The sequence below is a fragment of the Melanerpes formicivorus genome, unplaced genomic scaffold (assembly GCF_026170545.1).
Source record: "Melanerpes formicivorus ecotype bairdi unplaced genomic scaffold, bMelFor1.0.p_v2 SCAF_108, whole genome shotgun sequence".
Lineage (NCBI taxonomy): Eukaryota > Metazoa > Chordata > Aves > Piciformes > Picidae > Melanerpes > Melanerpes formicivorus.
Window position 1 is genome coordinate 1,452,967 of NW_027142460.1, and position 69,815 is coordinate 1,522,781.

Sequence of the window (69,815 nt, forward strand, 5' to 3'; positions counted from 1 at the left end):
TCCAGAGAAGGGCAACAAGGCTGGGGAGGGGTCTGGAGCACAGCCCTGTGAGGAGAGGCTGAGGGAGCTGGGGTTGCTTAGCCTGGAGAAGAGGAGGCTCAGGGGAGACCTCATTGCTCTCTACGACTACCCGAAGGGAGGTTGTAGCCAGATGGGGGTTGCTCCCAGGCAAGCAGCACCAGAACAAGAGGACACAATCTCAAGCTGTGCCAGGGGAGGTTTAGGCTGGATGTTAGGAAGAAACTCTTCATAGAGAGAGTGATTGCCCATTGGAATGGGCTGCCTGGGGAGGTGGTGGAGTCACCATCCCTGGAGGTGTTCAGGAGGAGACTTGATGGGGTGCTTGGTGCCATGGTTAGTTGATTAGATAGTGTTGAATGATGGGTTGGACACGATGATCTCAAAGGTCTCTTCCAGCCTGGTCTGGTCTATTCTATTCTATTCTATTCTATTCTATTCTATTCTATTCTATTCTGTTCTCTACACCCCCTGCTGTTTAAGGGCATTGGATTCCATCTTCTTCTCCCAGATAAGACACAGCATTGTCAAACACTGCTATCTCACTAATTCCCAGTGCTTAACTTAATGCTCAGCCTGTATCTTTAAGCCCTGTTTGTTGCTCCTCTTGTTGCCATAGCATTTAGTGTTTCCATGTTGGAGAGATCCTTTTTCTTTTTACTTTCCAGACATTACCCCATCAATACAGCTCCAGACCTGGGATTCCAGCCACTAAGGGCTAAAGAGAAGCTCATTTTTGTTGGCATAAAAATATCCAGCTCTGTAAATGCCTGTGGCTCAGATTTAAGTCCTTGTGTCTACGAAAATCAGCACAGCTGAGAGAGAATGAGAGAGGAGAGGAAGAAGCAAATGGAGTGCTGTGCAGCTCGCCTCATTCCTCTGAGTCAATCTGTCCTCTCAAGGACAAGCAGAGGCAGAGGTCTTTGCCATCCTCTGCCACAGCAGCTATCCCCATGGCTTTTGGTTTTGGTGTGAAGGATGCAAGAGAGATGGCCAAGGCTAGTGTGCCCCACCTGAAGTGCTGACCCATGTATAAGGGCTTGGTGTGAGGCATAGCTGAGAGGAAGTGTTGCCCACTCAAAATGTGATGACCCAAAGAAAGAAGAAATTGCTCAGTTTGGGCCTGGTCCCAAACCCAAGGCAGCAGCAACTCAGCCAGCCCTTGAAGAGGTGGCAGTCCATGATTAGATCCAGCTTGTCACTCCTCCCTTGCTACACCCCACCTATGCAGCCTGCAGCAAACTGGAGTCAAGTCTGCTCTCTGCAGTCAGGGATGAGTGAGGTTAAGAGTCCCTCAGGAGACCAGAAGTGGCCAGTGTGGGAGGAGAGATAAGCTGAGCTTTTTGAGGTGAAGTGTCTTCTTCTGCATACAGGAGAGTTCAGAGGGGAACTTTGGTTGGTTAGGAAGAGCCTGGATGAGGCACTTGGTGCCATGGTTTAGTTGATCAGATGGTGCTGGGTGAGAGGTTGGACTCGATGATCTCAAAGGTCTCTTCCAACCTGGTTAATTCTATTCTATTCTATTCTATTCTATTCTATTCTATTCTATTCTATTCTATTCTATTCTATTCTATTCTATTCTATTCTATTCTATTCCATTCCATTCCATTCCATTCCATTCCATTCCAACCCTCCCCTGGCACCATTTCAGGCCATTTCCTCTTATTCCATCACCTGATACTAGGGAGAAGAGACCAACTCCCTCCTCACTCCAACCTCCTCTCAGGGAGCTGTAGAGAGCAATGAGGTCTCCCCTCAGCCTCCTTTTCTCCAAGCTGAACCCCCCCAGCTGCCTCAGCTGCTCCTCACCAGCCCTGTTCTGCAGACCCTTCCCCAGCTTTGTTGCCCTGTGAACAGGCCCTGCTCTTAGTAAAGAGTCTGCTGCTAAAGGGACGGAAGAGAGGAGCCAAGCACAAAGTCCCTCTGCCAGGGAGCTGTTTCTGCTGGGCAGCACTGTTCCCGCTGCTTTCTGCAGCTTGCTGCTGCTGACCCACCTTGGCACTCCCATTATTTATGCTGCATGAAGCATCAATCAGCTCCACTGCGGCACAGGTTGAGAGAAGAAGGGAAGACATGCAAGGGAATATGCACCAAGTTCCAGCTAGCTCTAGTAGCTCCTGCTGCTAATGACTAACATTACACATTTCACTGAATTGCATTTAAACAATCAAGTGACTCAGCTGCTGGATTATGTCAGATTGATCTTAAAGCTCTTTTCCAACCAAAATGATCCTGGGATTCCTCGATGGGAATATAGAAAAATGGGATCCTGGGCTGCATTCAGAGGAGTGTGGCCAGCAGAGCCAGGGAGGTTCTCCTCCCCCTCTGCTCTGCTCTGGGGAGACCTCACCTGCAATATTGCATCCAGCTCTGGGCTGCCCAGCTCAGGAGGGACAGCTGGAGAGAGTCCAAGGGAAGGCTGCAAGGGGGATGAAGGGACTGCAGCACTGCCTGGGGAGGAGAGGCTGAGCCCTGGGGCTGTTCAGTCTGGAGAGGAGAAGACTGAGAAGGGATCTGATCAATGTCTATCAATAGCTGAGGGCTGGGGGTCGGGAGGGAGGGGACAGGGACAGGCTCTGCTCAGCTGCACCCTGGGATAGGACAAGGGGCAATGGATATAAACTGCAGCACAGGAGGTTCCAGCTCAGCATGAGGAGGAACTTCTTCCCTGTGAGGGTCCCAGAGCCCTGGAGCAGGCTGCCCAGAGAGGTTGTGGAGCCTCCTTCTCTGGAGCCTTCCCAGCCCTGTCTGGATGTGTTCCTGTGTGACCTGTGCTGGATTCCATGCTCCTGCTCTGGCAGAGGGCACCAACAGAACCTTCACCTTGGACTGCAGGAGGGCAAACTGCAGCCTATGTAAGAAACTTGTCTGCAAAGTGCCCTGGGTACCAGCCCTCATGAACCAAGGGGTCCAGGAGGGTTGGACCTACTTCAACCAGGAGCTCTTGAAGGCACAGGAACTGGCGGTTCCCACGTGCCGGAAGGCAAGCCGGCGGGGAAGGCGACCGGCCTGGGTGAGCAAGCAGCTCCTGGAGGATTTAAGGGGGAAGAAGAGGCTGTATCACCTTTGGAAGGAGGGGAAGGCTTCTCGAGGTATGTTCAAGGAAGCTGTTAGATTATGGAGGAATACAATTAGGGAGGCTAAGGCCCAGTTGGAACTGAAGCTGAACACCTCTGTCAAAGACAATAAAAAGCATTGTTACAAATATATTAACACTAAGAAGAAGGGCAGGAAGAACCTGCACTCCCTGGTGGACCTGGAGGGGAACACGGTGACTGAAGATGAGGAGAAAGCTGAGGTCCTGAACACCTTCTTTGCCTCAATGTTTAACAGCAAGGCAGGAGGAGTTCAGGAGGAGTGGTCTCCGGAGCTGGGCGATGGGGTCGGGGAGCAGTGTAATGCCCCAGAAATCCATGAGGAATTAGTTCAGGACCTGCTGAGCCACTTGGACACTCACAAGTCCATGGGACCGGATGGGATCCATCCTAGGGTGCTGAGAGAGCTGGCAGATGTGCTGGCTAGGCCACTCTCCATCATTTTCCTCCAGTCCTGGCTCACCGGTGAGGTCCCAGGTGACTGAAACTGGCCAAGGTGGTCCCCATCCACAAGCAGGGGTGGATGGAGGAACCTGGAAACTCCAGGCCTGGCAGCCTGACCTCAATGCCAGGGAAAGTGATGGAGCAGATTATCCTGGCGGCAATAACTGCACCTGAAGGATGGCCAAGGGCTCAGGCCCAGCCAGCATGGAGTTAGGAAGGGCAGCTCCTGCCTGACCAACCTGATCTCCTTCTATGATCAGGTGACCCACCTGGTGGATGTGGGGCAGGCTGTGGATGTGGTCTGCCTGGGCTTCAGCAAGGCCTTTGACACAGTCCCCCACAGCAAACTGCTGACTAAGCTGTCAGCCCCTGGCTTGGACCACTACACTCTGTGCTGGGTTAGGAACTGGCTGGAGGCTGAGCCCAGAGAGTGGTGGTGAATGGTGCCACATCCAGCTGGCGGCCAGGCACCAGTGGTGTGCCCCAGGGATCAGTGCTGCGCCCTGTCCTCTTCAACATATTCATCGATGATCTGGATGAAGGGGTAGAGTCAGTCATCAGCAAGTTTGCAGATGACACAAAGCTAGGGGCAGATGTTGGTCAGTTAGAGGGTAGAAAGGCTCTGCAGAGGGACCTCGACCCACTGGACAGATGGGCAGAGGCCAACAGGATGGCATTCAACAAGTCCAAGTGCCGAGTGCTGCACTTTGGCTACGGCAATCCCATGCAGAGCTACAGGCTGGGGGCAGAGTGGCTGAGAGCTCCCAAACAGAGAGGGACCTGGGGGTGCTGATGGACAGCCACCTGAATATGAGCCAGCAGTGTGCCCAGGTGGCCAGGAGGGCCAATGGCATCCTGGCCTGCATTAGGAATAGTGTGGCCAGCAGGAGCAGGGAGGTCATAGTGCCCCTGTACTCTGCTTTGGTTAGGCCACACCTTGAGTACTGTGTCCAGTTCTGGGCCCCTCAGTTTAAGAAGGACATCGAAACACTTGAGCGTGTCCAGAGAAGGGCAACAAGGCTGGGGAGAGGCCTTGAGCACAGCCCTGTGAGGAGAGGCTGAGGGAGCTGGGGGTGCTTAGCCTGGAGAAGAGGAGGCTCAGGGGAGACCTCATTGCCCTCTACAACTACCTGAAGGGTGGTTGTAGCCAGGAAGGGGTTGGCCTCTTCTCCCAGGCAACCAGCACCAGAACAAGAGGACACAGTCTCAAGCTGCGCCAGGGCAGGTTTAGACTCGAGGTGAGGAGGAAGTTCTTCACCGAGCGAGTCATTCGGCATTGGAACGGGTTGCCCAGGGAGGTGGTTGAGTCATCGACCCTGGAGGTGTTCAAGGGGAGATTGGACGTGGCACTTGGTGCCATGGTCTAGTCATGGGGTCTGTGTTGATAGGTTGGACTCGATGATCCTCGAGGTCCTTTCCAACCTAAGTGATACTGTGATACTGTGATACTGTGACCCCTCGGGCAGGTCCCTTCCAACCCTTGACATCCTGTGATCCTGTGATGCTTTTAGTGAGCCTGACCACTTCTGGCCAGGTCAGATCAGACTCTGTGGTGGATACCACAGAGAATATGAAACTGTTGAACTAAGAAGCCCTTTTGAGCAATGCTGGCTGATGCTGCACAGCAGAACTGCAGCTGTGCAAATCAAATCATGGCTTGAGAGGGACAAAAATTAAGTTGCCTCTGAAATGCTAAAGAGGCTTTTAAAGGAAACTGGAGAGGATTCTAAATAAAGATCCATGGAAGACAGAGTTGCACCAAGATCAGAGACATAGCTCCCTGCACTGAATCTGCACACAGGAAATCCTCAGCTCAAGTTTCTTATTAGTGCAAGATAAGCTAGGGTGAGGGCAGACCTGGAAGAACCTTCTCTTCTAGTGGTGTGCCCCAAGGATCAGTGCTGGGCCCTGTGCTCTTTAACATCTTTATTCATGATCTGGATGAGGGCATTGAGTCCATCATCAGTAAATGTGCAGCTGACAGCAAGCTGGGGGCAGGAGTTGATCTGCTGGAGGGTAGAGAGGCTCTGCAGAGGGACCTTGCCAGGCTGGACAGATGGGCAGAGGTCAAGGGCAGGAGATTGAACACATCCAAGTGCCAGGTGCTGCACATTGGCCACAGCAACCCCAGGCAGTGCTACAGGCTGGGGTCAGAGTGGCTGAGAGCAGCCAGGCAGAGAGGGACCTGGGGGTGCTGGTTGATGGTAGGCTGAACAGGAGCCTGCAGTGTGCCCAGGCAGCCAGGACGGCCAATGGCATCCTGGCCTGCATCAGGAAGAGTGTGGCCAGCAGGAGCAGGGAGGTCATTCTGCCCCTGGACACTGCACTGGTTAGGCCACACCTTGAGTCCTGTGTCCAGTTCTGGGCTCCTCAGGTTAGGAAGGAGGTTGAGCTGCTGGAAGGTGTCCAGAGAAGGGCAACAAAGCTGGGGAGGGGTCTGGAGCACAGCCCTGTGAGGAGAGGCTGAGGGAGCTGGGGTTGCTTAGCCTGGAGAAGAGGAGGCTCAGGGGAGACCTTCTTGCTCTCTCCAACTCCCTGCAGGGAGGTTGTAGCCAGGTGGGGGTTGGTCTCTTCTCCCAGGCAGCCAGCACCAGAACAAGAGGACACAGTCTCAGGCTGTGCCAGGGGAGGTTTAGGTTGGAGGTGAGGAGGAAGTTCTACACCGAGAGAGTGATTGCCCATTGGAATGGGCTGCCTGGGGAGGTGGTGGAGTCCCCATCCCTGGAGGTGTTCAGGAGGAGACTTGATGGGGTGCTTGGTGCCATGGGTTAGTTGATTAGGTGGTGTTGGATTGGTTGATGGGTTGGACAGGATGATCTTGAAGGTCTCTTCCAACCTGTTGTTGTTGTTGCTATTATTATTATTATCTCTTACATATATATGCCAGGCTACAGATGATTCCTGTTCCTGCCTCCTCACCAGCCAACCTAATAGCCCAGCTAATTGCCCCCTGAGCAGCCAAGTTAATAGCCAAGCTAGATCAAATGTTTGGATTTTTGCCAACAGAAACAGCTTGGAAATTCAATAGCAAGACTCTTCCCTTAGCAAGGCTGCCTGAAAGGAGCTCCTGCACTCAACCAGATTTCCTGGAGCAAAGACTGATTCCCATCTTCCATTGTTTGATTCCAAAGGTCCAAAGCCCAGATGATGTCATCTTTCTGCCAATTACCCTCCCTGTCAGCACAGTCAGCTCATCCAAGAGCGCAGGGCGTCACGGGCTCGGAGCTCCAAGAAGCGTCTGCACTGGCCTTCGGCTGCCCTTGCCTTGCGGCCGCGGCGCACATCTGCACAGGAGGCAGGCAGTATCTCATGTCAAAGCCAGCATCCCAAGCTGCAGAGCTCTCATCAGGAGGAGGGATTTTGATCGTGTGCTGTCCGTTGCCCCAGGCGCGGCGGCAGAGCCCCATGCGCCTCAAACACCAATCCAGTGTGAGCTGCACCTGGTGGAGCTACGATCCAAAAGCTCATAGGCAGGACACAGACCTGATGGAGAGGGGCCAGAGGAGGGCCACAAAAATGATCAGGGGGTTGGAGCAGCTCTGCTGTGAGGGGGGTTGTAGCCAGGAGGGGGTTGGTCTCTTCTCCCAGGCACCCAGCACCAGAACAAGAGGACACAGTCTCAAGCTGTGCCAGGGGAGGTTTAGGCTGGAGGTGAGCAGAAAGTTCTTCACTGAGAGAGTAATTGGCCATTGGAATGTGCTGCCCAGGGAGGTGGTGGAGTCCCCATCCCTGGAGGTGTTCAAGAGGGGACTGGATGTGGCACTTAGTGCCATGGTCTAGTCATGAGGTCTGTGGTGACAGGTTGGACTTGATGATCTTTGAGGTCTCTTCCAACCTTGGTGATACTGTCAGACTGTGTTCAGCCTGGTCTCCAAGCAGACCAAATAGCAGCCTGCCAGGACCTGAAGGGGACTACAAGAAGGATGGAGAGAAACTGCTTGAAGTGGTCTGCAGGGACAGGACCACAGGCAATGGCTTCAAACTAGAGCAGAGCAGATTCAGATTGGATATCAGGACAAAGTCCTTCACTATGAGGGTGGTGGAACACTGGAAAAGCTTGCCCAGGGAGGTGGTTGAGGCTCCATCCCTAGACATATTCAAAGTGAGGCTCGACAAGCTCCTGGGCAGCCTGATCTAGCTGGGGATGTCCCTGCTGACTGCAGAGGGGGTTGGACTGGGTGAGCTTTGTTGGCCCCTTCCAGCCTGGACCATTCTATGATTCTATGATTCTTGTTCTGCTTGTTCACAAAAGAACCCGACCTCTCCCAGGCAACCAGCACCAGAACAAGAGGACAGAGTCTCAAGCTGCACCAGGGGAAGTTCAGGCTGGAGGTGAGGAGAAAGTTCTTCACTGAGAGAGTTGTTAGCCATTGGGGTGTGCTGCCCAGGGAGGTGGTGGAGTCCCCATCCCTGGAGGTGTTCAAGTGGGGATTGGATGTGGCACTTGGTGCCATGGTTTAGTAGTCAGGAGGTGTTGGGTGACAGCTTGGACTTGGTGATGCTTGAGGTCTTTCCCAACCTTATTGATGCTATGATTCTATGATTCTCTTGTTTCTCCGGGACTTCTTTTAGCTTGACACCTGACTGATGGAACACTTGGGGTTTGTGTGTCTTTGGCATCCTTGACCTCATTTCATCCAGGGTGGGGAAGAAGCCTCTCACAGGCAACTCTTGAGAGGGATGAGCTGTTTACTTTTATGTTGGTATTCTGGCCATCAAGCCCTACTAAAACCAATAAATCACAGAATAACTTGGTTGAAGTAGGGCCTGTTAGTGGTACCCTGACAGCATTTTAACTGTGGTGGAGGTTTCAGAGCATTTGACCGTGAGCAGATTCAACCTTGACTTTTTGAGATAATAAAGCAATTGAGGTGAGTGTTGTGCATTAAATATCATTTTGTTTCCTGAGCAGAATCCATAACAGGAGCCCATCTGACCGTGTCACAGCTGTACTGCTGAGCACAGCCTAAGCATCCCCCTCACAGCACATACTTAACCCAGCGGCTTGCTTCCCTTTTGGCAGCTGGAGGCAGGAAGCTTTCGAAGTCCTTGTGTGGGCTCTGGAGGGCTGCAGTTCTGGGGGAGGAGAAAGGGTCAAGCTCTTCACATAGGCTTTGTCCTTTGTGTCCTTCGGGCTAGCAGGCAGGGGAGAGAGCAGCAGAAGTCCTACATACGTGGTTGCTGTTGCCTGTACACAGGGCGGCACAAGGCTGCAGGGCATGGCGCTGGGATGGCCTGTGGGGCACACTAGGGCTGAGAACCACAGAACCTCAGAACCTCAGAACAACAGAACCTCAGAACCACAGAAGGACAGAACCACAGAACAACAGAACCACAGAACATCAGAACAACAGAACCTCAGAACAACAGAACCTCAGAACAACAGAACCACAGAACCTCAGAACAACAGAAGGACAGAACCACAGAACAACAGAACCACAGAACAACAGAACCTCAGAACAACAGAACCACAGAACCACAGAAACTCAGAACAACAGAACCACAGAACAACAGAACCACAGAAGGACAGAACCACAGAACAACAGAACCACAGAACCTCAGAACAACAGAACCACAGAACAACAGAACCACAGAACATCAGAACAACAGAACCACAGAACAACAGAACCACAGAACCACAGAACCACAGAACAACAGAACAACAGAACCACAGAACCTCAGAACCACAGAACCACAGAACCACAGAACCACAGAACAACAGAACCACAGAACCACAGAACCTCAGAACAACAGAACCTCAGAACAACAGAACCACAGAACCTCAGAACCACAGAACAACAGAACCACAGAACCTCAGAACAACAGAACCACAGAACCACAGAACCTCAGAACAACAGAACCTCAGAACAACAGAACCACAGAACCTCAGAACAACAGAACCACAGAACCACAGAACCACAGAACCTCAGAACAACAGAACCACAGAACCACAGAACAACAGAACCACAGAACCACAGAACCTCAGAACAACAGAACCTCAGAACCACAGAACCTCAGAACCACAGAACAACAGAACCACAGAACAACAGAACCTCAGAACCACAGAACCACAGAACCTCAGAACAACAGAACAACAGAACCACAGAACCACAGAACCTCAGAACAACAGAACCACAGAACCTCAGAACCACAGAACCTCAGAACAACAGAACCACAGAACCTCAGAACCACAGAACCTCAGAACAACAGAACAACAGAACCACAGAACCTCAGAACAACAGAACCTCAGAACAACAGAACCACAGAACCACAGAACCTCAGAACCTCAGAACAACAGAACCTCAGAACAACAGAACCACAGAACCTCAGAACCACAGAACCTCAGAACAACAGAACCTCAGAACAACAGAACCACAGAACCTCAGAACCACTGAACCTCAGAACAACAGAACCACAGAACCTCAGAACAACAGAACCACAGAACCTCAGAACCACAGAACAACAGAACCACAGAACATCAGAACAACAGAACCTCAGAACAACAGAACCACAGAACCTCAGAACCACTGAACCTCAGAACAACAGAACCACAGAACCTCAGAACAACAGAACCACAGAACCTCAGAACCACAGAACAACAGAACCACAGAACCTCAGAAGGACAGAACCATAGAACCTCAGAAGGACAGAACCATAGAACCACAGAGCAACAGAACCACAGAGTCAAGAATTCTAGAATCACAGAATCACAGAACCACAGAATCATAGAACCACAGAATGGTCCAGGCTGGAAGGGACCTCCAAAGCTCATCCAGTCCAACCTCTCCACAGCCAGCAGGGAAATCCCCAACTAGAGCAGGCTGCCCAGGGCCATTCTGACTATCACCTGGAATATCTCCAGGGATGGAGCCTCAACCATCTCCCTGGGCAACCTGTTCCAGTGTTCCATCACCCTCATAGTAAAGAGCTTGGTCCTAACATCTAATCTAAGCCTGCCCTTCTCTAGTTTGAAACCGTTGCCCCTGGTCCTGTCCCTGCAGGCCTTTGCAAAACAGTCTCTCTCCATCCTTCCTGTTGCCAATTCAGGCTGCTCTTAGGTCTGCTTGGAGCCTTCTCTTTCTCCAGGCTGAACACCCCCAGCTCCCTCAGCCTGGCCTCCTGGCAGAGCTGCTCCAGACCCCTGGTCATTTTCATAGCTCTCCTCTGAATCCTCTTCATCAGGTCCAGGTCCTTCCTATACTGTAAGGAGCAGTCTGCTTTGTCCTCTGGGATGGCAGCCTGGAAATGGTCTCTTGCTTTGCAAACTCAGGGACTAACCATAGAATGATAGAATGGTTTGGGTTGGAAGGGACCTCCAAAGGCCATCCAGTCCAAACCCCCTGCACTCAGCAGGGACATCCTCCACTACAGCAGGTTGCTCACAGCCTTCTCCAGCCTCACCTTGGATATCTCCAGGGATGGGGCCTCAACCACCTCCCTGGACAACCTCTTGCAGCGTCCCAGCAGCCTCCTGGGGCAGAACTTGTTGCTCACATCCAATCTCAATCTGCTCTGCTCTCATTCCAAACCATTGCCCCTGCTCCTGTCCCTGCAGGCCTTTGCCAACAGTCCCTCTGCAGCCTTCTTGGAGCCCCCTTCAGGTCCTGGCAGGCTGCTCTTAGGGCTGCCTGGAGCCTTCTCTTCTCCAGCCTGAACACCCCCAGCTCCCTCAGCCTGGCCTCCTAGCAGAGCTGCTCCAGACCCCTGACCATCTTGGTGGCCTCCTCTGGAGCCTGGAGCCTCTCCATCAGGTCCATGTCCTTGCTGTGCTGAGGGCTCCAGAGCTGGACACAGCCCTGCAGGTGAGGTCTCACAGAGCAGAGCAGAGGGCAGAATCCTCTCTCTCCATCTCTGGCCACACTGCTTTGAATGCAGCCCAGGCTGCCCTTGGCCTTCTGTGCTGCAAGCTCACACTGCTGGCTCATGCAAAGCTGAACTGCTTCATGTTGGCACACAAGGGACTGTGTAAAAGGGCAGTCAGAAAAATCCCAATGTAGACCTTAAGGAGAGTCTTTAATGTATGGACAGGGTTCAGAGAGGGGTACAGGAGGGTGCTGGTGGTCTGCACAGGCGGGCTGCTGCAGCACACGTGCCCATGTGGCTGCTCTTCCAGGACCCAGCTCATCTCCTCCATACCACCACGCACCACATCTTGTGGGGCTGCATCTCTAACACCACTCCATACCTGGAGAAGCTCAGATATCTGCTCAGATCCACCTCCAAACTTAGGAAAACAAGGCTGTGTGTTGTCCATGATGCCTCTGTTTGTTTGTGCTGTCTCCTGCCATCTCCCTGGTCGGCTGCTCTGTGACTGGGTGGGAAATCAGCTCCTGTGATGGCCAACAAAGAGCAGGAGGAAGTGAGAGCTCGCTGCACTAACTCATGACTGTGTTTATTTTTCTCTGCTTTAGGGGATTTGTTTTATGACCCTCACTACACTGTTTACAGAAAGTTCAGCAGCTAGGCAGAAAGTCATTTGCAAGGAAACTGGGCTGAATTCAAACAGAAATGTTGGTCGGTTTCCCACAGCTGCTCTCTGTAAGGTCTGTCCCGCTCTGCCTCTCCTCCCACGGGCCAGGGAAGTTCAAACGCAGTAACAAGGAGCTGAGAGGGGATGAAGACTGCATGAACTGCACCTGGTCTGAAAGATGAAGAAGGTCATTTATCCCCATCAAAGGCTTACTCTTTTCCACTAATCTGTACTTTGAGATCAAAGAGAGGGACACAGCCTTACACAGAGGCAGGCAGTGGCACTGCATAGCATCCACAAGAGTGCCCTGGGGGCCAAGAGGCCCAAGGGGATCCTGGGCTGCACCAAGAGGAGTGTGGCCAGCAGAGCCAGGCAGGTTCTCCTCCCCTCTGCTCTGCCCTGGGAAGACCTCACCTGGAATATTGCATCCAGTTCTGGGCTCCCCAGCTCAGGGGGGACAGGGATCTGCTGGAGAGAGTCCAAGGGAGGGCTGCAAGGATGCTGAAGGGACTGCAGCACTGCCTGGGGAGGAGAGGCTGAGAGCCCTGGGGCTGTTCAGTCTGCAGAGGAGAAGGCTGAGAGGGATCTGATCAATGCCTATCAATAGCTGAGGGCTGGGGGTCAGGAGGGAGGGGACAGGGACAGGCTCTGCTCAGCTGCACCCTGGGATAGAACAAGGGGCAGTGGATATAAACTGCAGCACAGGAGGTTCCAACTCAGCATGAGGAGGAACTTCTTCCCTGTGAGGCTCCCAGAGGCCTGGAGCAGGCTGCCCAGAGAGGTTGTGGAGTCTCCTTCTCTGGAGCCTTCCCAGCCCTGTCTGGATGTGTTCTGTGTGACCTGTGCTGGATTCCGTGCTCCTGTTCTGGCAGGGGGGGTTGGACTTGATGATCTCCCGAGGTCCCTTCCAACCCCAAGCATCCTGTGAGCCTGTAAACAAAAGCAATGAAATCCTACTGCCTTGGCTTTCTTCAGTGTCCAACTGCTCTTCTCAGTTGTCAAGGCAAACTCTTCAGACATCATCAAACAACTTCTTCACAATACCCATTCTGCAGGTGGAGAACCTGAGGCACAGGCAAGAGAAGTGGCTTCACCCAGTGTCACAGAGGGGAATACAGAGCAGGGCCAGTGGAAGAAGCTAAAGCCTTCCTTGCCTGTCTTGGCAAGCTGCAAGAAAAGCTGAGGAAGAGACTCACTCTCATGCTTTGGAATAGAATGGAATGGAATGGAATGGAATGGAATGGAATGGAATGGAATGGAATGGAATAGAATAGAATAGAATAGAATAGAATAGAATAGAATAGAATAGAATAGAATAGAATAGAATAGAATAGACCAGGTTGGAAGAGACCTTCAAGATCATTGTGTCCAACCTATCACCCAACACCACCTAATCAACTAACCCATGGCACCAAGCACCCCATCAAGTCTCCTCCTGAACACCTCCAGGGATGATGACTCCACCACCTCCCCAGGCAGCCCATTCCAATGAGCAATCACTCTCTCTGTGTAGAACTTCTTCCTAACCTCCAGCCTAAACCTCCCCTGGCACAGCCTGAGACTGTGTCCTCTTGTTCTGGTGCTGGCTGCCTGGGAGAAGAGACCAACCCCCACCTGGCTACAACCTCCCTTCAGGGAGTCGGAGAGAGCAAGAAGGTCTCCCCTGAGCCTCCTCTTCTCCAGGCTAAGCAACCCCAGCTCCCTCAGCCTCTCCTCACAGGGCTGTGCTCCAGACCCCTCCCCAGCTTTCTTGCCCTTCTCTGGACACCTTCCAGCAGCTCAACCTCCTTCCTAACCTGAGGAGCCCAGAACTGGACACAGGACTCAAGGTGTGGCCTAACCAGTTGTCGTAGTTTGGGCTGGGTGCCCTCTGCTACAGGGGTGTTTCCTGTGTCCAGAAGTCCAGCCCAGTGGGTGGACACAGGAAATTAGGTTATTTCCTACCATGATCCCTTGCACCACTATAAGTCTCACGGCGGGGTCTGGCACTTCCTCTTTCCTTCCTCCTTGCCACCCGGTAACAGGGGGGGGAGATCTCCCGGCCATGGGCCTGGTTAGGCCCAAGGCCACGGGGGGATGGGCAGTCTCAGATCTGGCCAGCTGAGACTAGCCTAGCAGTGGGGGGGGGGAAGGAGGAGCCCTGGGGGTTTGGGTGCACCCCCAGGTGGGGATGGGATTTCTCTGGGGCTGTTTTTGGGTCTCTCTCTCTCTTGTCAGTGTATTTCTAGTTCTCTGCACGCACTCACCGTTCTATTTAAACTTTCCATCACCTTTGCAATCCGTTTGTCTGAGTCGTTATTTCTGCACGTGGTGGGGAGGGGGTCTGCCCCAACCCATTACACCAGTGCTGAGCACAGGGCAGAATGACCTCCCTGCTCCTGCTGGCCACACTGTTCCTGATGCAGGCCAGGATGCCCTTGGCCTTCTTGTCCATTTGGGCACACTGCAGGCTCATGTTCAGCCTACCATCAACCAGCACCCCCAGGTCCCTCTCTGCCTGGCTGCTCTCAGCCACTCTGACCCCAGCCTGTAGCACTGCCTGGGGTTGCTGTGGCCAATGTGCAGCACCTGGCACTTGGATGTGTTCAGTCTCCTGCCCTTGGCCTCTGCCCATCTGTCCAGCCTGGGGAACCTCCCCTATGGGAACAGGCTAAGGGAGTTGGGGCTGCTCAGCCTGCAGAAGAGAAGGCTCCAGGGAGATCTTAGGGGAGCCTTCCAGTACCTGAAGGGGGCTGCCAGAAAGCCAGAATGGGACATTTGTCAAGGGCTGGGAAGGACAGAATGAGGGACAATGGTTTGAAGCTTGAGGAAGAGCGATTGAGTCTGGAGATTGGGAAAAATTTCTTTGCTGTGAGGCTGGGGAGACTCTGGCACAGGCTGCCCAGGGAGGCTGTGGCTGCCTCCTGCCTGGAGGTGTTCAAGGCCAGGCTGGATGAAGCCTTTAGCAGCCTGGGCTGGTGGGAGGTGTCCCTGGCCATGGCAGGGGGCTTGGAACTGGGTGATCTTGAAGGTCCCTTCCAACCCAACCCACTCTGTGATTCTCTGATTCCTCAAAAGCATTATGGTGCTTTCAGTAAAGCCTGTTGAATATACAAATGGTGATGACACTTGGGTATGAGACAGGTGCAGCTCCTGACTGCAGTCCTCAGCTCTGAAGGGTACCTTCCCAGCTCCTCTGAAGTCACCTGCAGTCACTATGGCCTGCCCCTGGCTCTGCATTCATCCCTGAAGAGAATGCCAGTTAAATACCAGGGAAGTAAATACCTAATCAATGAGACATTTATTGAATGCTAATGCTGCCTTTAATAAGGCTTAGAATTTTAAATGGGTCATATGAAGATGTAGAGTTCACAGCAGGGGAACTTCTCAATGACACCAACCCCAATCACAGAGAAACCAAAACTGGGACTCCTTCCTGATGGGGGATGGGCTGCTTTCCATTCCTGCTTCTCACTCAATCAAAGGGAGGGCTCCTGAGGGGGAATATCACCACTGCAGAATGAACCATGGGGCAGGGACACTGTGGGAGCAGTGACCCAAACTGAGAAGTCTCCTTGAGCCTTAATTAGGGTGCAAGGGTGGCAGTATTCCTGTGCTGCTGACCTCAGCTCAGACCAGGAGCTTGGCTAGCTGCAGCAGGACAGGCTGGGAGGGGATCTGCTGGAGAGCAGCCCCTGGAGAAGGACCTGGGAGTGCTGGGGGGCAGCAAGTTCTGCATGGGACAGCAATGTGCCCTGGGGGCCAAGAAGGCCAAGGGGGTCCTGGGCTGCATTCAGAGGAGTGTGGCCAGCAGTGCCAGGGAGGTTCTCCTCCCCCTCTGCTCTGCCCTGGGGAGACCTCACCTGGAATATTGCATCCAGCTCTGGGCTCCCCACTTCAAGAGGGACAGGGATCTGCTGGAGAGAGTCCAAGGGAGGGCTATGAGGATGCTGAAGGGACTGCAGCACTGCCTGGGGAGGAGAGGCTGAGAGCCCTGGGGCTGTGCAGTCTGCAGAGGAGAAGACTGAGAGGGATCTGATCAATGTCTATCAATATCTCAGTGCTGGGGGTCAGGAGGGAGGGGACAGGGACAGGCTCTGCTCAGCTGCATCCTGGGATAGGACAAGGGGCAGTGGATATAAACTGCAGCACAGGAGGTTCCAGCTCAGCATGAGGAGGAACTTCTTCCCTGTGAGGGTCCCAGAGGCCTGGAGCAGGCTGCCCAGAGAGGTTGTGGAGTCTCCTTCTCTGGAGACCTTCCATCCCTGTCTGGATGTGTTCCTGTGTGACCTGTGCTGGATTCCATGGTCCTTCTCTAGCAGGGGGTTGGATTGGATGATCTCCCAAGGTCCCTTCCAACCCCTAACCTCCTGTGAGCCTGTAATCCAACTAGATCTCATTCAGGCTCAGATGGCTTCAGACAGTTTGTCCTTACACACATCAAGGTAGAGCCTATTTATTTCCTTCAGTGAAGACTGAGAGTGTCAGTCAATAACTTGATCCCAGCAGCTGGAAGGTGTAGAAAAGCCATGACAGTAGGAATGGCAGCCACAGCCAGGGCTCTCAGCAGAGATGGCTGCTGCATGAAGCTAGGAGTGCAGGAGATCTCATCATCTGAGTCAATTAAAATTGGAGAGGGGAGAGTCCCCACAGGTGAGGAAAGGGTCTCAGTGTGGTCTGAATCAAAAGACTGTACTTTCACCTCAGATGGGACCATACCTCTCCTCAGAAGTAGATTTGCTTCCCCTGGCTCGCTGAAGGTCACATCCTGGAACACATGGGGTGCTGCATATGCTGATGGCTGTGCTGCTGGTTTGGCATGCTATGGTACAGCCCAGGGTGACAGGGTGTTGGGCCAGAGGTGTCCCTATGGACAAAAGGGTTGGGCCAGAGATAGGACACAGTCTCAAGCTGTGCCAGGGGAGGTTTAGGCTGGATGATAGGAAGAAGTTCTTCATAGAAAGAGTGATTGGCTGTTGGGATGTGCTGCCCAGGGAGGTGGTGGAGTCCCCATCCCTGGAGGTGTTTAGGAAGAGCCTGGCTGAGGCACTTGGTGCCATGGTTTAGTTGATCAGATAGTGTTGGGTGATAGGTTGGACTGGATGATCTCAAAGGTCTCTTCCAACCTGGTCTATTCTATTCTATTCTATTCTATTCTATTCTATTCTATTCTATCCTATCCTATCCTATCCTATCCTATCCTATCCTATCCTATCCTATCCTATCCTATTTTCTATTCTATGGGCAAATATGACTGAGTGTTGGGCCAGAGATCACAGAATCACAAATGTGAGGGGCTGGAGAGGATCTCAAAAGCTCATCCAGTCTAACCCCCCAGCCAGAGCAGGAGCACCTGGAGCAGATCACACAGGAACACATCCAAAGAGATCCCTAAGGACGAAGTGCAGGCTCCCTGGAGTACCTGGTGCCTGGAGTACCTGGTGCACATGAGAGGGGCAGAGCTGAGAAACCCTGCACCATGGCAGTGCAGCATGGAGAGAACCATCTCTGGCAGGAGCCCTGAGGAGAAGAATAGAATAGAAGGGAGGTTGTAGCCAGGAGGTGGTTGGTCTCTTCTCCCAGGCAGCCAGCACCAGAACAAGAGGACACAGTCTCAGGCTGTGCCAGAGGAGGTTTAGGCTGGAGGTTAGGAAGAAGTTCTACACAGAGAGAGTGATTGCCCCTTGGAATGGGCTGCCTGGGGAGGTGGTGGAGTCCCCATCCCTGGAGGTGTTCAGGAGGAGACTTGATGGGGTGCTTGGTGCCATGGGTTAGTTGATTAGGTGGTGTTGGATGATAGGTTGGACACAATGATCTTGAAGGTCTCTTCCAACCTGGTCTAGTCTAGTCTAGTCTAGTCTATTCTTCTCGGGGCTCCTGCCAGAGGAGGTTCAGCTTTGTGCAGAGGCAGAGGACACCTTCAAGAAGGGGAGAGGCTGGGGGAAGGAAAGCAAAGGTCCAGGGAATTTATTCATTTCTTTCTTCTGTGTCTTCCCCCTCCAGCACTCTTGGCAGCCAGAGGGGCTCTGCTGTCCTTGGAAAGAATCCAGCAGCCTCTCCAGGCAAGGCAAGAGAGAGAAGATATTATGGGCTTGGAAGGTGGGTTTGCTGTGTAAGCTGGCCCTCTGCTCTGCTCTGCTCTGCTCTGCTCTGCTCTGCTCAGAGGGAAGCGAGCAGCTGGCTTTCCACTGGCGCAGTTGGGGCTTTCACCTTAAGGCTAATTAGAGCAGTTCCACTGGCAGAGCACAAGCTGCACTTTTGTAGGGCTTGCTGAAAAGTTTAAGATGTGTCCTGGGTGTATTTTTTTGCAGTAGAAACTACATTTTATGACCTTTATTTTTCTCTTCCCTCCCTTCCCTCACTCCCCCCCCCCCCCCCTTTCCTGTAACAATAATAACTCTACCTTTAGCCTGGCCTCATTTCTTGTAGACAAGTCTGATCCACCTCAGTTTTTAGCTGGGCCCATCACAGGGCTGTGAGTGCCTGGAGAACACATTAAAGTGAGGATATTTTTAATATGGAGGCTGTTTAAGCCCTTGTCCCAGCTAACCAGAAGGTGATGGAGAGCCTCTACCTGAAGGCAGTGTCTTTCCAAATCACATTTGCCTCTTCAAGTGCAGTTTGTGGGATGAGTCAGGAAGAAAGAAGGTCTGTGGGCTGTTACCCAGGTGGTTTGACCTTCTCTTCTCTGGAAAGACACCAAGTCTGGAATTCCTTTCTCTCTTCTGTTATGCTACACCAGGGCAGGTGCCTGGAATTACTGTATTGAGCACTGCTCTTTACTCACATGATCTGGCAGCCAGAAGGAGAGGAGGAAAGTTATTGCTCTACAAGAAGATTGCAGGCCATAGAATCTGAGCCTTCAGGAAACCCAGCTGGAAGGCAGAGGCTGGGATCCAATGCATGACTTCTCCTCTCGCGCTAATTGCCTTTTGTCTGCCTAAATCACTTCAGCAGTTTCACTTGGAGAGGTTTCTTGAACCTTAGCACTTCTGGCCTAAAAAAATGTGTTTTTTGTAATGGACACAAGAGGCTCCTGCTGTCCCCTCCAGAATACACAGTGTTTGAGGGTGAGCAGGGAGCAGTGACCTCCCAGAAGCGTCCCCATGTGGGTGCTGCAAGATGCGGTGAGCAGCTCCCTAGGCTGCAGCGTTGCCAGTGCAGGTCAGCCAAGGGTCTCACCCTAAGCCATGGAGAGCAAGGCCATTGTGCCTGGTGCTGCTCCTGTGGAAAGTCCTGCCAGCAGAATCCTCGGCTGGCTGCAGAGGCTGGGTTGTATTTATGGGATCACAGAATCACAGACTTGTCAGGGTTGGAAGGGACCTCTAGGATCACCCAGTGCCAACCCCCCTGCCATGGGCAGGGAAACCTCACACTGGATGTGGCTGTAAGCAACCTGCTGTAGTGTGAGCTGTCCCTGCCCTTGGCAGGGGGCTTGGCACTGGATGATCCTTGAGGTCCCTTCCAACCCTGACAATTCTGTGCTCCCCCAAGCATGGATGCTACTGACCTAGCATTTCAGTATCTTTCTTTCATGAGCCTTCTGCAGAGCCTGCTTGTCAGAGACCCTGAAGAGCCTCAGCCTGAGCACAACACAGATTTCATTCTGTCTTTGTGCTTCACCTTTAGCAGGGATGAGAACAAATCCCCTGACTGACTGAGCATCATCAGGCAGCTGGCAAGTCTGATGAACACTTCCAAGAGGCAGGCATGAGAGCTCAAGCACTTACTCATTTGCAGAGAGTCCCAGAGCAGAGGGGAGATAAGATCTGTTCTGCCTACAGAAATTGCCTGGCTCCCTCTTCCACATGGTGCTTCAGATAACAACAGCAGAAAACAAGCCTTTGGAGAGCCCCACCTGGCTGGGACCTTTCCTACAAAATCAATAGTGGAGTTGAGTTGAAGCCACGGAAAAGCTTCCAGGTTCCTCTGTACCAGGCTGAGAGGAGTTTGCAAACGCTTCCAGAAGCTGCCAACACACTTGCAGGGCAACTTCTCTAATGCTCACCTCTCCAGTACAAAATGCAGAGCACCTTAACTTTTTCAGCCTTCCCCCAGTCACAAGCAGCCACAAATCCTGCTCTTCAATTGCTAGAATAGCTCATCCTGAGGGATGCTTCTTGGTGGGTTGAGAAATACAAATCCACCTTGTTTGAGCCATTGCCAGGCACTTGGGCATGCACTTAGGTGTTAGAAAACAACCCTGAGGAAAAGGACTTGGGGGTGCTGATGGATGAGAAGCTGGCCAGGAGCAGGCAGTGTGAGCTTGCAGCACAGAAGGCCAAAGGCAGCCTGGGCTGCATCCAAAGCAGCATTGCCAGAGAGCCAGAGAGGAGATTCTGCCACTTTGCTCTGCTCTGGGGAGACCTCACCTGCAGTGTTGTGTACCTGCAGTACCGTCTGGAGCCCTCAACACAGCAAGGACAGGGACGTGATGGAGAGGGTCCAGAAGAGAGCTACAAACATGATCAAGGGGCTGGAGCAGCTCTGCCAGGAGGCCAGGCTGAGGGAGCTGGGGGTGTTCAGCCTGGAGAAGAGAAGGCTCCAGGCAGCCCTAAGAGCAGCCTGCCAGGACCTGAAGGGGGCTCCAAGAAGGCTGCAGAGGGACTGTTGGCAAAGGCCTGCAGGGACAGGAGCAGGGGCAATGGTTTGGAATGAGAGCAGAGCAGATTGAGATTGGATGTGAGCAACAAGTTCTTCACTACGAGGGTGGTGGAACACTGGCACAGGTTGCCCAGGGAGGTGGTTGAGGCTTTTTCCCTGGAGATATTCAAAGTGAGGCTGGAGAAAGCTGTGAGCAACCTGCTCTAGTTGGGGATGTCCCTGCTGAGTGCAGGGAGGTTGAACTGGATGCCCTTTGGAGGTCCCTTCCAGCCTGGACCATTCTCTGAGTCTATGATACACTGCTGCTGTATGTGCACAAAGAACTCTGAGTGTGGAAAGCAAGGCCACTTACACCATTTTTGCACACTAAGCTTTTGGCAGTGTAGTGAATTCCAACCCCCCACCCTTCCCCAGGAGGAATCAGCTGTATTGGCAGCAGCCCTGCTCCAGTGGTAATCCTGCATCTATGCTACACTCGGTTTTGCAGGCACAGCTCTTCTTTCAGACAGACTAAGTAACTTCCTTGAAATGGGAAGGATTAGAAGACACAGGCCACCCTGGTGAGGGGTCTCTGTGGGAGCTGTCCCTCTTCCAGGAGCCCACAGGGTTGGGCAGTGCAGAAAAGAAGCATAAAGCAGCCTGCCAGTAGCTGAAGGGGGCTACAAGAAGGATCGAGAGGGACTGTTTACAAAGGCCTGCAGGGACAGAACAAGGGGCAATGGCTTTAAGCTGGAGAAGGGCAGATTTAGATTGGATATCAGGAAGAAGTTCTTCACTATGAGGGTGATGGAACACTGGATCAGGTTGCCCAGGGAGATGGTTGAGGCTCCATCCCTGGAGATATTCCAGGTGATAGTCAGAGAGGCCCTGGGAAGCCTGCTCTAGTTGGGGATGTCCCTGCTGGCTGTGGAGAGGTTGGACTGGATGAGCTTTGGAGGTGCCTTCCAGCCTGGACCATTCTGTGGTTCTATGAAAACACTTCTTCTTCTCCTAGCTGGCACCAGAGAGGTTCCTTCAGGAGGAACCTGCCAGCAGCAGGACCCCCTGTGCTTTTCTGCTGAGCAGCTTCCCACCTGCACTGCACCAAGCCTAGAGCATTTATGGGGTTGTTGGCCTTCTTCAACCTCATACAACTGGCCTCAGCCCATCAGCTTCTCGTGGTGTGCTACTGAGAGAGATCACTGTGAAGCAATAGCTCAGGTTCACACATTGCCCTCTCGAGGGAAGGAGCTCACAGCCCTGCTGAGGTGAAGGCGGCAGCCACCAAACTCGGTTTGGCACAGAGGTGAGTTAGAGCTGACACTGGGCATACACCAGGACCTGTGATGGACAGAAAGTGTCTGTCAGTACTCAGAGAAGGGAGAGAAATTTCCATGAGCCTGGGAAGAATTTGGGGTGGGGTTAATCCTGGTAGTCCAAAAAGCTCTGTGCTGTGAAGTAACTTCAAAGGCAAAGCCTTTGAAAGGCAAGGGTGAAAGGGTCACACTGAAGCCTGGAGCTGCAGAAGAGGATCAGATGAAGATATGCAATGCTCCCACAGGCCAGAACTCATCTGGGCAGAGGGGGCTGGGGCAGCCCTCCTGAGCTGCCCTCTGTGCTGCAGCTCTAGCTGCATCCCCTCTGCCAGGAGTGGGAGAAGCTCCCTCCGGCCCCCGAGAGCACTTGTGGATCTCTGCTGGAGCCTGCTGCTATGTTTTGAATAAACCTTTATTATTAGAATAAACCAAACCAGGTTGGAAGAGACCTTCAAGATCATCATGTCCAACCCATCAACCAATCCAACCCACCCAAACAGCTAACCCATGGCACCAAGCACCCCATCAAGTCTCCTCCTGAACACCTCCAATGACGGCGACTCCACCACCTCCCCAGGCAACCCATTCCAATGGGCAATCACTCTTTCTGTATAGAACTTCTTCCTAACATCCAACCTGAACCTCCCCTGGCGCAGCCTGAGACTGTGTCCTCTTGTTCTGGTACTGGGTGCCTGGGAGAAGAGACCATCATCAGCCTGTCTACAACCTCCCTTCAGGTAGTTGTAGAGAGTGATAAGGTCACCCCTGAGTCTCCTCTTCTCCAGGCTAAGCAGCCCCAGCTCCCTCAGCCTCTCCTCACAGGGCTGTGTTCCAAACCCCTCACCAACTTTGTTGCTCTTCTCTGGACTCGTTCCAGCAAGTCAACCTCCTTCCTAAACTGAGGGGCCCAGAACTGGACACAGTACTCGAGGTGTGGCCTAACCAGTGCAGTGTACAGGGGCAGAATGACCTCCCTGCTCCTGCTGGCCACACTCTTCCTGATGCAGGCCAGGATGCCATTGGCCCTCTTGGCTGCCTGGGCACACTGCAGGCTCCTGTTCAGCCTACCATCAACCAGCACCCCCAGGTCCCTCTCTGCCTGGCTGCTCTCAGCCACTCTGACCCCAGCCTGTAGCACTGCATGGGGTTGCTGTGGCCAATGTGCAGCACCTGGCACTTGGATGTGTTCAATCTCCTGCCCTTGGCCTCTGCCCATCTGTCCAGCCTGTCGAGGTCCCTCTGCAGAGCCTCTCTACCCTCCAGCAGATCAACTCCTGCCCCCAGTTGCTGTCATCTGCACATTTGCTGATGATGGACTCAATGCCCTCATCCAGATCATGAATAAAGATGTTAAAGAGCACAGGGCCCAGCACTGATCCTTGGGGCACACCACTAGTGACTGGCTGCCAGCTGGATGTGGCACCATTCACCACCACTCTCTGGGCTCAGCCTCCAGCCACTTCCTAACCCAGCTCAGAGTGCTGCTGTCCAAGCCATGGGCTGACAGCTTGGCCAGCAGTTTGCTATGGGGGACGGTGTCAAAGGCCTTGCTGAGGTCCAGGTAGACTACATCAACAGGCCTCCCCACATCCACCAGGCGGGTCACCTGATCATAGAAGGAGATCAGGTTGGTCAGGCAGGACCTGCCCTTCCTAAATCCATGCTGGCTGGGCCTGATCCCTTGGCCATCCTGTAAGTGCTGTGTTATTGCACTCAGGATGACCTGTTCCATGATCTTGCCTGGCACTGAGGTCAGGCTGACAGGCCTGGAATTCCCTGGCTCATCCAACCGGCCCTTCTTATGGATAGGCACCACGTTGGCCAGCTTCCAGTCCTCTGGGACCTCGCCAGTGAGCCAGGACTGCTGGAAAATTATGTTTTGGGCTCTGGTACCATGAAGACTCCCTCTGCACCTGCTTTGCAGCCTTCCTTGCCCAGCAGAGATTGCTAGCAGGGCAGCACAGGCAAGCTATGTCCAGAGAGGTACAGCCCTTACCTGTTCCCCTGTGATCCTAATCCTATCAAAGCCCTTTAGAGTCTGACCTTTCACCTGAGTGTGAAATCACTTTTGCTGCAGGGGAGAAACCAGACAGTTTCTGTCCAGTCTTCTTTTCTTTTACTTCTGGTGGTAGGAACCACTACTGCTTGCAGTGGCAGCCACCCTGCATCACCAGGATGCTGGGTACCCGGGGTCAAGAGGGGAGTGAGGAGAACAAAGCCTTCACCAGGCTGAAAGCAGAGTGAAACACCAGCAGCCAGGTATGCCGTGACCCCAGCTTTGTCAGGCAGCTAAAAACAAGATAAAACAAGCAACAGTGCAGAGAAGCCAGAAATATTTTATCTTTTTAATTGCTAGGCTTCTGGGTCTGGACAGTGGCCAGCTCTCCCTTCCCCAGCACAGGGCTGAGAAGCCTGGAGCCTGTTTGTTCTCCTTTATCTCCAAGCTGCTCTATGCAACGTCTGCAAAGCGGTGACAACATCTGATTGACCCAAATATATCACTGATCACAGCTTCAGGAATGCTTAACATGCTGTAAATTGAACAGCATGTCAGCCTGGCTGAGGTTTAACCCTCTGCCACTTGCCTGCTTTTCAAAGCATTCTGAGCTTGGAAGCAGGACTTGGAGCCAGCAGGTAGGCTCAGCACAACCCTGGCTTCTTCCCCTTCCAAACTGTGCAGTTAGGAGGCGGAGTGCTTGGGGCAGACACTGTTTTACCAGCTGGTGATCTGGGAGTGTGGTCACAGCATGGCCTGCTGATGAACTGCTCAGCTTACAAGAGGCAAGCTGCAAGTGAAATAAAGCTCACTTGTAACTTGGAGCTTGGGTTCACCTCAGCAACAGGAACGGCAAGGCTTGGACAGGCTGAGAGCTGGGCAGAGAGGAACCTCATGAGCTCAATAAGGATTTGTGCAGAGTCCTGCACCTGGGGAGGAAGAATAAACTGCAGCAGGACAGGCTGGGAGGTGATCTGCTGGAGAGCAGCCCCTGGAGAAGGACCTGGGAGTGCTGGGGGGCAGCAAGTTCTGCATGGGACAGCAATGTGCCCTGGGGGCCAAGAGAGCCAAGGGGGTCCTGGGCTGCGTTCAGAGGAGTGTGGCCAGCAGAGCCAGGGAGGTTCTGCTCCCCCTCTGCTCTGCCCTGGGAAGACCTCACCTGGAATATTGCATCCAGCTCTGGGCTCACCACTTCAAGAGGGACAGGGATCTGCTGGAGAGAGTCCAAGGGAGGGCTACAAGGATGCTGAAGGGACTGCAGCACTGCCTGGGGAGGAGAGGCTGAGAGCCCTGGAGAGGAAAAGACTGAGAGGGATCTGATCAATGTCTATCAATAGCTGAGGGCTGGGGGTCAGGAGGGAGGGGACAGGGACAGGCTCTGCTCAGCTGCACCCTGGGATGGGACAAGGGGCAATGGATATAAACTCCAGCACAGGAGGTTGCAGCTCAACATGAGGAGGAACTTCTTCCCTGTGAGGGTCCCAGAGGCCTGGAGCAGGCTGCCCAGAGAGGTTGTGGAGTCTCCTTCTCTGGAGCCTTCCCAGCCCTGTCTGGATGTGTTCCTGTGTGACCTGTGCTGGGTTCCATGCTCCTGCTCAAGCTGGGGGGTTGGTCTTAATGACCTCCCAAGGTCCCTTCCAAACCCTAACATCCTATGATCCTGTGCCCCTGTGTGATCCTGTAGTGCCATGGCATGGGCACTTCTCCCAGGGGACTTCCCAGGGCAGGCACTGGCAGCTGGATGCTCACTGTAGGGACAACTGACCCTGAGAGAAATGCAAATGATTCACTTAAATCAGAATACATGTATGGAATAAATTCCACTTTCTGCTTTCAAGGCCTTTCAAGTCAAGACTTTTCCTAAAGCTATCTCAGGCTGGAAAGTGGTGGAGGAAAGAGGCAATTCTGTGCCTTTTCCTTGGTACCAGTACCCAGCCTACCACTGGATCAAAGCCTCCTGCTCATGGTGCTGCTGTCAGTTGGTGCAACCACCACCCCTCACGTTCACCCTGCAGCCTGCATGGCTTCAAAGGGTGGAAGTGCAAAGCAGCACCTGGCAGTGAGGCTTCAGGGTCAGAGCAGCATGGTACTGGATTCAGGGGAAACAAGAGGACAATTACAGCTCCCTGTGAACGGAGGTTGGAGCCAGGATGGTCTCTTCTCCCCAGTCAGAGGTGGTAGGACAAAAAGAAATGGCCTCAAGTTGCACCAGAGGAGATTTAGTTTGGAGATTAGAAGAAAGTTTTCCTCAGAAAGGGTTCTGAGACTGGAACAGACCCCCCAGGGAGGTGGTTGAACCCCTGTCCCCAGGGGTGTTTCAGAGAGGCAGAGATGTGGTGCTGAGGGACATGGGTTAGCCTTGGTAGAGTTACAGAATGGTTGGACTGGATGAGCTGAAAGGTTTTTCCAGCTGAAATGATTCTATGATTCCAGCTTGTGCTGCATTTGAGGGAAGCCAGGATGATGACTGTTTCTCAGCATTTCAGCAAGTGCATGGGAAACCCAGCAGGTCTCTGTTACAGCAGTCACAACTAGATATGAGGTCTTGTTGTTAGAAGAGGCATCAGGCACCATTTTTGATGTGTGCTGGCTGTCCCTTCTGTGCCTGGAATTGCAGATTCTTGCTGAGACACCTACAGCCAGGAAGTCAACAGGTCGAGTGAGGTTCTTCTCCCCTCTACTCTGCCCTAGGGAGGCTAAATCTGGACTACTGTGCCTGGTTCTGGGCTCCCCAGTTCAAGAGATAGAGGGAAGTACCAGAAAGAGGTCCAGCTGAGAGCCCCAGTGATGCTAATGGGTCTGGAGCATCTCTGTGAGGAGGAAAGGCTGAGAGCCCTGGGGCTGTTGAGTCTGGAGAAGAGCAGCCCCAGAGGGGATCTGATCAATGCTCAGAAAGAATTAAAGCGTGGGGGACAAGAGGAGGGAGCCAGACTCTTGTCAGTGGTGCCCAGGGACAGGGGAAGAAACAACGGGCACAAACTGGAAGCCAGTGCTGGAGCAGGCTGCCCAGAGAGGCTGTGGAGTCTCATTTGCTGGAGATATCCCAAACCCGCTGGGATCTGGGATTTCGTGAGCCAGTCCTTCACCTCCGAGCAGCTCCAGCAAGTGGGTCTTCAGCGCCCGGGCCGTACCGAGCTGGGAGGGCAGAGGTACACGAGGCCCGGCGGTACGGCAGCAGCGGCTGCAGCGCGGAGCCGCGGCCGGCGGGAGGAGCTGGTGCGCCGCGGCCGCTCGGTGCCTCTGGGGCGAGAGTGCTGCTGGGGGGGGGGCACTCCCCTCCCGTTGCCCCCGGCCTGGCCCGACCCGGCCGCAGGAGAGCCGCTGCCGCCCGCTCTCGCGTCCCACAGCCGGGGCTGCTCCGGGGAGGCTGCGAGTCCCGGTGCAAAGTGCAGTGCGAGGCAAGGGACGCGGAACACAAAAGGACTTCAGCTTCTGCCCTTTCCTTTGTGTTTGTTCTTCTGGGTTTTGCTTGTTTGTTTGGATTGGTTTATTTGGTTGGTTTGCAAGTTGTTCAGGTGTGTTAGGAGAGTTTGGGTGTTTCTAGCCAAGCCCCGGAAAGAATTCCCTTTTTCACAGCATGATGGAGATTGGAAGGGACCCCTGGAGAGCACCTAGTCAACCCCCCGGGTACAGCAGGAAGACCGGCAGCAGGTTGCTCAGTACTGCAGAGTCCAGGTGGGTTTGAAATCTCACCAGAGGAGAATCCACAACTCTCTGGGCAGCCTGATCCAGGGCTCTCCCATCTGCAATTTTTTGGGTTGGTGTTTTGTTGATTTGGGGTTTTTTTTCCCCTCCTGCAATGTTTAAGACTCTGTGTGTGGTGGGTTTGCATCACTGACTCCAGCAACCACTTTGGAAGACAGCCACAGCACTTGACTGGAAGGCAAGGTGTTTCATTTGTGTCCACAAACATGTCCTTCCTCAGAGAGGTCTCCAGCACAGTACAGAAAGAGCAGAGCTCAGCTTGCCTTGAGAAGGCAAGACACTGGAAATGAGGGGACAGAAAAACAGCTGCTCATCTTCCAGTGTGAGCCCTCGGGATGCCAAAAGGCACAAAACTCGAAGGGAAGTGTCCCGCGGGGCCGGAGGAGGCGGAGAAGGAGGCGATGGGTGCACTGGAGAGTCACCGGAGGGCGCCGGGGTACGGTATCCCGGCCGGCGCCGGCTTCGGGCAGGCAGCTGTGCCCATCCACAAGGCCGGGTGCGCATAGCCTGGTGCCTGTCTCTGGCTAATGCCTGCGTACACCCACCTGCCAGCGCCGGGCTGTGGGGGAGAGACGGTTCGGCCGCTGCCCGCGGCGCGACCCCGCTCCGTGCCCGGGCAAGCGGGAGCGGTGCGACCGCGCCTCCAGGTTCGGCTGGAGCCCGTGCACCGGTGTGGAAAAAGCTTTTCCCTTTTCCTTTCCCCATCCTGCGGCGGAGGAAGAACTGCGGAGGCAGCGTTCCCGCAGCAGGGGGATGCCTCCCCGTCCTCCCGGCCGGGACGTCCCCCCTGCGCATGGACCCGCCGCCAGCAGCGCTGGGCGCGGCATCGCCGCTTTAAGTGGAGGGCCACGCCGGGAGATGGGGCGGGCCGGGCGCGCCCCCCACGTGGTGCGGGTGCCCGAGCCTCCCGGCCGCCGGCGGGGCTGGGCGCACACAGCGCGGCTCCGTTGCCGGGGCTCTCCTGATCTCGCTGCCGCTTCCCTGAGCGGCTGCTCCGGCTCGGCCCGCGGCCATGCTTCAGCGCCGCGCCGAGCGGCTGAGCGGAGGAACTGTACAGCCGCCGCGTCCCGTGGCAGCGGCGTAAGCCGGCGTGACGATGAGGAGGGCGAGGCGGGCCGCGCCGGGCCCCCTGCCCGTGCTGGGGCTGCTGCTGCTGGGGGCCCTGCCGGGGCTCTGGACGGTGCTGCTGCGGCGGGAGACGGCGGCGGAGGCGCAGCCGGAACCAGAGCCGCGCCCGCCGGGGACTCGGTGGGGCTGGAGCCGCTCCTCGGCGGAGCGGGGCGAGCCCGGCGGCGGAGGGCAGAAAACTTTCCGGGCGCTGCTGGCGGTGCCGGCGGCGGGCCGGGAGGAGCGGAGCAGCCCGGAGCAGTTCGGCGCGGCCGGGTCTCCGCCGCCGGCCGCCGGCTTCTCTCCGGTGGAGCGGGGCATCTTCTGGAGTCGCGACCTGGAGGCGCAGGTGCCGCCGGGCTTCGCGGCGGAGGAGGCGGCGGCCTGGCTGTCGGCCGCCCGCGCCGCCCGTGTGGCCGCGCTGGAGCGGGGCGGCTGCGGGCGGAGCTCCAACCGGCTGGCGCTGCTGTCGGACGGGAGCCGGGCCTGCGTGCGCTACGGCATCAGCCCGGAGCAGATCCAGGGCGAGGCGCTGTCCTACCACCTGGCCGGGGTGCTGGGCATGCAGGAGCGGCTGCCGCCCATGGCGCTGGCGCTGGTGGAGGCCCGCGGGCGGCAGTGGGAGCCGGTGCGGGAGGAGCTGCGCGGCTCGCTCTGGGCCGAGGGCGCCGTGGTCAGCCTGACGCGCTGGGTGGACAACCTGACCGCCGTGGTGGCCCCCGCGCCGTGGGGCGCCGAGGCGAGCGGCGGGCGGCGGCTGCAGCCGCTGTCGGCGCGGGAGCTGGGCGGGCTGCCGCCGGAGCAGCTGGTAGAGCTGGTGCAGTGGAGCGATCTCATCCTCTTCGACTACCTGACGGCCAACTTCGACCGCCTGGTCAGCAACCTCTTCAGCCTGCAGTGGGACCCGCGGGTGATGCGCCGCGCCACCAGCAACCTGCTGCGCGGCCCCGACGGCGGGCTAGTCTTCATGGACAACGAGGCGGGGCTGGTGCACGGCTACCGCCTGCTCGCCATGTGGGATCCCTACAACGAGCCGCTGCTGCGCTCCGTCTGTATCTTCCGGGAGGGCACGGCGCGGCGGGTGGCCGAGCTGCACCGGCGCCGCAGCGCCGCCGCCGAGCTCCGCCGCCGCTACCGGGCGCGGGAGCCGCTCTGGGCCCGCCTGGGCTTTCTCTCGGAGCGGCAAGCCGAGCTATTGCAGGCACGCGTAGACTTCGTGCACCGCCACATCGCGCACTGCCGCGCACAGGCCGCCGCGCTCTGACAGCCCCGCGGGGAGCGGCCGGGGTCGCGGCGTCACCCCGGCGCTTCCTGCTTTGTGAGGCAACGGGACTGACCTGCCCGGGCGGACTCTTCCCCGCCAGCTCGGTGCCGGCTGCCCCGGAACAGCCGCGGGGCGGGCCTGGCTGTGCCGGCACCGGGGCTGGGGGAGGGTAAAGGGGGGTGGGCTGCAGCGGCTGTCGAGAGGAGCCGCTTGCCGCCGTTTGCCAAGGTCCCGGAGGATGCGGAGCCGTCGGTAACAGGGCAGCTGCCTTCTGTTGCGGGGCTCAGCTCCCGGAGCCTTGAGAAGCGGGAGGACTGAGCATCCCGAGCGCTTCTCGAGCAGAGACACAGCGGCGGCTTTGCCTGGCGGGGCCGGCCACCTTCTCCCTCCAAAGGAGGCAGGCGGAAACTTTGGGGTTTTTTTATACACATTCTTCCTTTTGCGACAGCGAATTGGAGCGCGAACGTTGGCGATGACAGACCAAGACCTGCCCGCGCAGTAGAGGAGCCCCTGACTAGCGAAACCACCACCCTATTTATGAAGTTTGTTTCTTACCGATTTTCTTTACCGAGGGTGACCCTTTCCGCGGGGTGTCTAATCGTGTTGGTGAGAGTGCGTAGGAAGCCGGCGTTCCCTTAGCTTAGTCCTTATGGATGCATCTGGTTAAACCGCTTTGGTTCCTGAGCGTGCGTTTGTAGTCCTCACCATCATCCTTTTATCTGACCAGTTTGAGTACCTGACTAATGGGCGACACCAGAGCATCTCCCAGGGTTTTGGAAAGCCTTGCTATGTAGTGCAGTAGTTAAAAGTGGAGGAAAAACTGTTTCATGCACTTTACTTTGACTTTTTAATTATTTTTTTTTATATATATATATATACACGAGAAGACCTTTTTATTTTACGAAGCCAGCTTTTCTGTACGTTACCTATGTTCATAAGCTTTTCTGTAGCTACTAAAAGGAACTCCTCTTTAAGTAAAGTGTGTTCACGTTTTGCCTTCTTTGTCCTGAAATGTGTGCCTGAGCGCTGGCAGGGAAGCACACGCCCTGACGGGTGATGGACACCACCTTTTCCAGCTTCTTGCTCCACCCAGCTGCACGAACTTCTCCTCCTTCCCTCCGAGGCAAGGAGGGGTAGAGTTAGGCTTTTATGTGCTATACTCCTCTCTCTTCTCTTTTTCCTGGCTGTTGTGCCGCGGGTGGCTAAATTAATGTGACTACTGCATACTTTAGCTGAAGAGGCTTTTGTCTGCTTTGTACAGCCTGAAATGAACTGCCTGGGCTGGCAGCCTGATAGCTGAGGCAGTTAGTTTCAGCAAAGGTATGGGCTTAGCTGCCTGGGCAGTGGGTACCGACCTCTTAAAACGGGTCATGCCCCCAGAAGCATCTCCAGAAGGTGGCTGTTGCTTGGCTTTTCAGGCCTCCCTTTCCATGTTGATGATCTTTGCAGTGGGGGTTGTGGCATCAGTGAACAGGAAAGCTTTTTCAGTCTTGCTAAAATGGGGAGGCTTTTCCCACAGAAGCTTAGCGCTAGGTAGGGTGAAGCAGTAGCAGTGGGCGTGGAACGTAAATTTCCTGTACCTCTTGTTTAGCCTTTTTAACGTGTTCGTGGGCGGAAGGGACCATTGCAGGGCTCAGGATGCAGCCAAAATAAGGACAAAGGACAGTGTAACCCTCTTCGAACCCCCAACACCCAGTGTATAGCCTGCTGTAATTGAACAGCACCATAATATCTTCCACATCTGGACAGACACCTCTCCTGATGAAGGCAGCAGCCTGCTCAGGGGCTGCTGCACCAGTCGGTGCTGTCTTCAGTGTGTCGAGTGCTAACCTTCCCCTGAACTCGGAGGGGGCTGTGCCTCAGTCTTTGGTCTGTTAATACTCATTTATTTGTACCAAACTTCACATAAAGGGAATTTGCCTGGCCATTGCAGCGTTTTCCTTCCCCTCCCCCCCCCCCCCCTTTTTTTTTTACTCCCCTCTTTCCCCTCCCCCCCCCCCCCCCCCCCCCCCTTTTTTTTTCTTTTCTAATGGGGAGCTACGAGTTGCACAGAATGAATGGATGATGAGCTGGCTGCATTAGCTCCTGCGACTCGCCTGTGTGAGTATTTGTTTTAAAGCATACCAGCAGCCTCCGAGCCTTAGCTTTCATTCAACTGCTTAACTGACAAGGCTCTCCATTGAACTTGTATTTATAGTTCACTGCATTTATCTCCCCGAACAAAGCAGAGAGTCTCATGTGACATTCCTTTGCCATTTACATGATAATACCCAATTTAACGGGGTAATTCTTAATTCTTCTGCAGCCTTTCTTTGTGACTCCGAGGCAGCAGCTCTGTCACATTCACCTAATGAAAACAGGTTTGAATGCTAAACTGCTGACGTAAATATGAAGCCTCTGTGAAGAGCAAACTGCTGGGCCACGAATACCTAAGGTTTCGTTTTGGCTTAAGTACTTACAGAAGTATGGCACAACTGTGGTTTTGACAACTAATGAGGAATAAAATCCCTCTGCAACATCTTTAGAGCCAGAGCCTAGGTACTTCCACCTCCTGGAGAAGAGGAGGCTCAAGGGAGAACTTACTGCTCTCTGCAGCTACCTAGGCGAAGGGAAGTTGTAGCCAGGTGGGGGTTGGTCTCTTCTCCCAGGCAACCAGCACCAGAACAAGAGGACACAGTCTCAAGCTGTGCAAGGGGAAGTTTAGGCTTGATCTTAGAAGTGCCTCACAGAAAGGGAGATTAGTCATGGGAATGTGCTGCCCAGGGAGGTGGTGGGGTCAGCAATCCCCTCTCAGCCAGCTCCTTTATTTCACTCCCCACACTACCAAACATGAGCTCACATTCTGAAGGTATGGCCTGCCAGCTCTCATCCCCAATTAATCATACTGAGCACTCTGACCTTACAAAAGATTCCAAACACCTTGAGTCCTGTGTCCAGTTCTGGGCCCCTCAATTTAAGAAAGACATTGAGCTGCTGGAAGGTGTCCAGAGAAGGGCAAGAAAGCTGGGGAGGGGTCTGGAGCACAGCCCTGTGAGGAGAGGCTGAGGGAGCTGGGGTTGCTTAGCCTGGAGAAGAGGAGGCTCAGGGGAGACCTTCTTGCTCTCTCCAACTCCCTGAAGGGAGGTTGTAGCCAGGTGGGAGTTGGTCTCTTCTCCCAGGCAACCAGCACCAGAACAAGAGGACACAGTCTCAGGCTGTGCCAGGGGAGGTTTAGGCTGGATGTTAGGAAGAAATTCTTCCCAGCAAGACAGACTGGCCATTGGAATGTGCTGCCCAGGGATATGGTGGGGTCAGCATCCCTGGAGGTGTTTAAGAAGAGACTTGGTGCAGTGGTCAGGTTGATTAGATGGTGTTGGGTGATAGGTTGGACTTGATGTTCTTGGAGGTCTCTTCCCACCTGGCTGATTCTGTGGGACATGGATTTCTAGCTGGTGACTGGTAACGACCCCAAGGTTACATGCCAGCAATGATGTAGCTGTAGGCTGGTGTGAAACTGGAGATGCTGTGCTAGAGAAGTCTCCTGCTGGGAAATATGTTATTCAAAGGGGATGGAGAAAGCCAGCTTGGATGGGTGAAGATGTTTCTCTTGATTGCTGCCATTTATTCTTCTCGTGCAGATCCTCTGCTCCTGTGCCAGAGTAAGCTTTGAATTACCATCACATTAAGGGAAAACTTTCTTCCCTGTGATTCCTTTTAGGCACTGCAAATGAGTGGTCTGGTACACTCTGCTTGCCAGCCTAGCTGTGCAAGCTGTCTGATGTCTGACTGTCTTCCTGCAGAGCCCAGGGGTGAGGCTCTCAAGCTTTTCATGGTAGTATTTCAACGGCTCTTGTCGAACTCTGCTTTCTCCCAGTGGGGTTTCCTTTGAGTTGCAGCAATTGGACAGGAAAGGGAGACCATGGCTTATTTTAGATCGAGAAGACCTGGAGAGCTGGAAGCTGTGAGCAGAAGGTTGTTCTGAATAACAGGACCAGGCAGTTCTGTCTGTGCCTTGCCTGCAACTCAGCAGCTCTTCACCTGGGGCTGGAGGGATCGTCTGTGCAGTGTGTGTCAGTACAGGGCTGTAGGGCTTTAGGTCTCACTCAGCAGGACACTTCAGGGAGCACTTCACTTCCCACCACTTTCCCCAGGCTTTTGGTGGGTGAGCTGTGTGCTTGCAGCTTGGTTGCACTGCTCAGATGTGGGCTGCTGTTGCACAGGTTTGAGAAGAGTCTTGAGAAGGTTGGATGGGGTGGGTAAGTAGCACACTGTCGGTCCTAGAGGCAAGGCAGCAGGTCTGGTTTTCAGCTCCGTGGAGGCTCTCGTGCCTGACTGATATCAGTGGTTCATATAAAAAACCCCCAAGGCAACAACAACAAAGAGGAAATACCTAGAGGATGTTGTAATCTGAATGCCCTTCATTCAGGCCTGGATTTCTGCATGTTTCCCTGATTACACTCAGAATGCCTCCCCCAGATTTCTTCTTTCCCTGGAATCTAAGGAGGGAGGCGTGCAGGTTAGGGGGTCAGTGCTGCTCTCAGCTTGGGTTCATACTTGCTCTGGGGTGTTGCCTCCAAACCCTGCCAATGTGAGGGGAGGACCAAGTTCGCCTGAGGGGGATTAAAATTCAACAAGGCCAACTGCTGGGTCCTGCAACAAGCCCAGCAACACTCCAGGCTTGGAGCAGAGTGGCTGGAAACTGCCCGGCAGAGAAAGACCTGGGGGTGTTGTTTGACAGCCACCTGAACTGAGACTGCCCAGGTGGCCAAGAAGGCCACCAGCATCCTGGCCTGGATAGTGTGTATAGCACTAGCAATACTATAGCAATACTATACACACTATACTAACACACTATATCAATAGTGTGGCCAAGCATGTGATTGCCTCCCTGTGCTCAGCACTGCTGAGGCCACTCCTTGAGTCCTGGGTTCAGTTTTGGGGCAGTCACTCTGAGGTGGACATGGAGGGGCTGGAGCAGGGACAGAGAAGGGCAACGAAGCTGGTGAGGGGTCTGGAGAACAGGGCTGAGGAGGAGCAGCTAAGGGAGCTGGGGGTGTTTAGCCTGGAGGCTGAGGGGAGGCTGAGGCTTTCCACAATTCCTGAAAGGAGGTTGGAGCTGGGAGGGTGTGGGGGGTGGGTGTTGGTCTCTTTCCCTTAGTAACAAGTGACAGGATGAGAGGAGATGGCCTCAAGTTGCACCAGGGGGAGGTTTAGGTTGGATATGAGAAGAAACTTCTTCAGTGAAAGGGTTCTCAAGCACTGGCACAGGCTGCCCAGGGAGGTGGCTGAATCCTCATCCCTGGAGGTGTTTCAGAGAGGCAGAGCTGTGGTGCTGAGGGCCATGGGTTAGCACCAGCCTGGGTAGAGTTAGAGAATGGTTGGGGTTGATGATTTTGAAGGTGTTTACCATCTGAACCAAGTCTGTGACTGATTTAATGGTTCCATTGTGCTGCACCTGCAGGGACAGTGGCCAGAAGAGTCTGGGTGAATTCAGTGGGGTTCCCACCCAGAGATGAAAGCAAGACTGGCAATCACAGCACAGATCTCTTTTGCCTTTGTTCACCTGCATCTGGAGTCATTTGCAACCTGGATTTATTTTCATTGTGGGTTTCCCCTCTGAGAGTTCCTCTCACTGCTGGGGAAACTGTGTCTGGGTACAGAGCCCCCTCCCCTGAGCCCCAGGGATGGAGCTGCTGTGCCAGACGTCGCTGCCCATCTGAGGCCATGTCAGCCCATTCAAGCACTTGGGCAATCACTTGGGTCAGTGGAAGGTACTGAAACCATGGTTAGCTCCACTCTGACCTCCTGGCCATCCAGCAGGCTCCCAACATCACCAGCATCGGGGTTGTGCTTTGCTTTCCCTTTGAAGCTTGATTCATTTTTTAATGGTAATCATAGTCAGAATTTTCTCACTGACTATTACTAGGTGGTCCAGGACCAGCCTGGCTGTGAGAGCATACTAAGCCTTAATCCTATTTTGCATGTTATTCCTGCTTTGCAACCCCAGCATAAAATGTAATCGCTGCTTCAGAGCTGTGCTGCCTGGCCTGGCTGGGGGGAAGCTCCCGCAGGAAGGGGCTGGGCTGCACGGTAGGCACTGCTATGCCCCTCCTCTGACCTAGAAAACCTTTTACCTCGCCATCTGGGGGGCTAATGTAGCTCCTCCCCCTGAAGCAGCATGCCCTCATCTGAGCAGGAGCTACTTCCCAACACAGTGACTCATCTCATAGAATAGAATCATAGAATGGTCCAGGCTGGAAGGGACCTCCAAAGCTCATCCAGTCCAACCTCCCTGCAGCCAGCAGGGACATCCCCAGCTAGAGCAGGCTGCCCAGGGCCTTCTTGAGCCTCACCTTGAATATCTGCAGGGCAGGAGCCTCAACCACCTCCCTGGGCAACCTGTTCCAGTGTTCTACCACCCTCATAGTGAAGAACTCCTTCCCAGTATCCAATCTAAATCTGCTCTGCTCTAGTTTGAAGCCATTGACTCTGGTCCTGTCCCTGCAGCCCTTTGCAAAGTCACTCTCAATCCTTCTTATAGCCCCCTTCAGGTCCTGGCAGGCTGCTATTAGGTCTCTCTGAAGCCTCTTCTTCTCCAGGCTGAACACCCCCAGCTCCCTCAGCCTGGCCTCAGAGCAGAGCTGCTCCAACCCCCTGAGCATTTTCATGGCCTCCTCTGGACCCTCTCCATCAGGTCAAGGTCCTTCCAGTATTGAGGGCTCAAGACCTGTACACAGCACTCCAGGTCAGCATCCTCGAGGGCTATTTTGTTGTGAATCTACCAGTGGTGTGGCAAACTGCCACTGCCACCCTCAGGGGTACTGCTTGGGTCAGTTTGGCTTGCCCTTGGCCAACAACAGGGAGTTACACCTGCAGGGTGTCCTGCAGAGGTGCAGGCTGAGCCCACAGGCAGAAAAGTCACAGGTAAGGGCAGCCTCAGTCGGGAGTGCAGCCATGGTGGGCAAGGAGCTGTGCAAAGGAAGGAGGGAATCTCATCTGAATTGGAATTAACCAGGTTGGAAAAGACCTTCGAGATCATCAAGTGCAACCTACCACCCAACACCATCTGATCAACTAAACCATGGCACCAAGTGCCTCAGCCAGGCTCCTCTTAAACACCTCCAGGGATGGGGACTCCACCACCTCCCTGGGCAGCACATCCCAGTGGCCAATCTCTCTTGCTGGGAAGAACTTCTTCCTAACCTCCAGCCTAAATCTCCCCTGGCACAGCTGGAGACTGTGTCCTCTTGTTCTGGTGCTGCCTGTCTGGGAGAAGAGACCAACCCCCACCTGGCTACAGCCTCCCCTCAGGGAGTTGGAGAGAGCAAGAAGGTCTCCCCTGAGCCTCCTCTTCTCCAGGCTAAGCAACCCCAGCTCCCTCAGCCTCTCCTCACAGGGCTGTGCTCCAGACCCCTCCCCAGCTTTGTTGCCCTTCTCTGGACACCTTCCAGCAGCTCAACCTCCTTCCTAAACTGAGGAGCCCAGAACTGGACACAGGACTCAAGGTGTGGCCTAACCAGTGCTGAGTACAGGGCACAATGACCTCCCTGCTCCTGCTGGTAAGCAAGCCAGGGGAACACTCAAGGAAGAAAGCTCAGGCTGTATTTCTGGGAGCATAAACAAGAGGAATGGGACAGCAAAGGGTCTGATGCTGCAGCTGGGCAGGATGGGTTGGAGTGATCCTGCTGTTCAACCACTTCTGATGCTGCTGGCTTTGAGGCACAGAGCTTGTACCTGCAGCTGTGCCTGGGTGAAGATTCAGAGGGGTTTGGGGTTGCTTTGGGTTTGGGAGAGGATACAAAGAAGTTTGGGGTTGGTGTGGGTTTGGATGAGGATCCAGAGGGGTTTGGGGTCAGCGTGGGTTTGGGTGAGGATCCAGAGAGATTTGGGATCAGTGTGGGTTTGGGTGAGGATCCAGAGGGGTTGGGTTGCTGTGGGTTGGGTGAGGATCCAGAGAGGTTTGGGGTCAGTGTGGGTTTGGGTGAGGATCCAGAGAGGTTTGGGGTTGCTGTGGGTTTGGGTGAGGATCCAGAGAGGTTTGGGGTTGCTGTGGGTTGGGTGAGGATCCAGAGAGGTTTGGGGTTGCTGTGGGTTGGGTGAGGATCCAGAGAGGTTTGGGGTCAGTGTGGGTTTGGGTGAGGATCCAGAGAGATTTGGGATCATTGTGGATTTGGGTGAGGATCCAGAGAGGTTTGGGGTCAGTGTGGGTTTGGGTGAGGATCCAGAGGGGTTGGGTTGCTGTGGGTTGGGTGAGGATCCAGAGAGGTTTGGGGTTGCTGTGGGTTGGGTGAGGGTCCAGAGAGGTTTGGGGTTGCTGTGGGTTGGGTGAGGGTCCAGAGAGGTTTGGGGTTGCTGTGGGTGGGTGAGGATCCAGAGAGGTTTGGGGTTGCTGTGGGTTGGGTGAGGGTCCAGAGAGGTTTGGGGTCAGTGTGGGTTTGGGTGAGGATCCAGAGAGGTTTGGGATCATTGTGGATTTGGATGAGGATCCAGAGAGGTTTGGGGTCAGTGTGGGTTTGGGTGAGGATCCAGAGAGGTTTGGGATCATTGTGGATTTGGGTGAGGATGCAGAGAGGTTTGGGGTCAGTGTGGGTTTGGGTGAGGATCCAGAGAGGTTTGGGGTCAGTGTGGGTTTGGGTGAGGATCCAGAGGGGTTGGGTTGCTGTGGGTTGGGTGAGGATCCAGAGAGGTTTGGGGTTGCTGTGGGTTGGGTGAGGATCCAGAGAGGTTTGGGGTTGCTGTGGGTTTGGGAGAGGATCGAGAGAGGTTTGGGGTTGCTGTGGGTTGGGTGAGAATCCAGAGAGGTTTGGGGTTGCTGTGGGTTGGGTGAGGATCCAGAGAGGTTTGGGGTCAGTGTGGGTTTGGGTGAGGATCCAGAGAGGTTTGGGGTCAGTGTGGGTTTGGGTGAGGATCCAGAGAGGTTTGGGATCATTGTGGATTTGGGTGAGGATCCAGAGAGGTTTGGGGTCAGTGTGGGTTTGGGTGAGGATCCAGAGAGGTTTGGGGTTGCTGTGGGTTGGGTGAGGGTCCAGAGAGGTTTGGGGTTGCTGTGGGTTTGGGAGAGGATCGAGAGAGGTTTGGGGTTGCTGTGGGTTGGGTGAGGATCCAGAGAGGTTTGGGGTTGCTGTGGGTTGGGTGAGGGTCCAGAGAGGTTTGGGGTTGCTGTGGGTTGGGTGAGGGTCCAGAGAGGTTTGGGGTTGCTGTGGGTTGGGTGAGGATCCAGAGAGGTTTGGGGTCAGTGTGGGTTTGGGTGAGGATCCAGAGGGGTTGGGTTGCTGTGGGTTGGGTGAGGATCCAGAGAGGTTTGGGGTCAGTGTGGGTTTGGGTGAGGATCCAGAGGGGTTGGGTTGCTGTGGGTTGGGTGAGGATCCAGAGAGGTTTGGGGTCAGTGTGGGTTTGGATGAGGATCCAGAGAGGTTTGGGGTCAGTGTGGGTTGGGTGAGGATCCAGAGAGGTTTGGGGTTGCTGTGGGTTGGGTGAGGGTCCAGAGAGGTTTGGGGTCAGTGTGGGTTGGGTGAGGATCCAGAGAGGTTTGGGGTTGCTGTGGGTTGGGTGAGGATCCAGAGAGGTTTGGGGTTGCTGTGGGTTGGGTGAGGATCCAGAGAGGTTTGGGGTTGCTGTGGGTTGGGTGAGGATCCAGAGAGGTTTGGGGTCAGTGTGGGTTGGGTGAGGATCCAGAGAGGTTTGGGGTTGCTGTGGGTTGGGTGAGGATCCAGAGAGGTTTGGAGTCAGTGTGGGTTTGGGTGAGGATCCAGAGAGGTTTGGGGTCAGTGTGGGTTTGGGTGAGGATCCAGAGAGGTTTGGGGTCAGTGTGGGTTGGGTGAGGATCCAGAGGGGTTGGGTTGCTGTGGGTTGGGTGAGGATCCAGAGAGGTTTGGGGTCAGTGTGGGTTTGGGTGAGGATCCAGAGGGGTTGGGTTGCTGTGGGTTGGGTGAGGGTCCAGAGAGGTTTGGGGTCAGTGTGGGTTTGGGTGAGGATCCAGAGGGGTTGGGTTGCTGTGGGGTTTGGGTGAGGATCCAGAGAGGTTTGGGGTCAGTGTGGGTTTGGGTGAGGATCCAGAGAGGTTTGGGATCATTGTGGATTTGGGTGAGGATCCAGAGAGGTTTGGGGTCAGTGTGGGTTTGGGTGAGGATCCAGAGGGGTTGGGTTGCTGTGGGTTGGGTGAGGATCCAGAGAGGTTTGGGGTCAGTGTGGGTTTGGATGAGGATCCAGAGAGGTTTGGGGTTGCTGTGGGGTTGGGTGAGGATCCAGAGAGGTTTGGGGTCAGTGTGGGTTGGGTGAGGATCCAGAGAGGTTTGGGGTTGCTGTGGGTTGGGTGAGGGTCCAGAGAGGTTTGGGGTCAGTGTGGGTTGGGTGAGGATCCAGAGAGGTTTGGGGTTGCTGTGGGTTGGGTGAGGGTCCAGAGAGGTTTGGGGTCAGTGTGGGTTGGGTGAGGATCCAGAGAGGTTTGGGGTTGCTGTGGGTTGGGTGAGGATCCAGAGAGGTTTGGGGTTGCTGTGGGTTGGGTGAGGATCCAGAGAGGTTTGGGGTTGCTGTGGGTTGGGTGAGGATCCAGAGAGGTTTGGGGTCAGTGTGGGTTGGGTGAGGATCCAGAGAGGTTTGGGGTTGCTGTGGGTTGGGTGAGGATCCAGAGAGGTTTGGAGTCAGTGTGGGTTTGGGTGAGGATCCAGAGAGGTTTGGGGTCAGTGTGGGTTTGGGTGAGGATCCAGAGAGGTTTGGGGTCAGTGTGGGTTGGGTGAGGATCCAGAGAGGTTTGGGGTCAGTGTGGGTTGGGTGAGGATCCAGAGGGGTTGGGTTGCTGTGGGTTGGGTGAGGATCCAGAGAGGTTTGGGGTCAGTGTGGGTTTGGGTGAGGATCCAGAGGGGTTGCGTTGCTGTGGGTTGGGTGAGGATCCAGAGAGGTTTGGGGTTGCTGTGGGTTGGGTGAGGGTCCAGAGAGGTTTGGGGTCAGTGTGGGTTTGGGTGAGGATCCAGAGGGGTTGGGTTGCTGTGGGTTTGGGTGAGGATCCAGAGAGGTTTGGGGTCAGTGTGGGTTTGGGTGAGGATCCAGAGAGGTTTGGGATCATTGTGGATTTGGGTGAGGATCCAGAGAGGTTTGGGGTCAGTGTGGGTTTGGGTGAGGATCCAGAGGGGTTTGGGGTCAGTGTGGGTTTGGGTGAGGATCCAGAGAGGTTTGGGGTCAGTGTGGGTTTGGGTGAGGATCCAGAGAGGTTTGGGGTCAGTGTGGGTTGGGTGAGGATCCAGAGAGGTTTGGGATCATTGTGGATTTGGGTGAGGATCCAGAGAGGTTTGGGGTCAGTGTGGGTTTGGGTGAGGATCCAGAGGGGTTTGGGGTCAGTGTGGGTTTGGGTGAGGATCCAGAGAGGTTTGGGGTCAGTGTGGGTTTGGGTGAGGATCCAGAGAGGTTTGGGGAAGCTATGGGTTTGGGGGAGGATCCAGAGAGGTTTGGGGTTTCTGTGGGTTTGGGTGAGGATCCAGAGGTTTGGGGTCAGTGTGGGTTTGGGAGAGGATCCAGAGAGGTTTGGGGTTGCTGTGGGTTGGGTGAGGATCCAGAGAGGTTTGGGGTTGCTGTGGGTTTGGGTGAGGATCCAGAGAGGTTTGGGGTCAGTGTGGGTTTGGGTGAGGATCCAGAGAGGTTTGGGGTCAGTGTGGGTTTGGGTGAGGATCCAGAGAGGTTTGGGGTTGCTGTGGGTTGGGTGAGGGTCCAGAGGGGTTGGGTTGCTGTGGGTTGGGTGAGGATCCAGAGAGGTTTGGGGTTGCTGTGTGTTGGGTGAGGATCCAGAGGGGTTGGGTTGCTGTGGGTTGGGTGAGTATCCAGAGAGGTTTGGGGTCAGTGTGGATTTGGGTGAGGATGCAGAGAGGTTTGGGGTCAGTGTGGGTTTGGGTGAGGATCCAGAGAGGTTTGGGGTCAGTGTGAGTTTGGGTGAGGATCCAGAGAGGTTTGGGGTCAGTGTGGGTTTGGGTGAGGATCCAGAGAGGTTTGGGGTTGCTGTGGGTTGGGTGAGGATCCAGAGAGGTTTGGAGTCAGTGTGGGTTTGGGTGAGGATCCAGAGAGGTTTGGGGTCAGTGTGGGTTTGGGTGAGGATCCAGAGAGGTTTGGGGTCAGTGTGGGTTGGGTGAGGATCCAGAGGGGTTGGGTTGCTGTGGGTTGGGTGAGGATCCAGAGAGGTTTGGGGTCAGTGTGGGTTTGGGTGAGGATCCAGAGGGGTTGGGTTGCTGTGGGTTGGGTGAGGGTCCAGAGAGGTTTGGGGTCAGTGTGGGTTTGGGTGAGGATCCAGAGGGGTTGGGTTGCTGTGGGTTTGGGTGAGGATCCAGAGAGGTTTGGGGTCAGTGTGGGTTTGGGTGAGGATCCAGAGAGGTTTGGGATCATTGTGGATTTGGGTGAGGATCCAGAGAGGTTTGGGGTCAGTGTGGGTTTGGGTGAGGATCCAGAGGGGTTGGGTTGCTGTGGGTTGGGTGAGGATCCAGAGAGGTTTGGGGTCAGTGTGGGTTTGGATGAGGATCCAGAGAGGTTTGGGGTTGCTGTGGGTTGGGTGAGGATCCAGAGAGGTTTGGGGTCAGTGTGGGTTGGGTGAGGATCCAGAGAGGTTTGGGGTTGCTGTGGGTTGGGTGAGGGTCCAGAGAGGTTTGGGGTCAGTGTGGGTTGGGTGAGGATCCAGAGAGGTTTGGGGTTGCTGTGGGTTGGGTGAGGGTCCAGAGAGGTTTGGGGTCAGTGTGGGTTGGGTGAGGATCCAGAGAGGTTTGGGGTTGCTGTGGGTTGGGTGAGGATCCAGAGAGGTTTGGGGTTGCTGTGGGTTGGGTGAGGATCCAGAGAGGTTTGGGGTTGCTGTGGGTTGGGTGAGGATCCAGAGAGGTTTGGGGTCAGTGTGGGTTGGGTGAGGATCCAGAGAGGTTTGGGGTTGCTGTGGGTTGGGTGAGGATCCAGAGAGGTTTGGAGTCAGTGTGGGTTTGGGGTGAGGATCCAGAGAGGTTTGGGGTCAGTGTGGGTTTGGGTGAGGATCCAGAGAGGTTTGGGGTCAGTGTGGGTTGGGTGAGGATCCAGAGAGGTTTGGGGTCAGTGTGGGTTGGGTGAGGATCCAGAGGGGTTGGGTTGCTGTGGGTTGGGTGAGGATCCAGAGAGGTTTGGGGTCAGTGTGGGTTTGGGTGAGGATCCAGAGGGGTTGCGTTGCTGTGGGTTGGGTGAGGATCCAGAGAGGTTTGGGGTTGCTGTGGGTTGGGTGAGGGTCCAGAGAGGTTTGGGTTCAGTGTGGGTTTGGGTGAGGATCCAGAGGGGTTGGGTTGCTGTGGGTTTGGGTGAGGATCCAGAGAGGTTTGGGGTCAGTGTGGGTTTGGGTGAGGATCCAGAGAGGTTTGGGATCATTGTGGATTTGGGTGAGGATCCAGAGAGGTTTGGGGTCAGTGTGGGTTTGGGTGAGGATCCAGAGGGGTTTGGGGTCAGTGTGGGTTTGGGTGAGGATCCAGAGAGGTTTGGGGTCAGTGTGGGTTTGGGTGAGGATCCAGAGAGGTTTGGGGTCAGTGTGGGTTGGGTGAGGATCCAGAGAGGTTTGGGATCATTGTGGATTTGGGTGAGGATCCAGAGAGGTTTGGGGTCAGTGTGGGTTTGGGTGAGGATCCAGAGGGGTTTGGGGTCAGTGTGGGTTTGGGTGAGGATCCAGAGAGGTTTGGGGTCAGTGTGGGTTTGGGGTGAGGATCCAGAGAGGTTTGGGGAAGCTATGGGTTTGGGGGAGGATCCAGAGAGGTTTGGGGTTTCTGTGGGTTTGGGTGAGGATCCAGAGGTTTGGGGTCAGTGTGGGTTTGGGAGAGGATCCAGAGAGGTTTGGGGTTGCTGTGGGTTGGGTGAGGATCCAGAGAGGTTTGGGGTTGCTGTGGGTTTGGGTGAGGATCCAGAGAGGTTTGGGGTCAGTGTGGGTTTGGGTGAGGATCCAGAGAGGTTTGGGGTCAGTGTGGGTTTGGGTGAGGATCCAGAGAGGTTTGGGGTTGCTGTGGGTTGGGTGAGGGTCCAGAGGGGTTGGGTTGCTGTGGGTTGGGTGAGGATCCAGAGAGGTTTGGGGTTGCTGTGTGTTGGGTGAGGATCCAGAGGGGTTGGGTTGCTGTGGGTTGGGTGAGTATCCAGAGAGGTTTGGGGTCAGTGTGGATTTGGGTGAGGATGCAGAGAGGTTTGGGGTCAGTGTGGGTTTGGGTGAGGATCCAGAGAGGTTTGGGGTCAGTGTGGGTTTGGGTGAGGATCCAGAGAGGTTTGGGGTCAGTGTGGGTTTGGGTGAGGATCCAGAGAGGTTTGGGGTCAGTGTGGGTTTGGGTGAGGATCCAGAGAGGTTTGGGGTTGCTGTGGGTTGGGTGAGGATCCAGAGAGGTTTGGGGTCAGTGTGGGTTGGGTGAGGATCCAGAGTGGTTGGGTTGCTGTGGGTTGGGTGAGGATCCAGAGAGTTTTGGGGTCAGTGTGGGTTTGGGTGAGGATGCAGAGAGGTTTGGGGTCAGTGTGGGTTTGGGTGAGGATCCAGAGAGGTTTGGGGTTGCTGTGGGTTGGGTGATGGTCCAGAGAGGTTTGGGGTTGCTGTGGGTTGGGTGAGGATCCTGAGAGGTTTGGGGTCAGTGTGGGTTTGGGTGAGGATCCAGAGAGGTTTGGGATCATTGTGGATTTGGGTGAGGATCCAGAGAGGTTTGGGGTCAGTGTGGGTTTGGGTGAGGATCCAGAGAGGTTTGGGGTCAGTGTGGGTTTGGGTGAGGATCCAGAGAGGTGTGGGATCATTGTGGATTTGGGTGAGGATGCAGAGAGGTTTGGGGTCAGTGTGGGTTTGGGGTGAGGATCCAGAGAGGTTTGGGGTCAGTGTGGGTTTGGGTGAGGATCCAGAGAGGTTTGGGGTCAGTGTGGGTTTGGGTGAGGATCCTGAGGGGTATGGGGGTTGCTGTGGGTTTGGGAGAGGATCGAGAGAGGTTTGGGGTTGCTGTGGGTTGGGTGAGGATCCAGAGAGGTTTGGCGTCAGCGTGGGTTTGGATGAGGATCCAGAGAGGTTTGGGGTCAGTGTGGGTTTGGGTGAGGATCCTGAGGGGTATGGGGTTGCTGTGGGTTGGGGTGAAGAGTCAGGCCAGGAGGGTCCCCTGGCTGCTGCCCCTCAGGTCTCCTCATGTCCCTCCTCCAGCACGAGTGGGAGTCCAGAGGAGCAGCTGTCTGCATGGGCTGAGCTGAAGTTGCTTTTCCTCTTCTCCCTGCTGTGTAGCTGCAGCGCTTTGTTCCCGAAGCCAAAAGCAGCTTTTTGTGTTCCTGTTTGTTCCCCTCCCCACCAACTGCTCCTCCCTCAGTCTCCCTCTTCTGCCAAAAGCCTTCTGGCGTCGTGGCTGGGATCTTGCAGCGCGGATGGCAGGTAGCAGCTGGAGTGCCACCAAGGCGTTAAGGCGACGGGGTGGCGCGGTGAGGGCTGGCCATGTTTTCCCTCCGTGTCTCCAGCTCGCCGCAGCGGAGGGCTGCATTCTGCAGCTCAGATGCTTCAGTCAGAGGAGTCATCATTTTTTAATGTGCCTGTCTTGCCAGTTCCCTCTTTGTGTCCTGCTGTGCGAGGAAGGGCATTAATAAACTATGGTCTAAAGCTGCCGTTGTGGATTTGGTGGTTAATCCATAGCTGATTCCGTGCAGAGCTGGAAGTCTGCTCACAGCATTGGCTTCGGTGCTTGCAGTTGGAAGATCTTTTGTTTAGCTGGCTCACCCCAAAGTTTCCAGTGCCCTTTAGTGTGTTCAGGCTAAGGCAAAGTCACCACTCCCTTCAAACCACGCAGGGTTCGCTCATCTGGCAAAGAGTTTTCCTGCTGGTTTGTAACAGGGTTGTGCAAAATCAGGTGGCACACCTTAAGGATGAACCTGGCTGTAAGGATCTGAAGGGTATGGATTGGCAGTATTTCCCTTCACACCAGCTACCCAGCAAGGCAGCTGCTCAGTGGAGATACTCCTGGTACGATAGCCACCAGAGGTGAAACCCAGGCCCTCTGGTTGCAGGTTGCTAAGTGCAAGCAGCGGGGGAAATCCTTTTGTGGTTCACAGCCCTGTGAGGGCTAACAGCATAAATCTGCATGCAAAAGCTGGTGATGAGCACATCCACTCTGAGTGGTTTTTTTGTTTGAGACAGGCTTCCTCCCACTCTTAGAAATCAGAAGGGGGAGTGACAGTGGTGCTTCCTGCTCCTTGCTGGGTCAGCTGAGCCAGCAGGCTGCCGGGAGCCCGGCGAACGACTCCGCTGATGGGAGGTTTTACGAGCTCCTCTGTCGAGGAATATTTCAAGCTGTGCCAAAACCGAGGCAGTCGTCTCCTGGCTCATAAAAAACAACTACCTGTGCAGAGATCTATCAAGAGTAGCAGCAGAGAAAATAAAACCACATTCAAGCTGGGAAGGTCGCGCTGAGCCTGGCTATATGGCTTGCGAGGCTCACTGCAGTGCTTAGTAGACAGCATTGAGTCATTCCCTTCCCAAACACACAGCAGGGTGCAGGGGTGGACAGCAGCACCCTGGGGACCAGCACAAGATGTGTTAGATGCCGTCCAGCTACAGAGTCCGAGGCTCCTGAAACTCCATGTGACAAAGCCCAGGGCAGCTGCGGACTCCTCCATCCGAGCCAGCAGGCAGGAGCGGCTGGCCAGGCTCCCCGGGTGCCTGTCATCTGTAGGAAAAAAGAACACATAGAATGAACCAGGTTGGAAGAGACCTTCAAGATCATCGTGTCCATCCCATCAACCAATCCAACACCACCTAAACAACTAACCCATGGCACCAAGCACCCCATCAAGTCTCCTCCTGAACACCTCCAGGGATGGGGACTCCACCACCTCCCCAGGCAGCCCATTCCAATGGGCAATCACTCTCTCTGTGTAGAACTTCTTCCTTACCTCCAGCCTAAACCTCCCCTGGCACAGCCTGAGACTGTGTCCTCTTGTTCTGGTGCTGGGTGCCTGGGAGAAGAGACCAACCTCTGCCTGGCTACAACCTCCTTTCAGGTAGCTGTAGAGAGCAAGAAGGTCTCCCCTGAGCCTCCTCTTCTCCAGGCTAAGCAACCCCAGCTCCCTCAGCCTCTCCTCACAGGGCTGTGCTCCAGATCCCTCCCCAACTTTGTTGCCCTTCTCTGGACACCTTCCAGCAAGTCAACCTCCTTCCTAAACTGAGGGGCCCAGAACTGGACACAGGACTCAGGGTGAGGCCTAACCAGTGCTGAGTACAGGGCACAATGACCTCCCTGCTCCTGCTGGCCACACTGCTCCTGATGCAGGCCAGGATGCCATTGGCCTTCTTGGCCACCTGGGCACACTGCTGGCTCATGTTCAGCTGCTGTCCACCAGCACCCCCAGGTCCCTCTCTGCCTGGCTGCTCTCAGCCACTCTGACCCCAGCCTGTAGCACTGCCTGGGGTTGCTGTGGCCAATGTGCAACACCTGGCACTTGGATGTGTTCAATCTCCTGCCCTTGGCCTCTGCCCATCTCTCCAGCCTGGCAAGGTCCCTCTGCAGAGCCTCTCCACCCTCCAGCAGATCAACTCCTGCCCCCGGCTTGCTGTCATCTGCACATTTACTGATGATGGACTCCATCCCCTCCTCCAGATCATCAATCAAGATATTGAACAGGCTGGGGCCCAGCACTGCTCCCTGGGGCACAGCACTGGTGCCTGGCTGCCAGCTGGCTGTGGCACCATTCACCACCACTCTCTGGGCTCAGCCTCCAGCCAGTTCCTAACCCAGCTCAGAGTGCTGCTGTCCCAGCCAGGGGCTGACAGCTTGGCCAGCAGTTTGCTGTGGGGGATGGTGGCAAAGGCCTTGCTGAGGTCCAGGCAGACCACATCCACAGCCTTCCCCACATCCACCAGGCAGTCAGCTGGGCATAGAAGGAGATCAGGTTGGTCAGGCAGGAGCTGCCCTTCCTAACTCCATGCTGGCTGGGCCTGAGCCCTTGGCCATCCTGTAAGTGCTGTGTGATTGCACTCAGGATGACTGCTCCATCACTTTGCCTGGCACTGAGGTCAGGCTGAGAGACCTGGAATTCCCTGGCTCATCCAACCTGCCCTCCTTGTGGATGGGCACTACGTTGGCAGCTTCCAGTCTTCTGGGACCTCTGCAGTGAGCCAGGGCTGCTGAAAAATGATGGAGAGCGGCTTGGCAGCTCATCTGCCGCAAAGGATCGCACCTGGCGGCTGACAGCTTCTTAGCAGCTTGTCCTTTGTCATGGAGCTGGTGGAGGCTCAGCCTTCCTGAGGGCGAGTGGCTGGAGCTGATACAGGGTCAGTTAAAGGGGTGCTCCTCCGGGGCTAAGTCTCCTGGCTATTCTTGTAGAGGAGGAGGATTAAAGCATTTCCCTTCCTCACGGTTCTGTTGGTGCTTCAGATGATTAAAACTAAATTAGGGATGTAATTTACTCGTCAGGGCATAGTCTAGGTAGTTATTTCCCTTGCATTCTGCTCCTCCTCACCCCAGGCACATAAATGAAGCACTTTTTTGTCAGTAATGAGTCTCCAGGCAGCTTCATTTTCCAGACCTCTCCTACACAATCAGGACACTGCGGTGACTCTTCTGTAGGCTCTCCAGTTGTACTCCCTGAAATTAAGCTAATCACGTAGAAATCCTTGACATTCTTTCCTCCTGTGCTTTGTAAGAGGGAATATTTGGGATTTGTTCCCCACCCCCCAACCTTCTGAATCTTGACAAACCAGGCTGCCTTTTTTTTTCCCTCTTTCAAGCTGCCAGACTCAGCTCCTTTCAGCCGAGGGGGCAGCAGACGGCTGCTTCCTGTGGCAAAACCTGTGTTCTGTAAGCCACCACAGCAACCCCATCGGTCTGAAGAGGGCTTTGGTGACACCAGGAAAGGTGTCTCTGAGCAAAGGGGCATAGGATAGGCAGGTTACACCCCGAAGCATGGATCTGAGGCTAGGTGGCTTCATGGGTGATATGCTGCTAGTGGGTGGGTCACAGATGCACAGGCAGTGTCCAGCTGCTGCTGTGAAGCAGGGCATGGGTGAGTGCAAGTGTTAGAGAGCCTTGGTTGGGCTCCAGGGGAAGAAAACCCTCTGGATCAGCCCCAGCACAATCATCTTCTCCCTCCTCCTTTCTCTCCCACCCTCTTCAGTTGAAAATAGATGTTTAAGCCCCAGGGCACCCCTAAACATGTTCAGACAGGATCAAAACAGGTGGCCCAGGAAGCTGCAAGATCTGTGCTAGCCCCAGCGTAATCCTGAGTCTGCAGAGCAGCAGCAGCTGGTGCAGGGGATGGAGCTGGGCCCCTCCAGGAGCAGTCACCCTGCCTGCACCAGTGCCACAGCCCTGAGCTCCAGCTGGCCCCAGGCAGCCCCAGGCTTATAGGGCCATGTGTGCCAAGGCACTGGCTGTGCCTGGGGACAGGAACCAGGGCAGGCACAGCTCTGGTCCAGTGCAAATGGGAAAACCCAGTAGGTGAATTTTTTCAGCAGGTACTGAGAGGCAAAGCCTAAGCCGCTTGCTAATGAGAGGCATTGCCTTGCTGCAGGCAGGGTGCATCTCCCTGCTGGGCTCAGCCCCAGCACACCAGCAGCTGAGGCTGCAGTACAGTCAACACCGTGGCACTGCTGAGGGTGCTTCTCTGGTCTGTGGACTCCTGCAGGGCATTTCATGATGGATTCAATGCACTGCACTGGGGAGGTTTAGTCTGGACATTAGGAAAAAATTCTTCCCAGCAAGAGTGGTCAGGGATTGGAAAGTGCTGCCCAGGGAGGTGGTGGAGTCCCCAAGCCTGGCTGTGTTTGAAGGTGGTTTGGCTGTGGTGCTTGGGGCTATGGTTTAGGGGTGAGCCTTGCAGAGCAGGGTTAATGGTTGGACTTGGTGCTGCTGAGGCTCTTTCCCAACCTGAATGGTTCTGTGATCCTGTGAGTCAGGCACCATCATGTTCCATGTTCTTGCAGTGTGTCTCATTGCCCTTGCATTGCAGAGAGGAAAACAGGCATGGAGAAGTCAAGGGCATGTTGCAGGGAGAATGGAATGGAATGGAATGGGATGGAATTAGAATAGAATAGAATAGAATAGAATAGAATAGAATAGAATAGAATAGAATAGAATAGAATAGAATTAACCAGGTTGGAAAAGACCCTCGAGGTCATCAAGTGCAACCTACCACCCAACACCACCTAATCAACTAAACCATGGCACCAAGTGCCTCAGCCAGGCTCTTCCTAAACACCTCCAGGGATGGGGACTCCACCACCTCCCTGGGCAGCACATCCCAATGGCCAATCTCTCTTGCTGGGAAGAATTTCTTTCTCACCTCCAGCCTAAACCTCGCCTGGCACAGCTTGAGACTGTGTCCTCTTGTTCTGGTGCTGGGTGCCTGGCAGAAGAGACCAACCCCCACCTGGCTACAACCTCCTTACAGGGAGTTGTAGAGAGCAAGAAGGTCTCCCCTGAGCCTCCTCTTCTCCAGGCTAAGCAACCCCAGCTCCCTCAGCTAGCAGAGCCTGCAGTAAGCAGGGCAGCAAGGCCAGTGGTGGGGGTGCCCTAGCAGATGTGGTATGGAAGGTGTGCACAAGCCAAGGCAGCCTTCGCACCGCAGCTGCCCAGACTTGGGCACAGGTTTTCTGCCTCAGCTTGCTCTTGCTTCAGAGGTGCTCTGGACACTGCAGGCTGGCAGGAGCCTTTTCCATCTGCCCTTGCCTGTGGCTCTCCAGGGGACCTGCTTCCCCTGAGCTGGCAGCTGGCAGCTCAGCTGCCCACGCTGCTGCTGGGCACTGGCAGAAGGTTCATTCCTGCTGGTTGGCTTCCCTCATGCCTCTGCCCCACACCACATCCCTGCTCTTGCAGCAGCGCTGCACTAATGCTGCAGAGCTCCCCCTGCTCCCCCAAGGATGCCAGGCAGGCTCCAGAGCTCAGAGGAAGTAAGGCAGTCCAGGGATGATAGGTGCAAGCCTCAGGGGCAGAGCTGTGAGGGTGAGAAAGCTGTGGCTGTATTTAGCATGACATTAGGTGAGCTGTTCAGTCTGGAGAGGAGAAGGCTCCCAGGAGACCTCACTGTGGCCTTCCAGGATCTGCAGGGGGCTGCAAGAAAGCTGGGGAGGGACTTTGGAGGGTGTCAGGGAGAGATAGGACTGGGGGGGATGGAGCAAAACTAGAAGTGGGGAGATTGAGATTGGCTGTGAGGAAGAAGTTGTTGCCCATGAGGGTGGTGAGAGCCTGGCACAGGTTGCCCAGGGAGGTGGTGGAAGCCTCCTGCCTGGAGGTGTTTGCAGCCAGGCTGGAGGTGGCTGTGAGCAACCTGCTGCAGTGTGAGGTGTCCCTGCCCATGGCAGGGGGTTGGAGCTGGATGATCCTTGAGGTTCCTTCCAACCCTGACAATTCTATGACTCTATGATTCTATGACACCATTGTCAGCCTCTTCTTCCTGCCAGAGCCCTTGTGTGGCCACACAGCCCGATGGCAGTGGTGTGGCTGTAATGCAGTGACCCAGCTGCAGGCACTCCTCAGGAGCCAGGTGAGTTAGTTCTCATTTTCCCTGCTTTTACACGAGATCTTTCTGTCCCTAGCAAGCACAAGTGTGGCATCAATAGCTCACATGCTTACACCTGTTGCCTCCTGGGATCCCCACCCTGGAGAGATGGCTTAATCAATGTGCTGGCAAGCTATAAGGTTTGAGCCCACAGTGCTGTATTAACTGTATGTGTTTTCTGTTGAGGCCATGGTCTTTGTGCCCTCCTGTCTGTGCTAGCACTTAGAGCATCTTTGGATGCATTATTACACAGAATCACAGACTCACAGGGTGTTAGGGGTTAGAAGGGATCTGCAGAGATCATCCAGTCCAACCCCCACTGCCAGAGCAGGAGCACCCAGGGCAGGTCACACAGGAACACAGCCAGGTGGGCTTGGAAAGTCTCCAGAGCAGGAGACTCCACAACCTCTCTGTGCAGCCTGCTCCAGGGCTCCAGCACCCTCACCATACAGAAGTGTCTCCTCGTGTTGAGGTGGAACCCCCTGGGCGCCAGCTTGTACCCTGCTGTTCCTTGTCCTGCCACTGGGCATCACTGAAAAGAGCCTGGCCCCTTCATCCTGACCCCCTCATCCTGACCTCCACACCTCAGCTATTGACAGACATTGATCAGATCCCTCTCAGCCTTCTCTTCTCCAGACTAAACAGCCCCAGGGCTCTCAGTCTCTCTTCACTAACAAGAGAAGAAGCTCCATGCTGGTGAAACCTGTTGGCCTGAGCTCCTGCTCCTTAGGTGCCACTGAGAGAGGAGTGCCAAGCCTGCCGGTGTGAGTTTGCGCAGTGGTTACTCCAAGGTGCTGCACTGACACTTCTGGGGCTGCCAGCGGTGCCCAGTATCACCCACTGACTGGCCTGCTCCTGTGCCTGGGTTCCCCCTGCCTTGGGAGGAGAAGAGGCAGCCTCACAGCATGCCTGGTTCCATGCCGTTCCTGGAGCCTTTGAACTGCATTGTGAAGCTGCTGGGTTGGAGGAGCCTGTGCAGCACTCACGGCCAGCACGGCTGTGAGCAGCACTGGGGCACAGCCACTTCTTGGGATGATTGAGGATTTCAGAGCTGCTTTTTCCTGTGGGTAGACACACAACTAGCAAATGACTTCTCTGTTACCTGGCTGGTGGTGGAGGGGCTTGCACTTTGGAAAGCATGGACCACAATGAGTTTAAGCAGATTTGGATTGGATGTGAGAATAGAATAGAATAGAATAGAATAGAATAGAATAGAATAGAATAGAATAGAACAGAATAGAATAGAATAGGAGTAGAGTAAAGTAGAATAGAATAGAATAGAATAGAATAGAATAGAATAGAATAGAATAGAATAGAATAGAATAGAATAGAATAGACCAGACCAGGTTGGAAGAGACCTTCGAGATCATGGTGACTCCACCACCTCCCTGGGCAGCACATTCCAATGGCCAATCTCTCTGTCTGTGAAGAAACAAGTGAGAAACAAGTTCTGCACCAGGAGGGTGCTGGGACCCTGCTGGAACCCTGGTTGCCCAGGGAGGGAGTTGAGGCCTCACCCCTAGAGACACTCTAAGTGACGCTGGGCAGGGCTGTGCGCAAGCTGCTCTACTGGGGGCTGCCCCTGCTGAGTGCAGGGGGATTGGACTGGATGGTCTTTGGAGGGCCCTTCCAACCCAAAGCATTCTGTGACTGTAGATGTAAACCATACAAGGAATGTGTCACTTCATGCCTTTTACTCACTCTGTGACTGTGTAAATAGAACCCCAGGGACAGAGCAGAGGAAAATCAGGCTGCTTTATGATGCTGACTGCCTAATTTAAATGCTGCTCAGCACAACTTCAGAATAACTGGGTTTGATAAAAAAGAAAAGAATTATACCTTTATTAAGACAGAAAAGTAAGGAACCTAAATTGTGAGGTGTAGGTGGGGCTTTTGTGGACCATGAGATATCAGACCCAGTGCAATCACAAATGCCACCTAGCATTAGCACCAGTTCCAGGGGTCAGGAGCACAGGGAGACTTTCTTTTGATTTATACCACTGCAGCTTGAAAACTTTGTGCCAGCAGAAGTCAGATCAAAAACAGGTTTCAAATGTCATTAGTCTGAAAGTTGAGTAGTCTTCTGATATTCCTTGGTGGGGGTTTTTGGTGGGTTTGTGGTTTGTTTGGGCAGGGGGAGGGGTTTTTGGTTTTTCCCTTCCCTCCCCTTCCCTTCCCTTCCCTTCCCTTCCCTTCCTTCCCTTCCCTTCCCTTCCCTTCCCTTCCCTTCCCTTCCCTTCCCTTCCCTTCCCTTCCCTTCCCTTCCCTTCCCTTCCCTTCCCTTCCCTTCCCTTCCCTTCCCTTCCCTTCCCTTCCCTTCCTTCCCTTCCCTTCCCTTCCCTTCCCTTCCCTTCCCTTCCCTTCCCTTCCCTTCCCTTCCCTTCCCTCCCCTTCCCTCCCCTCCCCTTCCCTCCCCTCCCCTCCCCTCCCCTCCCCTTCCCTTCCCTCCCCTTCCCTTCTTCCCTTCCCTTCCCTTCCCTTCCCTTCCCTTCCCTTCCCTTCCCTTCCCTTCCCTTCCCTTCCCTTCCCTTCCCTTCCCTTCCCTTCCCTTCCCTTCCCTTCCCTTCCCTTTCCCCTTCCTTCCCCTTCCTTTTTCCCTTCTCTTCCCTCCCCTTTCCCCTTCCCTCCCCTTCTCTTTCCCCTTCCCTCCCCTTCTCTTTTCCCCTTCCTTCCCCTTCTCTTTCCCCTTCCCTCCCCCTTCCTTCCCCCCTCTCTTTCCCCTTTCTTCCCCCTCTCTTTCCCCTTTCCCTTCCCCTTCCCTTGTGTGTTTGTTGAGGGTTGGGGGTGGCTCTGTTAGTTAACACCCGAGAGTGCCAGCTGCAGCGTCTGACATCCTACGTGCTCCTCGCACAGCCTTAAGTTTTGCTCTATCAACACTTTCTTGAGTGCATTGCATTAAGGATTCCACATGACAGGTTTGCACCTGGAGGCAAAGCCTGCTCCCTCCCCCTCCTCCTTCCCCAAACTCCAAGTCTTTTCACATCAAGTATTTAATTTTCCTTTGTTCAGGGGTAAAATGATATGTAAAGTATGTGTTGCCATGGATGCAAGCCCCAGAGCCGATTGATCTTCCCCTTGTGCAGGTAGATTTCAAGCAGGATGTTTCACATCAGAGGGCACTCCGGCACGGATGGCAGGACAGAGACAGGCTGGGCAGGAAGAAACAACTTTAAACCTGAAGTTCTCCTAGCTTGAAAGTGTATCGCTGAAATAAAGCAACTCTTGTGCCCCTGAAGTGGAGGGAGGGAGGTCACAAGACTTGTTCTTTGTGTACTCAGCAGCAGTTCTCTGCCAGCACTCCGTTTGCTCCCCCTCCTCCTCCACGTGCTTCACGCCATGCTGACAGCGCGGATCATTCCCACTTCCAAGCAAACCCACTCAGACTGGAACTGCGGCAGGAGGAAGCCATCGTTGAGTGCCCGCTGCAGATTCGGGAGCAACGGCACTGCAGCGCCTGCGGGAGAGCCCTGCGCCGGTGCTGCCGGACAGCCCCCGACTGCTGAGCAACCCAGCAGCTCCAGCTGCTCACCATCTAGGGCAAGCAGGCAGGGAGGGGGGAGCACACAGGTCAGGGACATCTGGAATTGTAGAATTGTCAGGGTTGGAAGGGACCTCAAGGCTCAGCCAGTTCCAACCTCCTGCCATGGGCAGGGACACCTCACACCACAGCAGGTTGCTCACAGCCACCTCCAGCCTGGCTGCAAACACCTCCAGGCAGGAGGCTTCCACCACCTCCCTGGGCAATCTGTGCCAGGCTCTCATCACCCTCGTGGGGAAGGATTTCCTCCTAACAACCAATCTCAATCTCCCCATTTCTAGTTTTGCTCCATTCCCCCCACTTGCTGAACCTGCTGAGGGTGCACTCAGTGCCACTGTCCATGTCACCAACAAAGATGTTAAACAAGCCTGGTTCCAGTGCTGATCCCTGAGGGACTCCACTTGTCACTGGCCTCCACTTGGACATGGACTCATTGACAGCTACCCTTTGGGTGCAGCCACCAAGCCAGTTCCTTACCCACTGGATGGTCCATCCTGGCAAAGTATAGGTCCTGGTAAAGTAATGGTCCAGCCATACTGGTAAAATATAGGTACTTTACCAGCCTGGAGACCAGGATGTGGTGCAGGAGTGTTGAAGACTTTGTCCAGGTCTAGGAAATGCAGGAGTGTTGAAGGCTTTGCCCAGGAAATTACCTCAGTTGCTCAGCCTTCATCTATTGATGTTGTGACCTTGTCACAGAAGGCCACCAGATTTGTCAGGCAGGATTTGCTCTTGGTGAAGTCATGTTGGTTGTACCCAAAGGTGACACCTTCTGCAGTTCAGGGACCACTGAGTGACGAAGGAAGGCACCAACCCTGTTGCTGTGTAGCAATGAGATTCCAGAAATGCACAGAGCAGAAGCCCTCAGAAGCCCTCCCAGAAGTCCTTTGTTGTTGTGTTGTAGAATCCCTTCCACTACAGAGTCTTACAGGGTCCTTAACAGCAGAAGTAGTCCTGGAAGCCCTTAACAGATAACCCCCAACCACACAGATAAGCTAAAATCTTCTCCCAATGAGAGGTGGCAGCGTGCCCAGGAGGTGGCTTCTGCAGCATGTCCCAACCCGAGGCTGCCAATGTGAGGACATAACAAGGCTGGTGAGAGGCCTTGAGCACAAGCCCTATGAGGAGAGGCTGAGGGAGCTGGGATTGTTTAGCCTGGAGAAGAGGAGGCTCAGGGGAGACCTCATTGCCCTCTACAACTACCTGAAAGGTGGTTGTAGCCAGGAAGGGGTTGGTCTCTTCTCTCTAGCAAGCAGCACCAGAACAAGAGGACACAATCTCAAGCTGTGCCAGGGGAGGTTTAGACTCGAGGTGAGGAGAAAGTTCTTCACTGAGAGAGTCATTTGTCATTGGGATGTGCTGCCCAGGGAGGTGGTGGAGTCCCCATCCCTGGAGGTGTTCAAGAGGGGATTGGATGTGGCACTTGGTGCCATGGTCTAGTCATGGGTCTGGTGACAGGCTGGACTCGACGATCCTCGAGGTCTCTTCCAGGTCTCTTCCAACCTTAGTGATACTGTGAGACTGTGAATGTGATTGTTTTGCTCTAGGCAGCGTGCTAAGGAATTGGTCAGCTAAGGAATCCTGCACTCTGCACACATCCAGCAGCTGCCCTCAGAAGAGTGGCTGCAACATTCCCCCTGTCCTTCTGCAGCAGCCCTGGTGTTTGTTGGTGAAGAGCAGGTGTGGCAGCAGCAGCGAGGGGCAGTCACCTCACAAGAGCGCTGTGGTGCCAGAGAGGGACACGGAGGGGATGTGGCAGAAGAAAAGTCTGTTTCAGAAGTGGCTTATAATACTGCTCCCCTAACTTAATTTCCACCTTTTCTTTTTTAGTGCCTATTGTATTTGCCACAGCTTCATATCCTTTCCTTGCAGCAGCAGCAGGCTTCTATCAGAACATCAGTTTGCCGTTGTAATGAGGTTGGACTGTGGCCTCCGCAGCACTCTGCTGAAATGGTTTCATTTCATTTTATCTGAAGAGTGGAGCACTGCCTCTGTAGGCTTGCACCAGAATTGGCTCATTTTGCTTCTGATCATTTTTTCCCTGCTGGGTTGGGTTATTATGGCCTGCACTTTCTCCTGGCTGCTGAAGGCATGGCACTGGAAAGCAGCTCAGGTCAGGAGTTAAATGGCTTGGGTTTTTTTTAGGGGGTTTTACAGTATTCTTTCATTTTTTTTGGGTGGGGAGAGGTGAGCTCTGGATACCTGTGGGCAGGGCACCAGCAGAGATGTCTTCAGGTGGTCCCCACAGGGGTCAGAGGAACTTGCAAGTAGGTGAAGTGCTGTGGCCTGAGCAATAGGCTCTGAATCAAAGCTGACCCTGTGGGTGAGGATCCCAACTGAACATTAGATCTTATTAGTATCTGCTCATTAGTGCAAGAGGACTGCTCCTGAGTATCTATTACCAGTAAACAAAACAAGGATGCTTATTAGTGAAGGATGTAGCTGAGCCAGAATGTGGCCTTGAGAAAGCACAGCAGTGGATTCAGCTTCCCTCATTCAGAGGCAGACCGCCAAGGCCATGCAGTCTGACGTCTGGCCTTAGTGGAGGTGTGATCAAAGCCAAAGAGAAGAATAAAACACTCCCTTGCTGTCTGTGTCCCTTGTGCTAACCCCATCAGTTGGCCACACATAAATTAGGGCCAGGGACAGAAGTCAAAAAATAAACTTATTGTAGGAAGGGTAGGATTTGTGCTTAGGCAGAGACAGAACCTCTTGATGTTTAGCTGAGGTGGAACCTCTTGATGTTTAGCAGAGAGAAACCTCTTGATGTTTAGCAGAGATGGAACCTCTTGATGTTTAGCAGAGAGAGAGCCTCTTGATGTTTAGCAGAGAGAGAGCCTCTTGATGTTTAGCAGAGGTGGAACCTCTTGATGTTTAGCTGAGGTGGAACCTCTTGATGTTTAGCAGAGAGAAACCTCTTGATGTTTAGCTGAGGTGGAACCTCTTGATGTTTAGCAGAGAGAAACCTCTTGATGTTTAGCTGAGGTGGAACCTCTTGATGTTTAGCAGAGAGAGAGCCTCTTGATGTTTAGCAGAGAGAGAGCCTCTTGATGTTTAGCAGAGGTGGAACCTCTTGATGTTTAGCTGAGGTGGAACCTCTTGATGTTTAGCAGAGAGAAACCTCTTGATGTTTAGCAGAGATGGAACCTCTTGATGTTTAGCAGAGAGAAACCTCTTGATGTTTAGCTGAGGTGAACCCCTTGATGTTTAGCTGAGGTGAACCTCTTGATGTTTAGCTGAGGTAGAGCCTCTTGATGTTTAGCTGAGGTAGAGCCTCTTGATGTTTAGCAGAGAGAGACCTCTTGATGCTTAGCAGAGGTAGAGCCTCTTGATGTTTAGCAGAGAGAGACCTCTTGATGTTTAGCTGAGGTAGAGCCTCTTGATGTTTAGCAGAGAGAGACCTCTTGATGTTTAGCAGAGGTGGAACCTCTTGATGTTTAGCAAAGGTGGAACCTCTTGATGTTTATCAGAGAGAGACCTCTTGATGTTTAGCAGAGAGAGAGCCTCTTGATGTTTAGCAGAGGTGGAACCTCTTGTTTAGCAAAGGTAGAGCCTCTTGATGTTTAGCAGAGAGAGAACCACTTGATGTTTAGCTGAGGTAGAGCCTCTTGATGTTTAGCTGAGGTGGAACCTCTTGATGTTTAGCAGAGAGAGAACCATTTGATGTTTAGCAGAGGTGGAACCTCTTGATGTTTAGCAGAGAGAGAACCTCTTGATGTTTAGCAGAGATGGAACCTCTGATATTTAGCAGAGGTAGAACCTCTTAGAAAATCCCAGTTGAGAATTTTCCCTGTATTTTTGCTTGTACTCCCACCCTTCAGCAGGACCGCAGGTGTGCATGAGGCGGGATTAGCTTCTCCATCAGGCAGCTCGAGGTCTCTGGTACTGCAGTGGGGCCAAGGTGAGGGCATCTGCAGAAGCAGCAGTGGGGCCCAGGGCTTCCCTTGCTCCCAACAATGGCCCTGTTGTAGGGCCCTTGCTCCTTTGTCATTCAGAAGAGCTACCACGGCAGCAAGGCACTGCCTTTATCTAGCTGAAATGGGCTTTAATAGAGCCATTGTGTTTGATCACTGGCTAAGGAAACAATAATTTAGCATAATAGGAAAAGATCATTAATGTTCAATGAACCTAACACTCTGCTCCAGTTTCTGCTGCCCTAGAGAGCTGGAGTAAACTCTTCTCCCTTAATTGAAGACTAAATAGAGTACATTTCATTTTTCATTTCCAGCACTTTTTCCAATAGGCTTGTGATGTTCGCTAATGCGTGCTGAAAGGGGTGGACTGCCCGCCAGGAGGGGAAAAATTGGGTGGGAGGGTTTTAGAGCACATGAAAACTCACTTGCTCTTCATCAGATGGCTCTCTAGGGCCTTCCACTTCTTTCCTGACAGGCCTCATTTCAAAACCCCCCCGGGAGGTGTGGTGGTCTGTTGTTCTGCAAAACAGAGAGGAGCAGAGAGCAACGCTCACGTCCCCTCTCCCCCAGCCAGCCCTGCATGCTGCACTCATGGCAGGGAGCTGCACTGCTGAATTCTCTGCCAAGGGGGTCCCAAGGCCAAGTGCCAGGTCCTGACCTTGGGTCACAACAACCCCAAGCAATGCTCCAGGCTTGGGGCAGTGTGGCTGGAAAGCTGCCTGGCAGAAAGGGACCTGAGGGCTCTAATGGACAAGCAGCTGAACAGGAGCCAGCAGCGTGCCCAGGTGGCCAAGAAAACCAAAGGCATCCTGGCTGGCATCAGCAATGCTGTGTCCAGCAGGAGCAGGGAGGGGATTGTCCCCTGGGATTCAGCTCTGGGGAGGACACACCTCGAGTGTCTCTCAAACTACTGGAAGATGTAGCTTCCCTATTATCCTAAATTCCCAGCTGCAAATTTCCCTCTCCCTTCCCCCACTGGCTGAGCTGCTCAGGATTTAGAGTCTTCTGGATACAACTGCTACCTGTACCCCTTCACATGTAACCCCCCTGCATCATACATTGTATGCTCATTTAAATTAGCTGCTTCACTCCTCAGGGTGGAGAAGTAGCCTGATAAGCCTGAGCTCTGTCCTAGAAGTTCAGAAGTTCAGGCTCTGTTCAGTGTCTGTTGTCTTCAGACAGCTCCCTACTGATTTACAGCAAGGCCCCAGAGAAGGCCCTTAGCAGAGGCCATTTGTGATTTATGTACCCCTAGAGAAGGTGAACTGTCTGCTGCTTTCTTTGTTATTTCAACTCCCTCTTAGCCAACTCTTCATTTATGAAGACACTACTCGCCTAAATCCTATCACCATCACTCCTAGACACCTCTTCTCACCTCCCATGCCACAGCCATGACTCAGGAACCATCCCTGACTCGGGTGGGAAGGTGTCTCCGTGTCCTTGTTGGGTTTTTTGGGGATGCAAGGCTGACTCTGCCTGCCATGGCTGGTGTGGGAGTGAGCTCTGGCCATGCTCACCAGTGAAACACGTGGTGGCCATGAGCATCATGGGGTCAGCTCTGCCTAAGCAGCCACAGGCTTGCTTGCTTCCTGCAAGCACACACAAGGGTCTGGTCGAGTAAAACACCTGAGTGCAGCTGTAAAGAAACCAAACACCTCCACAGAGGAGCTGGGATACAGCTGACAGCACCTCCTTAGCCTCCTTTCAGTGCAGCCAGACAGGAGCAGTGCTAACTGATGGTTTTACCTGAGGGTTTTCCTTGATGGATTTTGCCCTTGGAGAAGGAACCCTCCTCACCTCCTACTGAGCAAGACCAAAGCAGGAGGGCATGAGGATAAGCACCTGGGCAGCAGTGCTGCAGTGGGAGCTTACCCCCAGCAAAGAATCACAGACCTACAGTGCCCATAGGCACACTGCCTGTTCTTTGTGTCACACCTCACTAGGAACAGCCCTGCCAATTGTAAGGATCATTGACAGCAGCTGAAGATGAGCCAATCTGTGCCCAGGTGACCAAGAAGGCCAACAGCACCCTGGCCTGGATGAGCAGCAAGAGCAGCATGAGCAGGGAAGTTGTAGTTCCCTTGTACTCAGCCCTGGTGAGGCTATACCATGAGTCCTGGGTTCAGTTGAGGTGCTGGAGAGGGTCCAGAGAAGGGTAAGGAAGCTGGGAAAGGGTCTGGAGAACAGGGCTGGTGAGGAGCAGCTGAGGGACTTCGGGTTTAGTCTGGAGGAGGATGACGGGAGACCTCATTGCTCTCTACAAGGTCCTGAAAGGAGGGTGGAGCCTGGTGGGGTTTCTACTCCTTAGTAACAAAAGATAGGACAAGAGGAAATGGCCTCAGGTTGCTTCAGGGGAGGTTTAGGTTGGATATTAGAGGAAACTTCTTCCCTGAAAGAGCTCTCAACCTCTGTTACAGGTTCCACTGGGAAGTGGAGGTGTTTCAGAGAGGCAGAGATGTGGGCGGCCCCCCATGAGCGCCTCCTGCCTGTCCGCACAGCCCCTCGCCGCACCTGGAGGTGTCCGAGGGCGCGGCCCTCTTGCCCTGCTTCGGGGCTGCTCCACCGACCTCCACCGAGGTTCCCTGGTCACCCTGGTGCATGTCCCTGGGTGTCTCCCAAGTAAAGGACTCTTTGGCTGGCCTCCTGAGAGGCCAAGGGAAGGGCTGTCCGCCCGGTGGGAGGCTCGGAAAGCGGGCGGCTGGTTTTGTAGCCGCAGAAACGGACACAGAGGGAAATGTTTGGGCGAAGCTTCAGGGACCGAGAGCTCATCGCTCGCTTGACCATAGCCTCATTCATTATCAGACAAAACAGTCGGTGGAAGGAGCAAGCACTTGCTCTGGGCGCCCATGCTCCTCACTGATGGAAGCCCTAGAAGCTTCCTCCTCGGTTTCTGCATTACTGAGTGAGGTGGGTAGCAGGAGCAGGGAGGTCATTGTGCCCTGTGCTCAGCACTGGTTAGGCCACACCTTGAGTCCTGTGTCCAGTTCTGGGCTTCTCAGTTTAAGAAGGACATTGAGAGACTTGAAGGTGTCCAGAGAAGGGCAACAAGGCTGGGGAGAGGCCTTGACACAAGCCCTATGTGGAGAGGCTGAAGGAGCTGGGATTGTTTAGCCTGGAGAAGAGGAGGCTCAGGGGAGACCTCATTGCCCTCTACAACTACCTGAAAGGGGTTGGTCTCTTCTCCCAGGCAGCCAGCAGCAGAACAAGAGGACACAGTCTCAAGCTGTGCCAGGGGAAGTGTAGGCTGGAGGTGAGGAGAAAGTTCTTCACTGAGAGAGTCATTGATCATTGGGATGTGCTGCCCAGGGAGGTGGTGGAGTCCCCATCCCTGGAGGTGTTCAAGAGGGGATTGGATGTGGCACTTGGTGCCATGGTCTTGTCATGAGGTCTGTGGTGACAGGTTGGACTGGATGATCCTTGAGGTCTCTTCCGACCTTAGCAATACTGTGAGACTGTGGTACAGACCAATGTCTGGGTGACAACTTTCTCCCTCCGAGTGGTTAATCCTGGGAATTAGGAGTCCGGTTTGACTTGTAACTCCACTCACATGGCCTATGGGGTTGCTGCCCACAGCCATGGTTCTTCATGGCAATTACAGAGGCCTACTCGGCCTTGCCTCCTTGAATCCCCACTGATGCTCTGCTGGGACCATGTCCCCTTCCCTTGTCCAGGGAGATTGTACCAATTTCAAACCCCGGCCTGTTTCTAGTTTGTGGTATTTCCAGGCAAGGACCATTACCACTCCTATCCTGAAACTCCTTTGTTTGTGCAACTGGAATCTGAACAGATTTACACTGCAAGCCTTTCATGATGTTCACTCCACTGCGCCAGCTCCACCAGCTGCTCCATCAGCAGCCCACTTAGCTCCCACACTGACAGCGGCTACAGCCGCCGCTCGCCTCGGCACCTCATGGCACGGGGCCACCACGGTGGTCAGGCTGTCCACCCAGTGAGTCTGGCTGACCACGGTGCTCTCGGCCCAGAGCGACCCACTGCGGCCCACACTGGCTCCCACTGCCGCTGCTGCGGGCTTCCACCAGCGCCATTGCCATGGGCCACAGCCCCTCCTGCATGCCCAGCCCCTCCAGCCAGGTGGTTGCCTTGGATCTTCTCCAGGCTCATGCCATAGCTCATTCAGGCCTGGCTCCCATCTGGCCCGGAGCTATCTCACTCCAGCATGGCCACACGGGTGGCGTGGGTGGCTGACTGCCAGGCAGCCACCTCCTCCACCTTGAAGCCTGGTGACACCTGTGCCTCCAGGTCACCAGACGATGCCCCGCTCCACTGGAGAGAAGCCGGCTGCGGAGACCCGACCACGCCGAACCGCTCTGGGCTGCCCCGTTCCTCCTGGCCCACCGCCAACACCGCCAGCAGTGCCAGGAAAGCTCTCTGCCCGCCGCCACTGGGCTCACCCCATTCCTCTGGGGAGCGGCTCCAGACCCACCGAGCCCCCGGCAGGCACAGCTCCAGCTCCGGCAGCGCCGCCGTTTCCCGCTGCAGTAGCAGCGGCCAGAGCCCCGGCAGGGACCCCAGCAGCAGCAGCCCCAGCCCCAGCATGGGCAGAGGCCCCAGTGCAGCCCACCCCGCCCTCCCAAGGCCTGCTCTATACATGTGGAGAGGACACTCTGCCTTAACCCCACTAACGCCCTGGACAGGCACCCGCGGGTCTGCAAGTGGCAGCACAGCATCTGCACACACACCCAGCACACCGAACGACTCAGCCAGCCTCAAAGAAACAAGCTCTACATCTGACTGCACCTTGCTCTGCTGCTCCAAGACAGCACAGCATGGGCTGCAGCAGAGTGCTCTGCTGATCAGCTTCTCGGGCCCCTGCGTTAACCTGCTCACTGAGCTGCTGGCTCTTCACAGAAACCCAGAGCCACAGCCTCAGGAGCAAGTCCCCACTCCTGAGTGGACACATGCAGAGGCAGTGCAGGGGAGGCAGTGTCATCCAGAGCCAGCACAGCAGGAGCTCTTTGCAAGCCAGAATTCCCCATTAGTGCTGTGGCTGCCACTGCTTGAATACACACCGGGCAGCTTTGGATGCTGCTGGCTTACATGACCCTCTCCATTCTTGAGTCAGCATGCCATCCTCCCTCTGTATACTCAGGGAAGAGAGGCTCAAAACTGGAACAGTAATCCCTTGTCTTCCCCTGTCCAAATGAAGTCACCATCCCCCACTGTTATGAATAACTATTCTTCCACATATAGCAATTGTTTAAACCTTTCACAATACAACGGCTTAAGCTTAACCACCAGCTCTATACACATATGCTGCAATTCCCTGTTTCCAGCTCCTTTGTCTTTTTCTTTTTCCTTTGGTTCCTTCCCATCTCAGAGCTTATACCAATCATCTGTTTGACACAAATTGTTACTCCATACGTCACACCCACCAATTCTTCAGATAAAAACCCAACTGACTATATCCCTCCATCCACAATCTCCAATATCCCAATAATCTTTCTTTTGGGGCTTGAAGAGACACAATCCCCCTTCCTTCCAACTTCAACTGCCCCTTCTCCCGAGATCAACAGGTTATCTACACCTAAACCCCCTCTATTTCCTTCACTGACCCAGACTTCTGGGTTAATCTCTGCCTCGTCCTTAATGTTTAACTGTAATATTCTGACCATCATCTGCCCCTCTTCCAGAACTACCCTTATATCCAATTGAACTGTCTCTCCTTAGTAAATTACATCATGCACTTGGTACTACTAAGATATACCCCAGCCCAATTCTAGCTTCAGTCTCCAATTTAACATCCTTAACTACCAGGACTTTAAACCCGTCCCCCTTTGCCCCTAAAACTTGCTCTTCACAGACCCTCTAGGAACCTTGGTAACACAAGTAACCCTCCTTCTCCAACCTGAGCCTGGCCACCTCCTGGGCCTGATCCGTGGCCAGTCCCTGGTGGGCACGGCTCAGCCGCTGCAGCTCCCCACCACAGCAGCTCCTGCTCCGCCCATGTCTGTGCCAGCGCCTCGCCTGCCACACCCTGGTCCTGCACCGCCTACCGCAGGTGCTGGTGCAAACATTGACACTGGCCGTGCATCTCCAGCAGCCCCTGCTTGCCCTCCTTGGCCGCCCTGCGAGCCCTCTCCAGAGCTGGGCCAGCTCCAGTAGCAATGGCCACGCTCCCGTTCCTCCTCCAGTCATGCCAGGCTGTGTCTCAGCTCTGCCTTGCCCCGGGCCAGCCCTGCTGCCAGCTGGTGGCCAGGGCGTCCCACAGCTGACCCTACGTTCAGCTCCTGGATCTACTGAACATTTTAACATTTCTTCTTGAGGTCCCACTTTTATAAAGTGGATTCACTCTCTTTCCTTCCTTATATAAGCTTAGTAGTGTATCTTCAAAAACCTTAATATCTCTCTTCTCCTTGGGCAATCTCGTTTGAAATGCCCAGCTTTCCCCACAATCTAGTTTTCTCTCTAGGCCCTTCTGCCATTATAATTTTTGCCTTATCCTTATCCTGCGGATTGTGCCTCCAATACGCTAATAGTAACCCCAGAGGACTGTCGGGGGTATCACAGTATCACAGTATCACTAAGATTGGAAGAGACCTCAAAGATCATCGAGTCCAACCTGTCACCACAGACCTCATGACTAGACCATGGCACCAAGTGCCACATCCAATCCCCTCTTGAACACCTCCAGGGACGGCAACTGCACCACCTCCCTGGGCAGCACATCCCAATGACGAATCACTCTCTCGGTGAAGAACTTTCTCCTCACCTCCAGCCTAAACTTCCCCTGGCACAGCTTGAGACTGTGTCCCCTTGTTCTGGTGCTGCTTGCTAGAGAGAAGAGACCAACCCCTTCCTGGCTACAACCACCTTTCAGGTAGTTGTAGAGGGCAATGACATCACCCCTGAGCCTCCTCTTCTCCAGGCTAATCAATCCCAGCTCCCTCAGCCTCTCCTCACAGGGCTGTGCTCAAGGGCTCTCCCCAGCCTTGTTGCCCTTCTCTGGACACCATCAAGTGTCTCAATGTCCTTCTTAAACTGAGGAGCCCGGAACTGGACACAGTACTCAAGGTGTGGCCTAACCAGTGCTGAGCACAGAGTACAATGACTGGGTACCCTTGGGTACCCTTGTTACTCCCAGGTTTCCCAGGGATGGTCTATACCTGACCCCTGCCTCATTTTCCCGAGGTCCATTCTTTCCAACCGCTCACTGGCCAAGTCGCTTGTAGGCCCATGTACACACTCTCACTGACCTCAATACCTGCCCAACCGGACAATACTTACAGCCCTTTTCTTGCCTGGGACGTTGTGCACAAGAATTACAGGCAGCCGCGGCAACCGGGAGCTCCTTCCCTTGCCTTTAACTTATAATATTGGCTGCATCATTCACCCGTGTTCCGAGAGGCTTCCAGGGTCCTCCTTCCGGGTCGCCAAAATCGGCGGAGGCGCCCCGCTTTTGCGTCCTGAAAGCCATTGCAGACAGGGGAATCACGTCGGGGTCACCAAACTGTGAGAAACCAGCTCACTGCTGCATTTTAGCTACAACCCGTTTCTCATCAAATAAAGGCAAAACAGCGCTGGGTGCAGAGCAGGTTTGCTAGGGGCGACCCATAACGACGCGAGACATCAAACAGTATCACTGTATCACAGTATCACAGTATCACTTAGGTTGGAAAGGACCTCGAGGATCATCGAGTCCAACCTATCAACACAGGCCCCCCTGACTAGACCATGGCACCAAGTGCCACGTCCAATCTCCCCTTGAACGCCTCCAGGGTCGATGACTCAACCACCTCCCTGGGCAACCCGTTCCAATGCCGAATGACTCGCTCGGTGAAGAACTTCCTCCTCACCTCGAGTCTGAACCTCCCCTGGTGCAGCTTGAGACTGTGTCCCCTATACTCATCAGCCGCCTCATCCTGGTTGGGTGGTCTGTAACAGATTCCAATCAGGATGTCAGACTTGTTAGGTTGTCCTCTGATTTTGACCCACAGGCTCTCAACTACCTCATCTTCCACCACAAGTTGTGTGGCAGAGATTGACTCTCTAATATACAGAGCCACCCCTCCTCCTCTTCTCCCTCGCCTGTCCCTCCTAAAGAGCCTGTAACCCCCCATTGTAGCACTCCAATCGTGGGTGCTGTCCCACCAAGTTTCTGAGATGGCGACTACATCATAGTCGCCCTGATGGATTAGGATCTCCAACTCCTCTTGCTTATTGCCCAGGCTGCGTGCATTGGTGTACATGCATCGCAGCTGGGTTCCTGACTTCTCAACTAACCCTACCTTGCGCCCTACTCTTACCTCTGCAAACATACATATTCATGCACATTCATACCTTTCCCCAGTGCATTCCCACCCTTCTCCATCAGGGCTGGGACAAAGCCTGCACTTTTGACCTGGCCAGGCTTCAGACATGTCAGCACCTCACCTTTCTCTTCCAATACACAAGGGTCGAACCCCACACAATAAAGACCATGACCGAGCAATCAGCCCAAAGATCAAACCTCACAGTCCCCAGCAATTCCCCTGGCCAAAGCCAAAGATTAAATACAATTTCTCACAAGGCCACACTTGGAGTGTTGTGTCCAGTTTGGGGCATCTCAATCCAAGAGAGATGTGGAGGTGCTGGAGCCAGGGCAGACGAGGGCAAGGAAACTGTGAAGGGCCTGAAGAAGCCCCTCTGAGGAGAGGCTGAGGGAGATGGGATTGTTTAGCCTGGAGAAGAGGAGGCTCAGGGGTGACCTCATTTCTCTCTACAACTACCTGAAAGGTGGTTGTAGCCAGGAAGGGGTTGGTCTCTTCTCTCTAGCAACCAGCACCAGAAAACGAGGACACAGTCTCAAGCTGCACCAGGGGAGGTTTAGGCTGGAGGTGAGGAGAAAGTTCTTCACTGAGAGAGTCATTCCTCATTGGAATGTGCTGCCCAGGGAGCTGGTGGAGTCTCCATCCCTGGAGGTGTTCAAGAGGGGATTGGATGTGGCACTTGGTGCCATGGTCTAGTCATGAGGTCTGTGGTGACAGGTTGGACTCAATGATCTTTGAGGTCTCTTCCAACCTTGGTGGTACTGTGAGACTGTGAGACTGTGATACTGTGATAAATGATGAAGAGCAACTGAAGGAGCTGGGGATGGTTAGTGTGAAACAGAGGAGGCTGAGGGGAGACCTGGCTGTCTACAGCTGCCTGAAGGGAGATTGTGGAGAGGCTGCTGCTTGTCTCTTCTCACAGGGAACTAGTGAGAGAACAAGAGGGAATGGCCTCAAGCTGCCACTGGGTAGCTTTAGACTGGACATTAGGAAAAGAATGCTCATAGCAAGAATGGTCAGGGATTGGACCTTAGGAAGAAGTTTTGAACATTGGGAAGAAGTCCTTTCCTCTGAGGCTGGTGGAACACTGCAACAGATTGCCCAGGGACGTGATGGAGGTCCCAACCCTGAAGACATTCAAGGTCAGGCTTGATTTGGCTCAGAGTAACCTGCTCTGGTTGGGAATGTCCCTGCTGACTGCCAGGGGATTGGACTAGATGACTTTGACCCAAACCATGATTCCATGTTGCCATTCTGCCCACGTTTTAGCTTCTTAAGGCAATGGAGGGAGAGCAGTAAAGCAAACCAATTGGGACAGGACTGTCATCCTGCAGAAGCAAAGTGAAACCCCAGGTGCAGAGGCTGTCCCATGCAGATCAGTGGCCAGAGTCACAGAGCTGCCAAAGTGGAGCCAGGCCATGGCTGAAGCTGGGATCAGGTGGACCTTGTGCAGCTCTGATTTTGTGTGCCATGCCTGCAGCATCTCTTGGGAGAGGTAAAAGAAATGTTCTTGTTTTCTGCCTCTACAAGTCATTTCAGGGGATGGTGATGGACTGTTGGGATAGCTCCTGGCTCATTGAAGTCATTGTACCTTCCATCTTGAGTGTTACCAGTCCCTGCGGACTCCTGACACCAATGCTGATTGGAAGAGAAGAAGCCATTTGGTGGCAATTCTGCCAGCACACCATATGGGAGGAGTTTACAGCTTCCCTGTTTGATGACTTGGGGCACCTGTCTGAAAACGTTGCTGCTTTGGATTTCTACCTCTTGCTGCTGTTTATGCTGCTTGTGTCACAAGCTGATTGCTCAAGAGAGAGTTGTGCTGTCCAAAGACGAGGATGCGGTACCTAGGAAGCCAAGTGATTGGCATGCCGTAAGCATCACAAGGCTTGGGGCAAGAAAGGAGGCTGAGGAGCAGGGGGAGTTAATTCCTTTCCATGCACCAGAAACCAAACCCCTGTGAAGTGGGATTTGGGTTTGTTCTCTGACAGTCTGGTGGATGGAGGTTAGAGGGGCAGTTCAGCAGTGGGACAAGTGCCATGAAAGGAAAACATTTTCAAGTCATGGCAGCAGGTGGTATGGCAAGGAAGCATTCACCTACATCAGAAGGGATGTTCACAGGGTTGTCTTGGTAGTGGTTTTGGAAACCATCAGAGCCCTTGGGAGGTGATCTCACAGAATCAAGTGGGTTGGAAGAGACCTCAAAGATCATCAAGTCCAACCTGTCACCACAGACCTCATGACTAGACCATGGCACCAAGTGCCACATCCAATCCCCTCCTGAACACCTCCAGGGATGGGGACTCCACCACCTCCCTGGGCAGCACATCCCAATGACAAATGACTCTCTCAGTGAAGAACTTTCTCCTCACCTCCAGTCTAAACTTCCCCTGGCACAGCTTGAGACTGTGTCCTCTTGTTCTGGTGCTGCTTGTTAGAGAGAAGAGACCAAAATGAGTGCCTCATTCAGTCTCTTGTCTGTTGACCACCCTTCTTTGTTCCCAATTGGGAGCTCAAGTGCCCAATAGCAGGTGGTGCCTGTTTGTTTGGTGCAGCTGTCTGCCATCCCTGGTGGGCTGTGGTGGAGGGTAGTATCTATGTAAAGCAGAAATAGCAGCAGCTTGTCAAAACCCAAGGTCCTGGGCAGCCTGATCCAGTTGGGGATGTCCCTG

The 69,815-nt window shown here is 54.2% G+C and overlaps 1 protein-coding gene across 1 annotated transcript; it reads left to right on the forward strand.

Moving 5' to 3' along the window:
- The first annotated feature begins 28,518 nt into the window (after positions 1–28,518).
- FJX1 (four-jointed box kinase 1) lies at positions 28,519–30,973 on the forward strand. The gene has a single exon (XM_068166831.1). It carries the CDS (start codon positions 28,703–28,705, stop codon positions 29,975–29,977), a length of 1,275 nt encoding a protein of 424 aa, XP_068022932.1. The 5' UTR covers positions 28,519–28,702; the 3' UTR covers positions 29,978–30,973.
- Positions 30,974–69,815: the final 38,842 nt, after the last annotated feature.

Excerpts from the sequence above, each read along its gene's own strand:
- FJX1 (XM_068166831.1), top strand. The coding sequence starts at position 28,703 with ATGAGGAGGGCGAGGCGGGCCGCGCCGGGCCCCCTGCCCGTGCTGGGG.